Consider the following 63,913-nt stretch of genomic DNA (forward strand, 5'->3'; position numbering starts at 1 on the left):
TCCCTCCCTCCCTCCCTCACTCCCTCTCTTCCTCCCTCTCTCCCTTCCTCCCTCCCTTCCTTTATTTCTCTCTCTCTTTCTTCTTGTCTCACTATGTCTCCCAGGCTGGAGTGCAGTGGCATGATTATGGCTGACTGCAGCCTCAAACTCCCTGGCTCAAGCAATCCTCCCTGTTGGTCCCTGAGTAGCTGGTATTACAGGTGTGCACCACCACGCCTGGCTAATTTTTAATTTTTTTGTGGAAACGGGGTCTCACTATGTTGCCCAGGCTGGTCTCCAACTACTGGCCTCAAACAGTCTTCCAGCCTTGGCCTTCCAAAGTGCTGGGATTACAGGCATGAACCACTGCCTCCAGCCAGTATTTATCTTTCAAAACCAATCTGAGTCATCATTTGAAAATTTATAATTTTACTTAAAAATCTGGATTTTTGGCATCTCTTTAAAAATGAGATGGTCTGCAAACACTGGGCCTATAAATCTATGTGGAAACAAGCACCGGGGCTGAGCAATGGCTGTCTCTTCATAGGGTTGCTTGCAGCAGGGGCAGGGCTGGCGTCCAGCCCAGGTGTCCCTGAGTCACCTCAGCTGTCACTCGAGCTTCCACTTAAGGCTTGAAGATACCAGGGTCATGGCTGGGGACAGAGGCTCCCTCCCTGCAGCCCCAGGAGGGACACTCACCCACGGTTTGGTAGAGGGCCAGGAAGCCCTTGTGGAGGTGGACAGTCTTGTTCTCCGAGGAAGGCTGTGTGCGGAAGGTCAGCCGCAAACTCCTCCCTGAGGATACAAACGCCCTCTGACCAGGGGGCCTGCCCAGAGGGGAGTCTTGCTGACCACAGAACTGGCTTGGATCCGACCCGCTGGCTGAGATCTGAAAGCAGGAGGAGGAGTGAGCCTGCAGATAGGTGTGGGGTGAACCTGTGCTGCTGGCATCACAGGGGCACATCCTCGGTGTGACTCCAGCCCCATCTAGACAGGCCGTGCCCCTCTGGGGCTCAGAAGGCACCTCACAGAGGCTTCCTCAACTAGCTTCTGGTTCCATTATTGACTCCTGAGTTTCTTCCAGACATGACCGCATACTCTAATGTTTCTCTAACCTACCATAATTATTTCATACAACCCATTATATTTTCCTTCTTTTAAGAAGTTCCTTGGGAACCCCAGGATTCCCATAAGAGTCGCTGGATTATAAATTCTAAGAAGTCAAGGACTAGTTCTGTCTTTTTCACCACTGAGTTCCTGGTGCTCAACGTGGTACCTATAGCACCACAGCTTTGACTCAAATAAACACGGGCATAAGCCCCTCCCATCCAGCTTCTCCTCCATCCCCAAGCCCCATCCCATCACCTTCCACTTCTCTGAGTAACTTTCTCTGGCCAACATCTGTGAAGCAGTAAGACCCTCTGCAGAGACTGAGCCTCTGGGGTCCCTGCCTTTTCCTGCTTTCCTTCTTTTGGGGTGCCCCTCCTCTTACCCCATGCACTTTGTAAACGAAGCTCTCGCAATGTATGAAAGCCTAAGGACACAGGTGTCCACAGTCCAGGTGCACTGGATGGTGTTGCTTCACCTGGCAGGTTGTCTCTGTTTCAATGCCCTTTGACTGTTTCACCTCTGCTCAAATCCCTTCCTGTGGGTTCCTCAACTCAAGGAAAGGGCGGCTTGGAGGGAGTTCCTGGGCCATGCTTCCTGCTTCATCTCTGTTCCAGGTACACAGCTCACTGCTTGGCTCATTTTATTTCTGGTTTTCATACTGATCCATATATCCCAGGTTTTTGCTAGCTCTCCATTCCCTCATTCTCCACAAGTCCCAAATTCATTCAAGACTTCATCCAGACCATGTCATTATGATCAGAGTAACTGGGTAAAAGTTGCGATGAAGAAAATTTCCCAATCGCCCCAAATACCTTGCTCAGACAAATCCCAGTACTGGTCTTTTGCTTAGAATATCAACAAATGTAACTCCTGGCATTTAAGAGGCCTGCCTTTTGGGGAAGAAGCAATTTGATATAGGAAATGGTGCTCAACTGCTCTACTTGGTTGTAAAACCCTCCAGTTTTCCTTTTGCCCTTTTCCCTGAATTGTTAGCTAAATACAATTGCTTAGGATTCTAACTGGGAAAGTAGAGTGGACACAGGACTGAGTCCTAACACCCTTAAATTCTTAAATTCTAGACTTTGCTACTAACTCCATGTGCAAAATGAGGTTTCTGAAGCACCCAAGATCTCAGTTTCCTCTCCTATGTAATGGTCTATGTGGCCTCTTCCAGCATGTTCTATGGCATGTTCCAGAGTCCACACTAAGAGCAGCGGTGAGGATGGTTACTCAATACCTGCTCCTTCAAAATTCATTCTGTTGTGTGTCCTGCACACACATAAGCTTGCATTTTATTCACTTTCACTTATTTCTTTAACACATGCACTGACTGTGTACTATGTGTAGTACACTGTGCTAGGTGCTGGGGACACAGATATGACAAAGGCACAGTTCTGCTCCTGAGGAGCAGTGGCTGAGGACACTGACAAGTAGAAAATACGTAAAAATGAAAGATAAATAAGCATGTTATTTATACATATGAAGTTAAAGAGCAGATGAAACAGCTACATGAAATGGAAGATGATTGCTCCCGAGGAGCAGCTCTCGGGGTGGGGACGAACAGCTTGGAGACTGTTGTTATGCATTAAGCTTTTTAAAAAAACTTTTTTTTTTTTGAGACAGGGTCTCACTCTGTCACCAAGGCTGGAGTACAGTGTCATGATCAGAGCTCACTGTAGCCTCTACCTCCCAGGCACAAGTGACCCTCTCACTTCAGCATCCTTTGTAGCTGGGACCACAGGTGCGTGCCACCACACTTGGCTAATTTTTAAATTTTTTTGTAGAGATGGGGTCTTGCTATGTTGCCCAGGCTGGTCTCAAATTCCTGGGCTCAAGTGATCCTTTCGCCTCAGCCTCCCAAAGTGCTGGGACTACAGGAATGAACTTTTTAGAAAAATTTAAATAAAAAAAAAAAAAAAAAAAGTGTTACAACTATTATGTATCTACAATAATTAAAAATTTTAAAATTAAAAAATAAAGTTCAAAAGTTTATATGTGTGTCATTTTGATATAAATAAAATTTAAATCAAAAGATAATGTGCTCTTTTTATTTTTATTTATTATTTATTTATTTTTGAGATGGGGTCTTGCTATATTGCTTAGGCTGGCCTTGAACTCCTGGGCTCCAGCCCTCTGATCCTCCAGCCTCAGTCTCCTGAGCGTACTGCTGGGACTACAGGCCTGCATCACTCCATCAAGCACTGTTCCTAAAATGTCTTTATTCTGAATAAGGCTTTGGCGTTAGAAGTTTTGTGACAGCTCTTCTAAGGTAAGTGCGAACGGTGACTTAATCTTTTGTTATTATTTGTGACCAGCTTCCTCACCTGATAGAGCAGGCACTCAACAAATACATGATGATATATTTTTAACAACCAATGTGTGCGTGCCTGCCCCTGGCTCTATAGATTTGCAAGATTTGTGCGTCCCTTCATAAGTCTTCCAAATGCAGGGCCTGCTTGCTGCCCTCTTTGCTCGCTGGGGCCCAGATGGCAGCCCTGGAGGCGCTGCTGGGAGGTTGTGTCCTGGGGTCCATCACTGCTGCCCGGTAAGCCAAGCCCGACTGTCCCTACATGGAAAATTCATCCCTCCTCCAGATGGGTGATTCAGGGCACCGCCACTTCCCACAACCCCGGGAGTCTCCCTGGCCACAGTTCTGGCGGGACCCCCCCATCCCCAGCTCACTGTGACAGAGTCCCCTGCACAGTCCTGGGACGGCTCCAGGTCGAAGTCCTGGAAGATGAGCCTCACAGCAAAGCCCTCTGGAGCCTTGATGTCCGTGCTGCTCTCTTGGCCTTTGCGATACGGCTCTGGGTACCCGGGGGATGTCAGCTGCTGGGGTAGCTCTTGGGCCAAGAGGACGGAGCCCCGGGTGGGGCAAGCCTGGAGGACTCCCCAGAGGAGCAGCCACCACCTGTGAGTAGGGGGGAGGGCAAGGTGGGGCCGCGCAGCTGTGGCCGGAAGCCTGTGGGTGTGGGAGGAGCGGGGGAGCCGCGCTAGGACTGAGAGGCCTGGCAAGGGCGGGTCAGAAGCGGTGGCCTCACCCTTGAGGCCTGGGCACTTCTCGTCTCCTCCCTTCCTCCCCTTCCTCACCCCATCCCTACAGCCTCCCGTGCAGCCTGAGCTCTAGGATTGCGGGTTTTCCCTCCTCCTAAGACATCACCTTTGCTCATCTCCCAGGAGAGTCTCATCCAAAGGAGGGGGGTGCTTTCTGCTTCAGCAGATCCCACCCCACCCTGGGATCCGAGGGAGCAATGGTGGGGCGAGTGAGGGTCTGCCGCAAATACCCACCGACCACCCCCAGGGAAGGTGCTACAGGCCACAGGCAAATTTCAGTTTTCCCATGGAATATCTGCTGTGCTGCTGCTGCTGCTGCTGGTGGTGTGTGTGTATATGTGTGTGTGTTGGGGGGTGGGGGGAGGGTTTGCGGCCACACACCCTCCCTTCCCTTTCCCTCCCGTCCTCTTCCCTCCTCTTCTGCCGGGGCCACACTCACATTGCGCCTGGACAGCCTGTGGAGTGAGGGCTTCTGCAGAGATATTTCCCCCACACTCTGGGTCCAGGCATCTGGAACTGGACATCTGGGACCTGCGAGAGAACTGGCCCAGGCTAGGGAACAAAAGGTGAAGGCCAGTGGGGGAGGAGGAAGTTCCTGGAAGGGTTGAGCAACTCCACAGTTCCCCTTCTCCAATTCTCCGGGCGGAGCGCCACCTGCCGTCGGACTCAGGAACAGCGGGCCCGCCGCAGCTTAGGGGAAAAACGTCCAAAAACCTCGCTGGCCCTCAGAGGTCAGGGTGACAGGACACTGACTCGACCCTTTTGTACTATTTAACATTGATTTTTGCCATGTGTGTAGGATGACTCCTTGTGAGTTATGGTTCACTCAGCCATGTCTCTTCCTCCCGGACCTCTCCATTCACCGACAGACCTGGGGAGCCTCCCTCTTGTGGAATTGAAGTTTGTGATCCTTGAACTTGAGCTTTCTCTTCCTTTCCCTCCTCACCAAGCAGGGGTGGGGGACATGCGCTTAGGTGGCCTTTTGAATCCTACCCACAACCTCTGGAGGCTGCTTGTCGAGCATGGTCAGGGCTGGGGTCGAGCCCAGGTGTCCCTCAGTCCCTAGTCCCAGTCATCACTCAAGCCATCACTCAAGCTTCTTTAGGCAGACGCTAGAGCTCATGGCTGCTCTCACCGCTCCCCGAGGAAGGACACTCATCCACAATTTGGTAGGAGGCCAGAAGGCCCTTGTGGAGGTGGGTGGTCCTGTCCTCAGAGAAGGCAGGTGTGTGGAAGGCCTTACGTTGTACACACACACACATGCACGTGCAGACACACACACACACACCTCTCAGAGAAGAATCTATTGCTTCCTCCATTTTGCATATAGTAATATGGCAGCAAGTTACAGACCTAAACAGGATATGCTTTGCATCTTTGGTTTTTCTAGGCTAGAGAGATTTAGGAGAGCCACAGTCCATGGCTACAAGGCGATGATAAGAGAGTGATGGCCAGGACAGACATAATTTCTCAGGTACAGCCTTGAGATCAAGCCTACCTGTCTGCCGCATCCCAACCCAAACACACCTGGGGATGATCTTCCATGCCCATCTTTTGAGGAGTGGGCCCCTCTGACTGCGACTTCTTTCCTCCCGTGAGATCACTGAAACCTGCTCTCTCATAGAACTCTTAGGATCACCTGGAGCACCTTGGGAGCCAGAGATGCAGCCAAAGAGTGAACGATGGTACCAATCCCAAGACCCGTGTATTAGGAAGAAACCAGCCAAGACTCAGATCAGGACTGGGGAGTCTACCTCTCGTCTCCCTTCAGAGCATTATTTCCTTGTTTGCTAAGAGGGGCAGGAACTGGAAAACCCAGCTAGCCCATCTGAGAAGACTTTCTTGGAGATGAGCTGGAGGAGGGAGGAGTAAGGCCTTGGAAGGAAACTCCAGGACAGGTAGGGTGACTGACTGTTCTGATTTGCATGGGACTGACGGGTTTCCCAGGACATGAGGCTTTCAGTTTTAAAATGAGAGAAATTCTGGGCAAGCCAGGACTGGTGGTCACCCTAAATGGATAGGGGTTAAAGTGCTGGAGTGAGGCTGGGTGGGAAAGAGGACAGGGAGCCAAGAGGGTGGAGAGGCAGTGATGCACCGGCAGCCCCAGGTGTCTGGGCAGTCCAGGGCCTGGATGTGGTCCCTGTTTGGGGTAATCCAGCACTCTGAATATGAGGGGCCACCTTGGTCTCACCTAGGTGGTGTGTGTGGCTGCAGTATGAGTTAGGGTCAAGGAGAAGGGGACGAATGGCCGGTGATGTGGGACTGGAGAAGGAGCTGATGGCTCTGTGCATAGCTGGTCACTGCAGGCCGCTGTGGGCTCGGGTTGAGCTGTGCCCTCCTGGGTTTTCAGCACCACCTCCCCTACATGGGACCTCATCTCTAACTGGCAGAGTAGTCAATAAAAAAAAGGGCATGCCTAGGTACATCATGGTCAAACTGCTAAAAACCGAAGACAAAGAGAAAATCTTTTCTTTTTTTCAATCTCATCCTAAAGACTATACGCAGCAATATTTTCAATATCACTGTTTTCTCATCAAAAGCAATATAGACCTGAACACAGTGGAATAACTCTAAAATTTTGAAGAAAAAAAATGTCAACTCAGAATTGTTTTTCTAGTGGAAGTATCATTCCAGAATGAAGATGAAATAAAGCTATTTTCAGATAAAAGAAAACAGAGATTCTTGTCACCAGCAGACCTCCACTATGAGAAGCGCTAAAGAAAGTTCTTTAGGACAGGCACGATAGCTCATGCCTATAATCCCAGCATTTTGGGAGGCCAAGGTGGGAGGATTGCTTAAGCTTGGAAAATGGAGGCTGCAGTGAGCCATGATGGTGCCACTGCATTCCAGCTTGGGTGACAGAATGAGACCCTGTCTCAAGAAAAGAGTTCTTTAGAGGGAAGGAAAAGGAAACCAGATGGAAGAGCAGAGCTGCATGCTGGAATAAAAAGAACGGTAAATTTGAAGGTAAATACAAAATACAATTTTCTTTTTAATGTCTTTAAAATACGTAAAACTGTTCTAGGCAAAAATGGTAACATTGTATTGTGAGGTTTATAACATAGGTAGCTGTAACATATATGAAGGCTATAGTATAAAGCATGAGTCCCCAACCCCTGGGCCACGAACCGGTATTGGAGGTGAGTGGCAGGTGAGCAAGGAAGCTTCATTTGTATTTACAGCTGCTTCCCATCACTCACATTACCATCACTCACATTACCATCACTCACATTACCATCACTCACATTACCGTCACTCACATTACCATCACTCACATTACCATCACTCACATTACCACCTGAGCTCCGTCTTCTGTCAGAGCATTGGCGGCATTAGATTCTCATAGAAGCATGAACCCTATTGTGAACTATGCATGTGAGGGATCTAGGTTGCGTGCTCCTTATGAGAATCTAATGCCTAATGACCTGTCACTGTCTCCCATCACCCTTAGATGGGACTGTCTAGTTGCAAGAAAGCAAGCTCAGGGCTCCCACTGATTCTACATTACAGTGAGTTGTATAATTATTAATATTTCATTATCTATTACAATAACAATAATAATAGCAAGAAAACATGTGATAAATGTAATGTGCTTGAATCATCCTGAAACCATCTGCCTCTAGCCTCCACCCCTGGTTTGTGGAAAAATTGTCTTCCATGAAACCAGTCCCTTGTGCCGAAAAGGGTGGGGACTGCTGGTATAGAGGACAAGGGGGTGGACTCATGGTTACAAGTTTCCTTCATTTCACATGAAGTGGTACAATAGGAACTGAGAAAACTCAAGCGTTCAGGATGCAGACTAATTCCCAGGGCAGCGGGTCTCCACCTGTGGTCTGGGAAGACCCACAGTTCCTAAGTTCCTTTCACGGGGTCTGTGAGGTAACAAAATGACTTTCATAAAAATACTCAGATGTTATTTGCTTTTTTCCCTCATTCTGTCATGGTATACGGTGGATTTACAGAGGCCACGTGATGTGCAATCCGTGGTAACGAGCGGGATGCGTGCTTGTATATCTTTGTGTTTTAAAATTTTCTCAATTTTGATTTCTAGTACAGTGACTATGAATAGATATGCCCTACATAAGCCAAAGCTCTCTGGGGTTCTCAATAATTTTTTAAGGGTATAAAGTTTGAGAACAGTTGCCCTAGGGGGACCACTGGTAGAAAAAAGGCAAAGAAGTATAGCTAAAAGGCCGATGTAGAAATGAAAATGGATGTCTGAATTTGGGGGGACTTGTTTCTAATAGGGTAACTTATTAGAAATCATCCTGGTCTGTCTAGGACTGAGGGTTCCCTAGGACATGAGGTTTTCGACATTAAAACCAGTTAAGTTCCCTGGCACACACCAGGACAGTCGGTCACCTTTTTTCTAACACTTCAATCATTTACTTCGGTTCCCTTTTCCTTACCCAAGTGTGAGTCCCTAAAGAGCACAGGCTGCTTCTGCTCTATGTTAAGGCCCCCAGATGTAGGTAAGGGAGCTGGATTCCTGGCATGCTCAGTAAAGGTAGCTACCAAATTGTAAGGATACCATGTTTACAAATGCAGAAAGCACCTGTGAGAAAAATCTAAAATAAGTGCTTCCTATTAGAGTATGGGGTTGTGGATGATTTAAACCATGTTGCTGTGTTTAGTAAAACTTCTGTAATATTATTTAATAACTTTAATAGTTACAAAATAAATGTATCTGAAATTATAGTTGTGACCAGATGGTCCTATCTGAGCCAGACAGGACTAGAGAATGACGGGATGGATCCTTTGATCGACATCTCTGATCCACATGATTAATGAAGAAGTTTTTGTCCTTAGATATACACTTAGGCCAGGCATGGGTCTTTCCAACGGTAGCTGGGTGAACAAGGTTGGGGTGCTCCAGTGATGGGTTGGTTTTATTTTTTAAAATCGTGTTGGTGCTGCCCCCTACTGTCCTGCAAGGGGAAGGGCAGGACAACAGAAAGTGCCTTGGGGCTTCCTGGCCAGGGAGTTTCTCCGCAGCCTTCATCAGCCCTCAGCATTTAGAGAGGAGCTTGCCTTCTCTTGGAATCCAAACAGCCACAGGAGAGCCCAGGCAGAGGAGGCTGGGACAGAACGAGTCATTCCTGTCCACAGCTTCCCTGTCTTATCTCTAGATACCTTGCCCTGGGCTGGGACACGTGGGGGCTTTTGTGCCCAGCGCCAGGTGAGAAGGGAGATACAGGAGGGAGGTGAAGAGCAGCAGGGGTGATGAGGCGGCTGAGTCAGCCAGACTGGGACCCCGTGCTTCTGTCTGGCATGGCCAGTGGAGATGTGGACAGCCCAGGGCAGAGGGGTGACCCTGATGGGTCACACTCCTCCACCCCCAAGTTATCTCAGGCTTACAAGTCAGGGCCTTGACTTCCATGCCTTATGGACACTTGGGCAGTGGCTAGTTCAACCCCAGTGGAGTGTCAGCAACCAAGTTTAGCCCTTAAGCCCATCCTCCCTACTCTGCCAGTATCTAAAATCTCAATCAACCATGCCCCTTCCCAGGTTAAAACTTTTCAATGACTGCACCTCCTGATCCATGAGTTGAAGCCCCAGCCACTTGTTTTGTCTCGGTAGGTTCTTCCTTCATAATTGGGCTCTGTGTGACTTTCTGGCCCCGCTCTCCACTGCTCCCGCCTTGCATGTGTGTTCCAGGCACAGTCATGATGCTATGGCTTCGCAAACACGGTTGCATTTGCATGTGTGACTCCCCGACCAATGCCATGTTCTTTAGTCATCAGCATAACATGCTGGTTAAAGGGGTGGGCTTGTGTGCCACACTCACCACGTTTAAACTCAGGCTCTACCATTTAAAAGTTTGGTGACCAAGGCCAGCTTACATAATTTCTCTGTGCCTCTAAACATCCTCATCTGAAGAACAAGGATGAGGACAACGGTACCCACACCCAGGGTTGTTGTGAGGGTTAAACGAGTTAACAACCAGAATTGCTTAGGGCAGTGCCTGTCATTTGGCAAAAAATAAATATCATTAGGCAGAATGTAATAGCAAAATGGTTAGATCAGTGGTTCCAACCAGGAGCAGTTTTGCTCCCTAGGGGATATTTGACGATATCTAGAGATTTTTTTTTCCCCATTACTGGCATTCAGTGGGTAGAGGCCAGAGATGCTACTAAGCATCCTACAATGCACAAGGCAGTGCCTCCCACAAAAAAATGTTATCTGACCCTGAATGTCAATAGCGGCGAGGTTGAGAAACTGAGGGTTGGGTGGTCAGGCTCCAATCTGTTTGGGTCCAAATCCCATCTCTGTCTTTAATTTGATGTATAACCTTTGGCAAATTACTTAAAATTCTCTGTTCCTTAGTGTTCTTACCTGTAGAATGGTGACAATGACATGTGCTTGGGTTCTTGAGACGGGTCAGTGCCCGGCATGTAGTAATCATGCCTGGGATGCCGGCCATTTTTACTCACCTCTCTCCCCATGTCCTCTCCCCTGTGAAGCTTTCTTTGACTCAGAGAAAATGACTTTCCCTGTGCTCATGGACTCTTGATGCATGACAACCTCCTGCCCGTGTGTCTGTCTTTCCCACAGGGCTGTGGGCTCCTTGAGGGAGGAATTTTGTCCTGCAGGTTGTGGCAGCCCTAGGACTGAGCACATCTAAGTGTCCACCTGTGTCTGTGGGTGAGTTCTTGCGATGGGGCAGAGTGGGGAGTATGCACCAGGTTTTGGAGTTTTCAAGGTGTGCAGGGAGGAAGAGAGGCAGGTGGTAGACAGGTGCGTCTGGGAGCTGGGATTGAGTAGAGTTTGAGGGTCTGAACACGGCTCTTCCCCATTTACTATTCTCTAGTGAGAAGCCTGATCATTGCATGTGACTGCTTGCTCACTGTTGGTACCTGGTTGTAGAGAGCAGCTCTGTGAGTGGAAGGAGAAGGATCCTGCCCTGGAGAGGGCCTGGCTGGTCCTCACCTGGGATCTATCATTTGGTAACAGGGCTTCTGGAAGTGTTAGCAGATCTGGGCCTGGTGGGCATTTTGCTTCTCCTGGGTGGCAGCAGAAGTCTCTAGTTGGCAGGCTGGGGACTGCCCAAAGGCTCTGACTCTTAGGAAGAGCACAGTGGAACAGAAGGCCCTTATACCACCTTCGCTGGTGTATTCGTCCATTCTCACACTGCTATACAGAACTACCTGAGACGGGGTAATTCATGAAGAAAAGAAGTCTAATTGATTCACAGTTCTGCAGGCTTAACAGGAAGCATGACTGGGAGGCCTCAGGAAGCTTACAATCATGGCAGAAGGCGAAGGGGAAGCAAGGACCTTCTTCACATGGCAGCAGGAGAAAGAGAGAGAAGGCGGAAGTGCTACACACTTTTAAACAACCAGATCTCATGAGAATTCCATCGGGAGACAGCACTAGGGGGATGGCACTAAACCATTAGAAACTGCCCCCATGATCCAATCACCTCCCACCAGGCCCTTTCTCCAACACTTGAGGATTACAATTACACATGAGATTTGGGTGGGGACATAGAGCCAAATCCTATCAGCTGGTATCCTCCTTTTTCCAGGCTTTAGATTTGGCAAAACCTGATGGCATCTGCACAAAGCCTCCTTTCATCTGCATCTCTCCATCTCACTCACCCTCTTTTCAGCAAAGAACCCTCTGGCTCTAGTTTCACTGTGGTGGTCCTGGGAGGGGTAGGGGAGACCCAGAGACTCCTTACCCTGGGAGGTCAAACTGACCATCCAGGTTTGGCTCTTCCCTGCTGGTGTGTCTAGAACACCATCTTCCCCTTATTGCTGTGGACTTCAGCGCCCTGCTGCTCTGTCCTCCACAGAACTTGTCAATCAACTTCCTACCAGCTAAGATCCGGTGCTGTCTGATATATCCTCCCTATGTCTGGTCACTCATGCCTTCTAATGGCGCAAGGCACATTGACTTGTATTCTGATGTCTTTGTCCTTTTGAAGCCACAGAGTAAGGTCACACAACTGTGAAAGGAGCAGGGTACCATCTGAAGATGCTGGATATTCCTTTTAATAATTACCTAGGGGAGAGGCAGTCCTCAGACAGGACTCAGGTAGGTGGGCCTCAAAGAGGAAGAGAAGGGGGCAGCTGCCTGCCTCTGAACTTCACTCTCTAGACTCATGGAAGGGCAGACACTGAGCTGTGGATGCTGAGTGGTCTGGGCTTAGAGCTAGGATGGGAGGGCTGTGAGCACTGAGGGTGGAGTCATAGCTTTTTGTGGCTGGACACGTTTTTACTGCCCGAAGTCATCTATTGTCCCCACCCCCGCAACCCCATTCTTCTGCCCACTTAGTGAATATTGAGGCTATGGTCAGGATGGGGTCATTGCAATGAAAATCAAGGTTAAGATTATGTTTCAGTTATCTGTCTGCTTGTAAAAAATCACCCCCACATATTGTTTAAAACAGCGAGTATGTACTATTTCACACAGTTTCTGTGGGTTAGGAATCCAGAAGCGGCTGAGTTGGGTAGTTTAGGATCAGGGTTTCTCACAAGGCTTTGGTCCAGGTGCAGGCTGCAGTCCTCCGGAGGCAGGACTGGGGCTGGAGGTCTGCTTCCAGATGGTCACTCACATGGCTGTGGGCAGGAGGCCTCAGTTCCCTGCCACGTGGCCCTCCTCTTAAGGACACTTGAGTGTCCTCGCGGCATAGCAGCTGGCTCTCCCCAGAGTGACCCAAGATGGAAAGAGCAAGGGAGAGGCGACAGTGTCTTTTACAAGCCAGCCTTGGAAGTGACATAGCATCATTTCTGCCTTAGTCCATTGGTCACAGAGACAATCCTGGTACGATGTGGAAGGAGACATCACAAGGACAGGAATACTGGGAAGCAGGTATTGTTGGTGGCTGTCTCGGATGCTGGTTCTCATAGAAGTATATGTATTATTTTAGTACAATACATGTAGACGATCAGCTAGCAGGATATTATTTTTGCTGGGTATGCTTGTATTTCAGGTGCATTGACCTAAATCCAGAGTGCCTTTGGGGGCTCTGACCCTCTCCTCCTCCACCTTGAGATCTGTAGAGTCCTCTCGTTCATCCCACCCAAGAGCAGGACTGGACAGATCAAAGCATGGCTTACAGGAGGCCAACATAATAGCAGGTAGGGCTTTGGGAAGACAGCATACGTTTCAAAAGAACCAATAAGCTGTTGAAAAGAAGAGCAGATGGGCAGGGAAGACAAGTCCCAGATAGAATGCCCTTTGCAACCTAGGGGAGGCAGACCGCAGTGTGCATCCCGACACTCGAAGACAAGGTCTCCACCAGCAGATTGCCCAACAGAACAAGTTCAGAGCCTGGAGATTCCAGTTCCAGACCCCCCACACCCTGTGGGCTCTGTGTGGTCTTTCGTCCTGAAACAAAGTCCTTTAGTAAAGGACTCTTTAAATTCACTCCATCTGTGCTTTGCTTGCCAATAGCAGGGCGCTTCTGTTACACACTGGACTATCCCTTCCTTCAATACGTTGATGGCTGAGGCTGCATTTGTGTCTCAGATAATCGAGGTGTGTATTACTCTCTGTTCTATTTCCCTTCTGTTTCCTCCAAGACTTTAAAAAACCCTCATCCAAGAGGCCCACCTTGTCCCACCTGCGCTTCTCAGAAAAGAAGGAGTGGTGGGAGACAGGCTGGAGTGGGGTTTTGCCACCTGGCTGCCCCTTCCCCTGTGGGTTCTTGCTCCAGTGAGGACCCAGCAGGATAAGCTTTAGTTGCATTAAGGGTGACAATAGTTTCCTTACAGCTGGGTCGAGGATATGAGCGAGCCTCTTCTGGAAACAGCCAGGAAGGGAGAGGAATCCAAGGGGAGGAGCAGGTGTGAAAGACAAGACAGAAGGTGGATCAGGACCGGGTCTGGGAGGGGGCACAGGCACACAGAAGTGAAAGAATTTGCCTGAGGTTACACGACTCCTCGAGCGGTGTCTTTAGCTTTGCGTTGTGCCACCTGCCTGGGTCAAGGAAGATGTCACAGCTGTTGTTCTGTGCACAAAGAGGGAAAGGAAGATGCTGGCTGTCAGCAATTCTATAGAACAGAAGACGGAGAGGCCACACGACAATAAGCACACACACTGTACATTGAAGAAGTGCATGCAAGCAGAATCGTGTGGGATATGCACACTTGCGTGGAAGAAAAACTGTTCCATTCACGCTGAGGTAGACCCTCCATCTACGACTCATCTGTAGGGCGGGGGTATGGGTACAAACTGAGGCGTGAACGGAGGGGAAACTGGAGCTCTGCTAGTGTAGAAAGATAATGGGATGTGCTTGCTTCAGCAGCACATATACTCAGATTGGAAGGATACAGAAAAGATAACATGGCCCCTGTGCAAGGATGACACGCAAATTCATGAAGTGTTTTTAAAAAAAGTTTAAAAGAAGAAGAAGAGGAGGAGGAGGAGGAAGAGGAAGAAGAAGAAAGATAGCGAGATATCCTGCAGGAGACCAGGGCCAGGAGGGTAGAGCCCTCTCAAGAAGAGGGAAGCATGAGGAATCTCCAGGGCAGGGTGAAGGCTCTGGTTCCTGTATTCAGCTGTCACAGGGATGAGGGGAGCAGCTGGGAGGGTCAAGGGAGAGTGGCAGTACCTGTAGCTGGTGACTGGGGGAATCCAGGCCTGGGATGTGGCCTCTGTTGCTGGTGCCTAGCACCTTGAATGAGATAGCTTCAGTACATACTGTGGGGGATGGGGGAGTCCCAAGGGCTGGGGGGTTGGGGTGGTTGGAGCTGATGACTGTGCAGCCATCACTGCAGTAGCACTGGGCTGGACAGCTGACCCTGCATCATCCCTTTTCTCCTGTATTGAAGCCTTCTCTCCATGGATGGGAAGGCTAGAGTGGCTGTTGCAGCAGGGGCTCTGGAGGGCAGTGCTGTCCTGGGGAGCCCATGCATCCTTCTCTGGGGATGGGGAGTGGGGTGCAATGAGAGACTCCGGATATGGATCCCTTGGGGAGGCAACTCCCCTTCATCCTTGTCACTTCCAGATGGTTTACCTGCCTGGACAGCAAGATGATGGCTACACTAGCCCCCATTCTCTGGTATGCGTCACTTACACTTTGGTGTAAATACGTCACTGTGTAACCTCAAGGGTAGTGACACTTGCTGCTTTGTCCTTAACTGAAGAATACAAGGCTTTGCTTCTAGTTAACAGAATTTCAATCATCAGGTGAAGAGGCAGGGAATAGTGCAAGTAATGATAGCCAGCATCTGTCAGGGCGCACCCCACTCCAGGTCCTCTGCTGAGTGTGCGTGCAATCTTCACAGAATTCCCAGCAGGAGGGAAATGCGCTTGGTGTTGCCTTGTGGGCTGGTCAATGTGGCTCATTTGCTGAAGGCTGGCAATTTGTGTATACTCCCGCAGTTACTGATAGGTGGCATTTCATGCCTGGCCACTATGCAGCACTGCCTCCCAATTTTGGGTGGCATTTTAGGTTCCTCTAGAGCCTCTGAGGCAAGTGATTTGTCCATGAACCCAATGGCCTGGCTATGCTGGTGACCCTCTGCTTGGGCACTCACTGCCCATGGGGAACAGAACAGAGGCTCTGAGAGCTGCCTCCAATCCCTGGTGGCCAGAGTAAAATGAGGGCAGAGGGAAGGCAGCTTGGGAAAGGGTGGTGTAGAGGGAGGCAGGAGGCTCACCCCCAGCTAGATGGTGGCTCAGGAAGCCCTTGAGAAAGATGGAGGTCCTTCTTGTTTTTGCTGGAAAGGTGAGTGTGGAAGGTCAGCTACATTTTGTCCCCCTGGTACCTAAGTGGCCTCTAGTGGGAGTGCGAATTCAGCATGGAGCACAGGTTCCCACAAAGCAATGCCATCCTGTTGGCTGAGGCCTGGGGAGAGGGTGCGGGCCTGGAGATTTTCGATTCTGGCCCTTGGGCAGGCAGGGTTCTCTGGGTACTGCTTGCACCCTGGCCTCAGAGGCCTTGGCTACCACTGTTGTTTCTTTCTTTCTGTCCTCCGTGCAAACTTGGGTCAGTTATAGCAGAGTCCTTCACAGGGTGCCTGGATTTGCCCACTAGGTCTCCTCACCTCTTGCCCTTCACCTCCTGCTGTACCTACAAGGTCTCCCTGATTCCCACCTGTCCATAATCATGGACACAGCCCCCAGGGACCCTGACAGCATGGATACTCTGATGACTGAGGGCATTACACCAGGGAGAGGGAGCTGGGGGAGATTTCCCAGACAGCTGATTGGGGGTTATGAACGTGGCCTCATGGCTGATGCGGTGGCTTACACCTGTAATCCCAGCACTTTGGGAGGCTGAGGCGGGCAGATTGCTTGAGGTCAGGAGTTCAAGATCAGCCTGGCCAGCATGGTGAAACCCAGTCTCTACTAAAAATACAGAAAAATTACGTGGGTGTGGTGGCACGTGCCTGTAGTCCCAGCTACTCAGGAGGCTGAGGCATGAGAATCCCTTGAACCTGGGAGGCGGAGGCCGCAGTGAGTCGAGATTGCACCATTGCACTCCAGCCTGGGTGACAGAAAACGATTCTGTCTCAAAAAAAAAGAAAGAAAGAAAAAGAAAAAGAAAAAGTGGTCCTAGTCCCAGGCCAGGTGGGAGCAGCAGGCTCTAGGGGAGGAATTGCATCCTATGGAAGAGCAGGGAGCGGCTGGAGGGGGTAGGGGCGAGGGAAGAGGCAGCCCCCACCCTCGTCTCCATCCTCTGCACGCTAGGGATACCAGGCCTCTTACTTGGGGTACTTAAGCCTAGACCAGATGTGATTCCTGCATCTTAGGGAGTGACATTAGGGTGGGGGAAAGGGACCAAAATGGCCATGCCTCTGCTGTCTCTTGGGATCTTGGGATCTGTGGTGGCCTCTAGGGGTTCCCTGCTGCCAATAAGTGGTCCAACCATGTTACAGGATCGGACCCCTGGCTGGGATGGCCTTTGTGCTTTAGAGTTGAGGCACTTCCTGCTTCTACCTGAGCTCGTTTTCAACACACAGGCCTGGGCACATAGGAGTCAGGGTCATGTGGGAGGTGGTGGCTGAGGAGAGAGGTGGGCAGTTGGGAGCGGTACATGGCTAGACCTTGTTGCTCTGCCTCCTCTTGGGACCCCCATGGGATGGAGCCCAAGTCCTTGGGCAGCACATGGTCCTCTGCTTCACAGGACACACACCTGTACCCGCCCTCCCCATCTACTTTCGCTCAGTTTATTTTGGGGAGAGGGCTCTGAATTGACCTTTGGTCTTTACAGACTCTCAGGGACCATCTGGAGTTCCAGCTGGAATCTGGTCCCGGTGGAGTGGGAGTGGGGCAGGGGCCTGCATTGGGCTGACTTAGAGAGCACAGTTATTCCATCTCATATGGAAATAAACATTTTGGATTCCTGATCACATCCCTGGGGTTTAAGACTCTGGCCAACCAAGTCAACTCCACAACTTCGTGTGTCCCTGGGAGGGTCTGGTGTGCGACCCACCTGTCTGTGGCCCTTGTCCCCTCCCGTGCCCTTTCTCCACTCACCTCTTGTTCCCACTGGAGACTATCTCTTCCTTCTGAGGATGGATGGAACCTAATTTGAATGAGGGGTAAGGGTCTTGTGAGGACGAGGACATGGGTTGGGAGTGCGTGTGTGTGTGTGTGTGTGTGTGTGTGTGTGTGTGGTGGGAATGGAATATCCAAGAAGGTGGTGGAGGAGGGAGGACTGAATTTGGAGGATCCCTGGCTTCTGCTGCGGTATATAGCGCCCCCTGCTGCCCGCAAGGGAAACAGCAGCTCCAGCCTCCCACAGCAGTCCCCTCCCCTCTGCCAGTCGAGCTCCCACCTTCTTGGAGATGCCCCTGAAGCTGCGAAGTCCACCCCTGATGCTTGTGTTCCGTTAGGGGGTCTCCAGGCCTCTTGGTGGGGTCTGGCCCCTGGAGGAGTGTGGTCGAGTGGAGGATGGGGACCTGCAGTGGCCATGATCTGGACGCCCACATCACTGGGAGTTTTGAGGGACTGAACCCACTTTAGCTTGGGTCTTAAAACCACCGTGGTAAGAAGTGTCAAACTTTGGGGGGAAAATAAAAATGTATAAAATATTTAGAAAACCCACCATGGGGGCCTACAAGCTCCTGAGTCAAGGCCTCTGCCGAGACTCCACTGACCAGCATGGTCACTGAAAGGCATGGAGGACTGTCCTGTGGGAAGAGGCTTGGACATTCACTGTAAACTCAAGAGCGAGGACACTGTTGATCTGGAATGTGGGCGATGGGTGAATACGCACGGAGCATCCTCCTGTGCCTTGGAATGGGACAAGGTGGATTCCAGCAGCCCTCAGAGCTTCTGCTGGTTGGCTTTGCGAAAAAGGGGCTTTCCACTCTACTGGGGACATCTGCAGAGAGGTTGGGCAGGGAATAGGATATTCCATTCAACCCCGAGTTCCTTTTTTTTTTTTTTTTTATTCCAAATTCATTCCAGAGTGTGTGGTAGGATCAGTATCGCACGCCTAGTTCTTGGCCAGAGCCCTAGTGATGTCTTGTGTGCATGGGGGGCCCAGCCATTGCAGGGAGATGGGGCAAGAGTCTTCATCTGATGAGGGCCAGGGACTTTCCAACTCCCTCAACCCTTCCCCCAGGCTCTGTTCCCACCCTCACATTGAGCCCTCTTCTCTCTGACACTTGCCCCCCTAGGACTTTTATTCTGAAAGAGCCAAGGCCCCTGGAGATGGAGAGGAGGCCCGAGGCTGGAGCTGGCCTTGTGCCTGAGCCAGCTCCACCCTTCTGGGCTGTTTTCCAAGGCAGCGACTCTGGGACCCTTGCTGTCCTCAGCTCTCCTCTTTATCTCTGGTCTCCAGCCTTTCTGGCCTTTCAGCAGAGGGTCCCTATAGGCAGGACTGCTGGGCTTCTCCCTCCTATGCCCTCACACCCCTGTATTCCTGTCTTTTATTCCTTGACCTCGCATCCTCTGTCTGCTTCCTTTTCTGCTTTTCTGGCCTTCTCGCTGCTTGCCCTTCCCAAAGCAGACAGGTCACTGTTTAGAAGCTCCCCGCCTCCCCCAGCATTGGAAAAAAGTCTTACCCCATCCCATCCCTCTTTCCCAACACATAGGATGGAAGTATCAAATAGCCAGATGCCTTCAGATGTCAGAACTGCGGGGTCCGTTGAACCCTGTGTGGGTGGGGCTGTGTCTTGGGCCTGGTTTTGTTGAGTACATGAGGCTTTCTCGAGAATAAGGACAAAGAAATGGACAAAAAGCCTCTGCCGGTAGCCCCTGTTTAAACTCTTGAACCCCAGTCACAGTTTTCCAGAAGTCCATCAGGATAGAATTTTCACTAATCGCCAAATGCCCATAGCTTAGTTCTTTCTTAGAAGGAAAAGAAGAGGTCAAATGGACAGGAGGGAGGGGACATTGGTTGTTCTCAGGGGCTCCTTCCCTTTGCCTGCTTCTTTCATCTGGGAGGCCAGACCTTGACCTGGAAGTGAGGTCACTATTGGGCAGTGGTGTGTGAGAAAGGACTTTGGCCTGGGGGCTACAAGTTACAAATTAACACGGGGAGGGGTGAGGAGGGACCCAGAGGGAGGGTAGGTGGCCAGAGGCAGGGACAGCTGACCTGGCACAATCTGGGCTTGAAGGGGGCACGGCAGGAGGGTCTGTGGGCTGGTGCTGTCTGGAGGGGCCTCAGTTCCTCTCTGGCTATCTGACCTTCCTGAAGACCTGCTCGCACACTGCATCCCTTGCAGTCAGTTCCTGGGGAGAGAGGGGAAGTAAGGGGGAGCAAGAAAGAGGGCTTTTGCCAGCCAGAGCCCCTTTCTCAAGGTCCTTGACCTCCATTTACTCCTTCCGGATACAGCAGCTTGAGTGTTTGATGTATGGGCAATTGTATCATTATTCCACCTCCTCAACTTTCCACCCCTCAGGAAGGAAGGTGGCCGGGTCAGGGGATGTGAAATGGCGGAAGCCTCCATTGCTCCTGTGATGATTTATGGGCATTCATCCGACTCGTAGCCAGGGCCCACCTTGGCCACTCTGTTTCTTCCTCTCACCACTCCTCCCAGTGCTTTTGCTTTCCCTCCCTTCCTTGGAGAGGCAGTGGGGCTGAGCTGGGGGGAGAGTGGTGGGCCTATCTGGTTTGGACAAGAGAAGAGAGGCAGTGGGGCTGAGCTGGGGGAGAGTGGTGGGCCTATCTGGTTTGGACAAGGGAATGCTTCATAGCTCGAGGCCCTTCTCCCAGACACCCAGCCCCTACCCCATTTACCAGATACAGCATCTCTCCCTCCAGCCAGTGTCTCCAGCCCCGGTTAGGGACTTCCCCTTTCTGCACACACACCAGCTGCTCCTCCTCCCAGGTTACTATGGTCTATAGGGGAAAGAGGGAATAAAGACATTGGGAGGCAGGATGCTCAAAATGCTTCCCAACTCACTCTGAGTGGGCTCTCCCTTTTACTCCACAGCAGATACTGTCTGCTCCAGCCCCTCCACTGAGTGAGGGAGCTGCTCTGATTCAGCAGGACTCCCTTTTCCCCTTCGGTTTTTTTTTTTTTTTTTTTCCGGTGAGACAAGTCTTGCTCCATCACCCAGGCTGGAGTGCAGTGGCAGGATCTCGGTTCACTGCAAACTCTGCCTCCTGGGTTCAAGTGAGTCTCATGCCTCACCTACCCGAGTAGCTGGGATTACAGGCGTGCACCAACATGCCTGGCTAATTTTTATATTTTTAGTAGAGACAGGATTTCTCCATGTTGGCCAGGCTGGACTCAAACTCCTGAGCTCAAATGATTTGCCCGCCATGGCTTCCTAAAGTGTTGTGACTATAGGCATGAACCATCACACCCAGCTTCCCACTCCTAAAGGTCACCGAGGGGGGCCCAAAGTTGTCTACAGTGACCTTTGGGTGAGAGCAGGGGTGGTAGCAGAATAAGTAGAGGTGAAATTGGGGAGGGCATTTATGAAGAACGGAGACTTTTTCCTCTGGATACTTCTGGCTGACCTAGAGGGACTTTTGAGAAAAAAAGAGAGATTGGTTGGGAATCCTACCAGGTAATCTCATTTCTCCTCTTTCTCAGTTTCAAGAACAGCTGAAGTATGCTTAGAAATAAAGAGTCAGCCCCTCTGGGCCTGAGCATTCAATCAACCTTTATTGAGTTCTCCCATAGGAGAAGCCCCAAACAAGGAGCTCAGAGTCTTGAACGGATAGAGGAGCAGTAAATAGGTAACTGTGACACCAGGCAGTGGGGCAGGCAGAGTGAGATCTTTAAGGAAGTTGGGAGTTAATTAGATTGGAGAGAATAGGAAATTTCTAGCAAGGAAAGAAACAGCTAGAAATAGTGGTAAAAGAGAAAGGCAATTAGTTCTGAAGGGCTCTAACCTAGAGTATATGTGGTGCAGGCAATTGAAGAGCTGATTCACAGAGACCCTTGTAGGCTGAGCTAAGTGTAATAGATGATGTAATGTAATAGATAATCACTGAAAGGGTGTAAGTCAGAGAGTGACATGGTCACATTTATATTTTAGGTAGACCCTGTGGCTACAGCATGCAGATTAGAGGAGGGTTAAGACTGAGAACCAGCTAGGTGCAGTGGCTTACACCCTTAATCCCAGCATTTGGGGGGCTGAGGCAGGAGAATCACTTGAAGTCAAGAGTTTGAGACCAGCCTGGGCAACACAGTGAGACCCCAACTTTACAAAAAAAAAAAAAAAAAAAAAACCAATTTCAGGCACTAGGTGAGAAATGAAGGCCTGAATTAGGGTGGTGATAGAGAAAGGTTAGGAGGGAACACAGGAGAGCCATTTAGAAGAGTGATACTCAACAGAAATAAAATGGGTCAGGAGCCATATTAGACAAGTAAAGATAAATAGGGGAAATTAATTTAAATAATATATTTTAGTTAACCAAAAATATTCAAAATATTATTATTTCAGCATGCAACCAATATAAACATTTCCAAAATGCTTCTTTTTATTTGGCATTGTCTGAAAGTCCACTTACAGCATCTAGATTTGGACTAGTTATATTTCAAGTATTCAATGGCCATCTGAAGTTAGCAGCTGCTATACTGGGTAATGCAGAAAAGTTACAAAGATTTCTTGGCCAATTAGATGCGGTGGTGGGGTATGTGTGTGTGTGTGTGTTTGTGTGTGTGCTAGGAGCCTAGAGGTAAGGAAACAAAAGATACTGATTATGACTCCCAGGTCTCTGGCCTGGCTGGTTATTGCCCATTAGTGGAGATGGTAGATATCAAAGTGGGATAGATTTGGATAGGAAGATGGTGAATTTGAGTTTGACTTTGGGCCTTCAAATGGAAATTGGTTCCAGGACCCCTACCCCACCCAATCTGCTGAATAAAATGGCTTAGTATCTGTAGAGAACCTACGTACATCCCCCTGTACACTTTATTATTATTATTTTGATACAGAGTCTTGCTCTGTCACCCAGGCTAGAGTGCAATGGCGTGATCTTGGCTCACTGCAACCTCTGGCTCCCGGGTTCAAGTAAATCTAATTCTCCTGCCTCAGCCTCCCAAGTAGCTGGGATTACAGGCATGCGCCACCATGCCCAGCTAATTGTTGCATTTTTGTATTTTTTTTGAGACAGAGTTTTGCTCTTGTTGCCCAGGCTGGAGTGCAGTGGCGTGATCTTGGCTCACCGCAATCTCCGCCTCCCAGGTTCAAGTGATTCTCCTGCCTCAGCCTCCTGAGTAGCTGGAATTACAGGCATGCGCCACCATGCCTGGCTAATTTTTTGTATTTTTAGTAGAGATAGGGTTTCTGCATGTTGGTCAGGCTGGTCTCGAACTCCCAACCTCAGGTGATCTGCCTGCCTTGGCCTCCCAAAGTGCTGGGATTACAGGCGTGAGCCACTGCGCCCGGCCTAATTTATGTATTTTTAGTACAGACGAGGTTTCACCATGTTGGCCAGGCTGGTCTTGAATTCCTGGCCTCAAATGATCTGCCTGCCTCAGCCTCCCAAAGTCCTGGAATTATGGGTGTGAGCCACCATGCCCAGCCTTTTCCCATATGCTTTAAATAATCTCTGGATTACTTGTAATATCTAATGCAATGCAAATGCTCTGTAAATAGTTGCTATACTGTGTTATTTTTTATTTGTATCATTTGGTATTTTTATTTTTCCCAAATATTTGCCATTTGCAGTTTGCTGAAGCTGTGGATGCAGAACCCATGAATATGGAGGGCCAACTGTATTTTGTAGGCAGTTGAAAACATTGCCCTGGAGCTCAGGAGATGGCTCTGGCTGGAGAATTCATGCCAAGGGCAGCCTATAGATGGAAGCAGAAGGCATGGGTGTAGATGATTTAGCCTATGGATAGTGGGCAGACAAAAGGGAGAAGACATTAAGAACAAAACTCTGGGGAGAAAACTCCAGTTTAAAGGATTAATAGGAGGACTAGAATCTGCAAAGAGGCTAAGAAGGAATATGTAAGAAGTAGAAAGAAATGCAGGAGAGTGACGTTATTGATGCTAAAGTAAAAGAGACTCTGGGTGACCAACAGTGTCACAGGCTAGAGAGTGGGCAAATGTTTGCTCTTCCGTCTGGGTTTCCCTGTTCTTTGCCCTTTGGGCTGGTGCGAAGAGAGGGCAGGGAAGAAGTGGGAGAGAGACGGGGAGCACCAGGACCTGTTAGTTCTGGAGACTGGTATCCTGGGGACTGCATTCCCTGCTGTGGTCACCATTCCCCTCCTCCCCCGGCTCTGGCTGGGGAAGGTCACTTTGTTTTGCCCCATGTTGTTAGGAATCTCCTGTGATGCCTCCTTCTGGCTACCGCCCAGCCAGGAGAAAGGTACCTGGCATTTCCGTCCGTCCACGCTCCTGAGGTCCTCCTCAAACTCCACTCCCACATCGAACTGCACAGTGTAGTTTCGGAAGGTGCTGAGCGTCCTCACCGTCATGTGGTTGCCCTGGTGGTCAATCTCCTTGTCGGGCTTCAGTAGCAGAGCGATCTTCCGCACAGCCAAGCTGATGTCTGTGGGGGCTGCCTCTTAGCAGGGGTGCTGCTAGCCAGCCAGGAGCTCCTCTGCCAGCTGCAGCCCCTCAGGGCTGTGAGTTTCCCTTCCTTGGGTCTGGGACTGTGGATTCACCCCCTCCTACCAATGCCTGGTTAGAAATGGATCCCAGGTCAGGCGCCAGCCGCCTGAGCCTTTCCACAGTGTCCAACCCCGGGCATTCCCTCTTCTCCATGGGACCAAGAGGCAGGAAGAAAGAGGGGAGAAAGGGAGTGACAGGGGTCTGGGAGGGCGAGGCCATTACTTAAGGCTTGCAGGTAGTCCTCCATGTTCTTCTGTGAGACAAAGCGGTAGTAGCCAGTGAGGTTGGGAGGCATTGCGTGGATCAAGGTTTCAGGAGAATACAGGAGACAGGGTGAGGAAGGAGGGGCTGTTGTCTGGCAGGTGAGGCTGAGAGACTCAGGCCAGCCCGCACACACAGAGACAGGATGTGTAACGGCCTGGTTACCAGGGCTTTTTATAAGGCTGGGGCCCTGTTGCAATAAGAGTCCCTATCAGACTTCCTCCCTCCCCCTATAGTGAGTTTGGGGGTGGTGTCTCCAGCCTGAAGGAGGGGCAGGGATTTGGCAAAGTTGTGTCTGACCTTGGCTTTTCCTGAGGAAGGAACCTGGAGCAGATCTGGGACTGTCAGTCATCCAAAACTCGAACCATCCAGAGGCCAGTTTTGGCCTCCACCTCATTTTTGGCAGGCTTGGGAACCGTCCCACGGCCTGAGGAGCGGTCTTTTCTGGGAGGCACCCGAGGCTGGTCTGGCTGTGTGAGGTGGAGATGAGTTCCAACAATACCCTGAGATCCTGGGACTGAGTGATGTTGGAAGATGTGAGGGGAGGGCTGAGGACAGCCAGGTGCCCAGAAGCCACCATGAAGAGCACCCTGCAGGCCTGGCCCCCAAAGCTCCCTCAGGCAATGTGCTCAACTGGGACCCCAACGTGGCTTTCCAGACTCTTGGTCCTAAGGAGCCATTAGGAGGGAGGCGGAGCCCGAGGGGTGCTGAGTTCAAAGTCCGAAACGGAGCCAGAGAGGAGTTTGTTGGCTATTCTGGAGAATTTTATTCTCTTTGGCTTGGGACCCCGAGGGTTTTCTCTCCCTCTGAGTCATCGGTGAGACCATAACCCCCAGTCTCCAGCCCTAGGACAGCCCATGCTTTCCAGATGTATTTCTGTGAAGGTGGGGTGGAGGCGCCTAAATAACATTGTGCCCCGCCCCCAGCTGCCCAGTTCTGTCTCGAACCTGCCATCGTCCCGGGCTTCAGAATCCACTGGGCTTGGTTCATCACGGTTTAAGGTGAAATTCGGGGCGAAGGAGGGAGGGCAGGTAGGCGGGAGGAGGCGACCGGTCCCGACAGGTGCGCGCGCGAGGGGTGCACGACGTCCTATCCCTCCTCGGGTCCCAGAGCCTCGCTACCGCCCTGTGATTTCCTCGCAGACCTGGGCTACAAATGCCAGGATTTCTCAGACTCAGACTGAGGGTTTTACTTCACCGTTCCCAGAAGGCACGCAGCAGGGAACTGTGGATGGAAGGGGCTGTGGAAAGAGGTTAATGCAGAGTTTGGGGGGCGGGGTGACGCGGCGCCACCCCTCCTGGCCGCCCTCAGGTCCCGCTGACGTCTCTCTTCTCCACGCCCTGGCTTCTGGCTTCTTTTTCCCCACGTCCTTCTTCTTTCCCACCCCTCCGTGGCTCTCCAGCTTCCTTCCCAGCCCCGCAGTTCCTCGGCTCCCCCAAATTGCAGCCAGGGGAAGGAGCCCTGAAGCTCTCCAGCCCCGACGCCCCAGTCCCATTGGCTCCCTCCCCTGCTGCAGCACCTGGTACCCTCCAGTCACCTGATTGGCCGGCGGCGCCATCAATCGTTGCCCGGCTGTGCTGACGTCATCCTGCAGTAGCGGGGTTGGGGTGGGAGTGAGAGAGTGAGGACGCTGGGCTGGGGGAAACTGGAAGCCGCTGCAAGTCCCCCGCCTCAGCTACCCAGATTGGGATCTGCCCAGGCCCGCTTTATGGACTAGTGTGGGCGGTAGGCTCCTTTAGGTCCCTGCCCTGCTGTTCCCTGCTCCTTAGAGACACCCTGTATCCCTCCCGCAAGGTGGAATCCGCAGGCTGGAGGCTCCCAGAGGAGGCAAACGCTTGGCCCTGCCCTGCCCCACGCCGCACCATGACCCTCCTGCTGCTGCTCCTTCTGCTGGCCTCTCTGCTCGCGTCCTGCTCCTGTAACAAAGGTGAGTGAGGTGGGGGTGGGGGTCCTGAAAGAGGGGTGTCGGGCAGCGCCGTGCGCGGTACGGGTGGGAAGGAGGTGTCGAGGCCCCCTGGCACCTGATAGGTGTCTGGTCCTCTTCTGATCACCCGCCTTCCCATCCATGTTCTCAGACCTGCTCCGTCTCCTCTCCCTCTCTTCCTCCCAGCTACATCTTCCTTTCCGGTCCATCTCTACCCATGCGTTTCTCTTGCTGGTCATCTTGCTCCCATTTGGTCTCCATTGCCGTCCTGTGGTCTCTATTCTCCCCCTCCCCCAGTTTCTACACGCCAGTGGCTACCTCGGGTCTGGGAAGGACTGCCCCCGAGCGGGTGATAAACGTCTCCCAGAGGCTCTCCCTTTCACTGGCGCATGCTAAGGGTGTGTGGCAGATCCATCTGCTTCGCCTCCATCCCATCCTGGGGAGAAAGTATTTGCTGCAGTTCAGCAATTCGGAGCACGTATGTTTTTGCGTGTGCCTCTGCATTCATACCCTTATGCCTGCATCAGTTGGGCTGTGGGTTACCAGAGCTGCCCTCTCTGGCAGACAGCGGATACATTCAGCTGGGCGGGGCTGTCGGACGGACGGAGAGGGAGGACGTTGGGAGGGGGGGGGCTTGCGGGCAGAGGGCTCAGGTAGGTGGAAACGGATGGAGACTGGCAGGAAAGGGCAGAAGTGGGTGTGTGGGGGGCGCTAAATGAGTAGTGAGAGGGAAAGCTGAGAAGGAGAAGACCGGAGATGAGGCGTGGGACGGGGTGAGGAGGGGATGGAAAAGGGTAAAGGTGGATGCAGAAAAAAGAGGGAAGAATGAGAGGAAAATCAGGAAAAGAGTGAGTCAAGGAGGAGCCCGGGAGCCTAGGAGTGAAAGGGAGTAAACGCAAGACTGCAGGGGGCCAGGAGGAGAGGAGACAGAGGCTCAGAGACCTGGGGAGACAAGCAGGGTGGGAGCGGGAGCTGTGCAGAAGGCGCCCAGCCCTGCCCTTCCATCGCGCTCTCTTCCTAGCCTGCATCTCTGACCTCAGCCTCCCCTCTTAGCCTCCTGCCACTTCCTGTACCGCCTCTTGTGCACCATCTTGTGGCTTTCTCCTCAGCATTCAGGAAGGGGTTATGGTGGTCATCAGTAAGAAATCCTTCCCATGCCACAGGCTTGCTGGGGTGTGGTTGAAGGAGAGAATGGAAATCAGGGTTTCTTGCTCACCATGAGATACTGGGGATGAGGTTCCTTTTGGTGACTCAGTTTCCTTCTGCCTCATGGGTGTGCTTTGGGAGCCTGGGTGTTGGCTTGATGGGATTAGATAGAGCAAGTGTGGAGGCTGGGTTGGGAGTGATGTGGAAGGGGAGGAAATATGCTTCCCCACAGTCCCTCACCAGGCTGAATCTGGTAGAAGATGGGGAGATTTGGAGTCTGACGAGTCCCGCATCCATTCTGAATTGGCTGGTGGTTGAAGGGAAGAGGGGTGGGGTAGATAAGAACTGGGATTGAGTTCTGTATAAAAAGTGGGTTTCAGGGAATGTGGTTTGATGGTCTGGTGGAGGACATAGAAATGTGCCGGTTTCGAATGTGTTCTCTTGGGTGTGGGGGTGGGAAGCAGGGACAGGATTTGTCATGTTTCTAGGCCAGCCCGATAATCCCTTAGGATGACGGCTCTGCTGGGTCCAGTTGCTCGGCATTGATTCCTCTGCTCCATTCCTGCCCCTCTCTGCCCCCTCCCTCTGTCCTATATATCTTCACTTCTCTCCTTTCTCCCCATCCTGTGTTCTGGGAGAATGGCCTCAAGTTGGGGCTTGGCTGGGAGAAGTGCAGAGTGAAGGAATCAGGATTGAAATGAGTTGGGAGGAGGATAAGCAATCAGGATCTCAGGAAACTTCTAGCTCTTTTTCTAGTTTCAATTCTGTCCTTAATCTATCCCTTCCCTTTCCAGGGCCTTCTCATGGCCCACCACTGCTCCCTGAAGTTCCCAGTCTCCATTCTCTAGCACATGAAATCCCTAAAGAACATTCTCCACATCCTGACCATGGTTCCTAGGGAGATAGTGATCCCCTCCTTCTCACCCCCAGGGCAGGTAGTTTCCATGGGAACTGTCTACCCTACTATAGGAGAAGGCTATGACCTTCCGCAGACCCTCTGACTCCTTTAGTAGCTGATTTCTTGTCCTCAGCTGCCCGCCTCCTGTAAGGTGCTCGTATAGGGGGTGGAAAGGGTGAGGGTGCTGAGGTGTGAGTTGTCTGGGTCAACAAGGGTTGTTGTGGGAGTAGAGGCCCTGCTCACAGGTGCTTCCTCTCCTCTCCCTGGGGTGGGGCCAGCCAACAAGCACAAGCCATGGATTGAGGCAGAGTACCAGGGCATCGTCATGGAGAATGACAACACGGTCCTGCTGAACCCACCACTCTTTGCCTTGGACAAGGATGCCCCGCTGCGCTATGCAGGTAATTGGGATTGGGGGATGGCAAGGCAGGGTAGGACAGAGAAAAGTGGGTGGAAGGGCCAAAATCAAGGGAGGGAAGGAAGGTCCTGGGAGCAATGAGAAAGTAAGGGAAGAGGCCTTGGGAAAATAAAGGTGGGCTCAAGGAGGGAAATGGGCTCCATTGAAGAATGGAGATTGAGTCAAGGATGCCAGAAAAGGACATGGCCAGGCAAGGGTTAAACACATCATGATTTTGTCAGATCTCAGGCCTGGAGGCTCTGGGAGGTTGCTGCTCAGGGAAGCTGGGCTTGGAGTTGTGTGTTTGATCATTAATGTTTTTATGCCTACAGGAGAAGGGACAGGGCTTCGGGAGGAGAGGTGGAGCGGGACCCCAGGTGGGGAGGCTGAGGGTGGGGAAGGAGACACAGCAGCCTCACTCCTCCCCTTCTCCCCTTTGTCAGGTGAGATCTGTGGCTTCCGGCTCCATGGGTCTGGGGTGCCCTTTGAGGCCGTGATCCTTGACAAGGCGACAGGAGAGGGGCTGATCCGAGCCAAGGAGCCTGTGGACTGCGAGGCCCAGAAGGAACACACCTTCACCATCCAGGCTTATGACTGTGGCGAGGGCCCCGATGGGGCCAACACCAAGAAGTCCCACAAGTGAGGAAGTCCTTGTCTCCTGCCCCATGTGTTGCGGGGTCCTCCTCCCTTCTCCCAAGCCCACCATCTTCTGTCTGTGCGGTCATCGAATATCCACCCCCACCCGCTGCTGTTCCTAGGACTTAGGGAACCCTATCCCCTGCTGTTCCTAGGATTTAGGGACCTTCAGGCAAGGTGACAGAAACGTATAGTAGACTTCAGTGGATCTAATCTTGGTTTTGCCTTTTGTGACCTTGGGCAGCCTAGCCTCTCTGGACTTGCTTTTCCTTATCTGTAAAATGGAGATTGTGATGACACCTACTTCATAGGGTTGCTGTGAAGATTCCAGGAGATGGTTTGTGTTGAACGCATGACCACAGTGCCTGATACACGGTGAAAGGCTCAGTACATGGGCGTAATGACGAGGAGGAGAGCAAGAAGGAAGAGAATGAATACACTCAGCATGCATCCAGATTCCTTTCAACTGCCCCCTCCAGTCTATTTGCAGTGTATACCACACACACGATCCCTAACATATACATATAGCTCTAGGTGAGGGTGGGCAGGGGATGGTTGTAGCAAGAAAGAGGCTCGGGTCTGGGACACCTACGCCTGTTGCCAGCTAACTTCTTGTTTGAGAATAAGAGAAAGATCTTCAGTCAGGATGCCTGAGCCACTAAGAGGCACTAGAGATAAAAATGCTCTTTGTGACTCAGTTTTTCATTTGAAGATAGGACCCTTGCCTCTGGGGCCTGGGAGCCTGCATCTTGGCTGGGGGCAGGGCTCAGTATGAAGGGCCTCGACCCAGCTCTGCTTGCCCTGGCGCATGACTACGGAGGGGCCACATGCACGGGAGGTAGCGCTGCCCACACGTGCTCTTTCAGATGTGTCAGATGACTTGTGACCTTTGTACAAATGCCATTTCCCCTCTTATGGCTGGTTTTAATTTGGCTTTTACTCTGCATCTTCCTCGGTTATCCCCCTGGAGCTGACCGTTGTGAAGGAAGGCCCTGCTGGATTTTATGCCTTAGCCCTCCTCTTGGCATCCTTACCCATAGCATTCTGCACAGAAGTCATCAAAATCAGCTCCTGAGTACCCCTGGGGCTTGTTGCTTATCCCCACATCAGTCCCCTTTCTCGGGCCCTCCCCCGGTATTGTCCTTTCCCTGGCATGGCTTTGATGCAGCTTGGTGCTCCGTGGGGTAGGAAGGAACGTGCTGGCTGCCTCAGTCTCGGGGGTAGATGGGCAGGCTCCCTCCTGCTCTGGCTCCCGGTCGGGATTCCTGCTTGCTCCTTTCTGGTATACGGGTGTACCATGTAGAGGCTGTACCTTGGTGTACAGTATTGAGGCTGTATCTCGTTGTGCCCATATTGAGGCTGTTCGTTGGTGTACAGTATTGAAGCTGTAGCTCGGTGTACGGTATCGAATCTGTCCCTCCGTGTGTCATATCAAGGCTGTATCTTGATGTACTGTATCGAGGCTGTACCTCGGTGTGCTCTATCAAGGCAGTATCTCGATGTATAATATCGAGGCTGGCTAATGTGTCCCCATTCCTCCTCCCCTCTGGTATGTGCAGGGCCACTGTGCATGTGCGGGTCAACGATGTGAACGAGTTTGCCCCAGTGTTTGTGGAGCGGCTGTACCGTGCGGCTGTGACAGAGGGAAAGCTGTATGATCGTATCCTGCGGGTGGAAGCCATTGATGGTGACTGCTCCCCCCAGTACAGCCAGATCTGCTACTACGAGATTCTCACACCCAACACCCCTTTCCTCATTGACAACGATGGTGAGTCCGCCCCTGGCTTCCCTGGCCACCCAGTTCCCCTTGTGCACCCATCTCCCTCAGGACAACCCGGGGTTCCACTCTCCACTTTCACCCCTCAGACCCTCGCCTCACCTTTCTTCCCGAATGGAGCCTTCCCTTCCCAGACGCCTTTTCCCAGCATCCTGCTGCCTAACCTGCCTACTGCCCGATGAACTCGCACATCCTCCCCTCTCTGCCCTGGGCTTTCTCCAGTGCTCTAACGCTCTGTCCTCCTGACCCCACCCCAGGGAACATTGAGAACACAGAGAAGCTGCAGTACAGTGGTGAGCGGCTCTATAAGTTTACAGTGACGGCTTATGACTGTGGGAAGAAGCGGGCGGCAGATGATGCTGAGGTGGAGATTCAGGTGAAGCCCACCTGTAAACCCAGCTGGCAAGGTGAGAGCTCAGCGCTGGGCCCCATCTTGTGAATCCTCTTTTTTCTTTGTCTCTTTTTCTGTCCCTTCTGACAATCATGGGGGCTAGGCCAGGACTTGGAGGATATTGGGGCAGATTTGCAGCTATCTCCTCTAGCCAGGCCATCCTGCCAGGAGTCCCAAACTGTCCATGGACATGGCAAGAGAAGCATGGAGAGGGGAGGCTGCTTTACCCTTCTCTCTCCCCATCGCCCTCTCTGTCTCACCCATGCAGGCTGGAACAAAAGGATCGAATATGCACCAGGTGCTGGGAGCTTGGCTTTGTTCCCTGGTATCCGCCTGGAGACCTGTGATGAACCACTCTGGAACATTCAGGCCACCATAGAGCTGCAGACCAGCCATGTGGCCAAGGGCTGCGACCGTGACAACTACTCAGAGCGGGCGCTGCGGAAACTCTGCGGTAGGTGTGCTCCCAACACTGCCTCAGGCCCATCCCTTCTCATCCAACCTCTGTCCAAACTTCTCCAAGACTCTGCTTTATGTCACCTCTGGCCATCCACAGGTGTTTATCCATAGAGGTTGTGACACGTGGTTAGCTTCTGTGGCCCAAAAGGCAGGTACATATGTCTTTGGCAAAAATGCACAGTCGTTGCACCAGACTGTCACGAGATGCATGGTGGAACGACGGTGGGGAGAGATGAAGAGCTGGAGAATGGGTTAACTGGAGAGATACTCTTAGAAGAGAGTTCATCCCTCTCTTGTCTTTGAAAGGCCGCAAGAGGTGGCGAGATACACTGCAGGAAATCTTTTCCCATCAGTCCCTCTTTCCCTGCCTCCTGCCCATTTCACCATCTGCTGCTTCTTGGCTCTGACACTTGTGCCTCCTGGGGCTCCCACAGGTGCTGCCACTGGGGAGGTGGATCTGTTGCCCATGCCCGGCCCCAATGCCAACTGGACAGCAGGACTCTCGGTGCACTACAGCCAGGACAGCAGCCTGATCTACTGGTTCAATGGCACCCAGGCTGTGCAGGTGCCCTTGGGTGGCCCCAGTGGACTGGGTTCTGGGCCCCAGGACAGCCTCAGTGACCACTTCACCCTGTCCTTCTGGATGAAGCATGGCGTAACTCCCAACAAGGGCAAGAAGGAAGAGGAAACCATCGTATGTAACACTGTCCAGAATGGTGAGCCTCCCCTCCAGGCACTAGCCAGAGAGGGAAACTGTCTTCTTTTCCTGCCTCTGTCACTGCCCATTGTGTGACTGTGAACAGGTCACTTCCCCTCTCTTCATTTGTGAGGTGCAAGTGCCAGCTGTGCTATGCCTTGATTCTGTGCTTTATCCTGAACATGACATGTTGGATCCTACTGCGGTCAGAGTGCAATGGGATTCCTTGCTGCTACTCTCATTTTCAGTTGCCCAATCAACTTACCACCATGTGGTAGGCTGCCCCCACCCCCTATCTCCTCTCCCATTAAAGCCCCTCCATTGCAGTGGGAAAGCCTGGGTAATGGTGTGCCCCATTCTTTCATCTTCCCATCTTGGGACTGGTTGGCCCCATCTCTGAGCCCTGTTCTTCCCTCAACTGCAGGGTCTACTCCACTGGAGAGGGCTCAGTCTTGACCTGCTCTTTCATTTCTAGCCACTTCTCCAACCTCATTTCCCTTGACCTTGACAACTCTTTTGAAAAGGGTTGTCACCCATAATGTATGTATTAACCAAAGGACTGGTGAAGAGCTGGTGAGGGAGTGGGCCCGCTGACGCTCCCCGCTCAGCTAGCCAGGGTGCCTCAGAAGCCCAAGTTATCACTTGGACTGGAGTGTGTGTGTGTGTGTGTGTGTGTGTGTGTGTGAGAGAGAGAGAGAGAGACAGAGAGAGAGAGAGAGACAGAGAGAGAGAGAGAGAGAGAGAGAGAGAGAGAGAGAGAGAAACGCTAGAGAATGAGGGAATGAGAGAGGATTAAGAGAATCCAGCATCCTCTCCTTCCTGCTGCTTTGAACTTGTTCTGGCCTCAGCCTCTGTTGCTTTGAACTTGTTCTGGCCTCAGCCTCTGTACTTGACCCCGTCCCCTTCCTGTGCCCTCAGAGGATGGCTTCTCTCACTACTCGCTGACTGTCCACGGCTGTAGGATTGCCTTCCTCTACTGGCCGCTGCTGGAGAGTGCCCGCCCAGTCAAGTTCCTCTGGAAGCTGGAGCAGGTGAGGCCAGAGCCAGGCTCCTGCGAGGGCTGAGTAGATGTGACTCACTTTTAGGAAAGGACCTTCTCTGGGCAGGGTCAGCATTTTCTGGGTTCCCCCTTGCGCTCTCTTTGCTTCTCCACTTTCAGCCCCCGACCATTCTACTCCCAGGTCCTCTTGTTCCCTTTTCCCAAGGCTTGTTCCCTGCAGAAAGCACTTCTGGATTAAAAAAAAAAAAAGAAACAAATGACTACTAACAGCAAACTCGACCAATCATCTATTTCCTCCCTGTTTTATTCCATCTCTCTCTTAAATAGGACTTTAACAGTATATGTCCCTGACTCTCAGGCAGTTAGCCTGTTGTAATCAAGATAAGTCATTCTCAGGTACACAGATTGGGTTTGAGTCTTGCCAAGGGAATTTGCTGGCTATGAAATCTTCGTTAATATGTGTAAACTTCAGGGTTAAAAAAAAACCTGTTAAATAGGGATAAAAAGAATTCTGTATCCCAGAGTCGTTAGGATTAAATGACGTAATAGACCCTTGTAGACTGAAAAGCACTCCCTCTGTATATGTTAATTCTCACTATTATCAGCCCTGATTATGCAGGGATAAATAAAAATGGATAAAATATTTAAAATCCTCTCTTGAGCTGAGAGTTGCAGCCTCTTCATTATTTATTCTCCCGGCTGACCGCAAGGACCAGTGAGGACTAATTTGAGTTTTCACTCCTTCTGTTTCTCTTGTAAGTCCTAGTGGAGTGGCTGAGTAAGCAAATGGCAAAAAACAAAACAAACAACAACAACAACAACAACAACAAAAAACAGAACAGAGAAAGAGAAGTGCCCAGATAATTTATAAACTAGATAATTGAGGGCTATCTATGAAAGCTTTGCTGTCTGTGGCACTCTTTTAAAGAGACAGTCTGCCATTTGCTGCTTCTTGATTTCCACCCCGCCGCCGCACGTTGCAAATATTGATAACGTGACCCTTGCTATCTTTCTTTAATTCAACCTCATTTAATCAACCAGTATCTATTAAATACAACTAAGTCTCTGTCACTCAGCTAGGTTCTGGGGGTACAATGAATGAAACAAAATCTTTGCCATCATTGAACTTACATTTTAGTTGGGGAGATAAATTTTTAAAAAGTAAATAGACATGTAAAAACGATAAATTGTGATAAATGCTCTGAAAGTAGCAAGCAAGGGACTGGAGCAGAGCATGGGGGGAGGCAAGGAGAGGAGAAGTCACCTTGGATTGGATGCTCCTGGGGGACCTGACTGAGGCGGAATTTAAGCCTAGTGCTAAAGGATGAGAAATAGCTGCCTGTGGGAAGAGAGTGGGAAGGTTCTAGGAAGAGGAAAGAGCAGATGCAAAGGCCCTGAGGCAAGAAAGAGCTCAGCATGTCCTAAGCATGGAAAGAGGGCCAGTGAGGTTGGAGTACAGTGAACAAGGCTGGAGATAAGTTGCAGAGATGGGCAGTGGTCAGGTTGTACAGTGGACTTTTTCAGCAGGGTTAGTCTCGATTTTTGTCATATGAGAGATGGGAAGTGTTTTTTGAAGGATTTAAAGCATAGGCATGACCTGATCAGATTTATGTGTGTGTGTGTGTATATATATATATATATATTTTTTTTGTTGTTTTGTTTGTTTTGTTTTTGTTTTTGTTTTTTTTTTGTTTTTTTTTGTTTGAGATGGATTCTCACTCTGTCACTAGGCTGGAGTGCAGTGGTGTGATCTTGGCTCACTGCAAACCTCTGCTCCCGGGTTCAAGCAATTCTCCTGCCTCAAGCCTCCCTAGTAGCTGGGATTACAGGCACCTGCCACCATGCCCAACTAATTTTTGTATTTTTAGTAAGAGGACGGAGGTTTCACCATGTTGGCCAGCCAGGATGGTCTTGAATCTATTGACCTTGTGATCCGCCTGCCTCGGCCTCCTAAAGTGGTGGGATTGCAGGCGTGAGCCACCGCACCTGGCCAGATTTACATTTTAACAAGATCCCCTTGGCAACTGTGGGATGGATGTATTGAAGAGATCAAATGGTGACAGTAAACAGGACTGTTGCAACAGTCTTCATGAAAGGGGTTGGGGACATGACTGATGTGTGGCAATGGAGACGGAGAGTCCTGCACAGAAACCTGCAGCTTGTAACTCTGTTTGGACTTGGGATCAACAGCACCTGCTGATGGACTGGATGTGGAGGCTGAGGGAAAGGGAAGATCAAAGTTGTTTCCTGTGTCAGCCGCTTGAGCAGCTGGATGGATGATGGAGCATTTATTCTACCTGGGGAGAAACTGAGGGAGTTGGGAAAGGGCATGGACTTGCATCTTACATGTGTTAAATGTGAGATACTTGTGGGCATCCAAGCAGAGAACCTGGCATTCAGAGGAGAATTCTGGGCTGGAGATGCAGATTTTGGAGTTACCAGTGTATAACTATGGTACCCAAACCCATGGCAACAGATGAGGTGACTTCTAGGAAGAGAGTGTAGAGAGGAAAGAGAAGAGGGCCTAGGTCTGAGCCTTGAGGAACCCCAACATTTGGAACTGGATGAGGCAGAGTACTCTCTGTCTCTTTTTCCTCTGACCATCCCCCATTCCATCTTGGCTGGCCCTAGGAGAGACTGCAAAGGGAAGCAATATTTATTTTAGTGCTTAATGGTGGGTTAGAAGCTACCCTAGAGATAACCTGTAATCCCAGCTACTTGGGAGGCTGAGAGGATCACTGGAGGCTAGGAGTTTGAGACCAGCCTAGGCAACATAGTGAGAGCTCATCTCTAAAAAATAAAAAAATTAGCTGGACGTGGTGGCACATACCTGTAGTCCCAGCTACCCCAGAGGCTGATGTGGGAGGATTGCTTGAGCCCAGAAGCTTGAGGCTTCAGTGAGCTATGATTGCACCACTGCACTCCAGCCTGGGGGACAGAAGGAAACCCCATCTCTAGAATTTCCAGTGCCTTACATACATACGTAATACATAGGTTTTTGGGGGAAATTTATGCATGACAGTGTGTTACTCCTCTTAGGAATATTTATAGCTTTAAAGATTTCCCTGAAGAGTGGAATCTTTGCTACTAGGCTGATTGCCTGATAGATTTTGGACAAGGAGGTTATTCCTTGAGCTGGATAGGCAGCAAAGCACTAGTAAGCCCTGTTGGTAGAACTGGGAATAAAGGGACTGTCCCCTGTCTCCCAGGAGATGGGGCAGTGCCTGGGGTTAGCTCTCTGAAGAGGAATTACCTGAGAGGCTCTTGCCCCTACCCTACTCGCCCAGGTCTGTGATGATGAGTGGCACCACTACGCCCTGAACCTCGAGTTCCCCACGGTCACACTCTACACCGATGGCATCTCCTTCGACCCTGCCCTCATCCATGACAATGGCCTCATCCACCCGCCCCGAAGGGAGCCTGCTCTCATGATTGGGGCCTGCTGGACTGGTAAGTCCCTCTGAGCTTCTCAGTGAAGACTCCAGTGGTTTAGGATTTGGGAAGGGAGGTAGGCTGGTGAGGAGCAAGGGCAGTCTGACGCGGCGGCTGAGGCCACCTCATACATCTCTCTGCAGCTGGGCAGGGTAACTGAAGATCTCCATGGAAGGGACCACAGCCTCCCTCCCATATCTCCCACTAATCCAATCACCTCTGACTCGGAGGAATTAATTTCTCAGGCATCCTCAGACTCTCTCTCTGTAACTCCAGCCTGTTTCCACTTTGTTCCATCAAAGTGATATGACTTCCATAGCCTGTTCCCCTGCTCAAGGAGAGTAACCCCTTAGAGCGTCCTCAGTCTTTCAACTTTTAAGCCATTAAAAAACTTTTCCCCTCTTGGGACTGTGTGTGTGCACATGTGCCTGCCTGTCTTACCAGAGCCCATGTGTTTCCTCAGCAGTATATCGTATTTGGGGGTTTGTCTCTAACAGAGGCTGGAGAGTTTGGGACATGACAAAAGAAGGGTTGGGGTTGAACTGAGAGGTTGCAGGTTATACACGGGAGGGTCAGAGTCCCATGTGAACGTGAGAGCACTCATGGGGATGAGAGGAAGAAGTCTCATTCCTCTCTGTCAATCTGTCCACATCCCTGAAGTCATTACCACTGTTTTTTTTTTATCCCTAGAGGAGAAGAACAAAGAGAAGGAAAAGGGAGACAACAGTACAGATATCACCCAAGGTACTCTGTGTGTAAGAACTGGAGACCAGAGAGTTCTCATCCTCACTTTCTGTTCTGAGACCCCTTTTCCACCCCAAATTCTATCCAGCCTGTGACAGCCTCCTAGGCCACCAGGGGGCAGAGCCTCCAAGAAATACAGCAGGGCAGGGGCTCCTGGAGTGGTAAGGCCAGAGGCAGCTGGGCTGGGTTCTGGGTGTCCTGTCCTGCCCACAGAATGAAGAATGGGGTTCTCTTGGTGGCTTTCCATATGGCAGAAGGGAGGTGGCAGGAGTCAGGAGTCAGACACGCAGGAGGGGAAGGTCTGGGCATCTGTGAAGCTCGCTCACATCCATCCTGGTCTCCCTGCATGTCTGGAAAGACGTCCTCTCCTGCCACCTCCCTTCCTCCTTGTTTTGACTCTTCCCTCCTGTTGGTCCTGTTTCCTTTTCTTCCTCCCTCTCATCTTTGTTGCTTCTACTTTTCACCCTTTTTCTTCTCCTCTGGCTTTATTCTGTCTTCTTTTGTCTCATTTTCTCCCTTCTCCAGCCTCCCCGCTTATCTTCACTTCTCCTTCACCTCTCATCTCTCTTTTTTCCTTTTTCTTTGTTTCCACATTTCTCCTTTTTGTTTTCTTTCTCAACTCTTCTGCTCTTTCTCTTCTTTCCCTTTCTCTCAGCCTTCATCCTTTTCCATCCTCCTCTCTTCTCACCTTCCGTCCTGCTCCTGTGTTCCCACCCTAGGAGACCCTTTGCCGATTCACCACTATTTCCATGGCTACCTGGCTGGTTTCAGCGTGCGCTCAGGTCGCCTGGAGAGCCGTGAGGTCATCGAGTGCCTCTATGCATGTCGGGAGGGGCTGGACTATAGGGATTTCGAGAGCCTGGGCAAAGGCATGAAGGTATTGCCCCATCCTCTAGCCCTGTTCTTCCCCGCATGCCCTCTGCCCCTCCCCCATGCCCTACCCTTCTACCTCTGCTCCTTTTCTCTCCCACCTCCTGGCCCTGCTCTCAGCTGTATCTGTATCTGGGGCCCAGGTCCATGTGAACCCCTCACAGTCCCTGCTCACCCTGGAGGGGGATGATGTGGAGACCTTCAACCATGCCCTGCAGCACGTGGCTTACATGAACACTCTGCGCTTTGCCACGCCCGGCGTCAGGCCCCTGCGCCTCACCACTGCTGTCAAGTGAGTGTTGGGTGGGGCAGGGCAAATCATTGAGCAGAGCCAGACTGTGTCACAGGTCCTTGGCCTAAGGCATCACCTAGAGCTAGGCATACCTCTTTTGTTTTATGGATGAGGAGACTGGGCCCTCAAATGGAGAGGGTCACAGAGCAATATTGGTAGAAAAGTCTGGACTACACTCAGATTTCTCAACAATCAATACATTACTCTTTCTACCAAGTCACACTTCTAGGGTTTTTGGCCTTTGATCTCCTCTATGCCTCTGTGCTGATACGTAAAGTGGGACACAGGATTGGGAGTGGGGAGACCTGACATTAATTCTGACTACGAATTGCTTGGATAACCTTGGGCAAATGGTGAGTCCTGGCTGCTTCACTTGTTTTAATCTTGCTTCACCAAGCTCTTGCGAGGTCACATACGATGACCTAAGTCTAGGGGTTGGCAGTCCTAGGCCAAATCTGGCCTGCTGCCTGTTTCTGTAAATAGTTGTGTTGGAACACACCAGTGCCCATTCGTTTGCATATGTCTATGGCTACTTTCACACTGGGATGGCAGAACTGTGGGTAGTTGGGACAGAGATCATATGGCCCTGCAAACAGAACTATCTAATCCTTCATAGAAAAAGTTTGCTGGCCGGCCATGGTGGCTCACACCTGTAATCCCAGCACTTTGGGAGGCTGAGGCAGACGGATCACGAGGAGTTCAAGACCAGCCTGGCCAACATGGTGAAACCCCGTCTCTACTAAAAATACAAAAATTAGCTGGGCGTGGTGGCGCATGCCTGTAATCCCAGCTACTTGGGAGGCTGAGACAGGAGAATTGCTTGAACCGGGGCCTGGGAGGTGGAGGTTGCAGTGAGCCGAGATTGTAACACTGCACTCCAGCCTGGGCTACAAAGCGAGACTCTGTCTCAAAAAAAAGAAAAAAAGGAAAGTTTGCTGACCTCTGAATTCTAAGTGAATGACTTTTGGTGTCTTTAAAAGAAAAATTGTAGATTATTTTAAGGTTTGAGTATATATTACATGTTTAAAAATACAGATCAATTGAGAGGCAATGAAAGTATGATAGTTAAGAGCATAGGGTCTGTTGCTAGCTTTTTGGCACTGGGCAAATGCTATAAAGTAGTGATAGCAATAGAGTAACTCATGGAATTGTTATCATAACTATATGATATAATCTGGATCAAATGCCTAGCAGAGAGCTGATGCTGCTTAAATGCTGGTTATTATTACATGAAGGCATTTTCACCCCTTATTATGGTTGATGGGCAGTTTTTAGGAGATACTGCCATCTAGTGGGTGAATGACATGCTTTAGGAGTCAGGATTTCTGCGTTCCAATCTTGTTACCCCATCCCCCATTCTGCCTCAGTTTCTCTGTGAGCTATATGAAGATAAACATCTCAAATTTGCCCCTATCCTGGGAGGGGTGGGTTTAGAGTGGGGAGTGCTCTGAGCCCTGGAGGGCGACTGGGTGTGATCATCAGGCCTCAGAGTTAGAGCTGTGGAAGGGCCCAGACCATGGCTTTTGGGAGTTTGCTGGTTCAGGGTATGGAGCTGAAGGTCACAGGCAGATGAGTTAATGTGGGTGCAGCTGATTGCTGAGTATGCACCCCACCATGTCCCAGTCAGAGCTCCAGTTGTTAAAGGGCTGTCATTCAGTTATGAAAGGCGTAATCCGTCAGAAGCCAAGGCATTGCGTTGTTCCCTCCAGTGCTCAGGAGCCATGTCAGAAGTGAGGGCTCTGGTTTTTGGCCTAGGGTGGAGCTCTGCAAGGGGAGTTCCTGCAGGGGGAGGAGTTGACATTTTCTTTGCTGAGTGGCTCATCTGAATTCCTCCTATCTTTTTCATGCCCAGGATAGAGGTTTATCCAAGGGCTTGGAAGCTGCCTATGAGGAAAGGGGCCTTGATGTTTTCTCTATGAGGTTAAGAAACAGAGTTTACATTTCTCCATATCTAAGGTTACTACATGGTTGGTGCTATCCTTATACTTCCCTGAGGTGATGGGAGAAAATATAGAGGGATGTGTGTGTGTGTGTGTGTGTGTGTGTGCATGCAACAGATACAGACAGGTACCTAGCAACACTTCCCTTTCCCTGATGCTTCTCCTTGCCCCTGTCCATGTGGCTTTCGTAGCTTCCAGTTTTCAGTTCTTGGACGTCTGTCTATTTAAAGCCAGATTTATGCAGCTATTTGGTCAATGCCTAAATGCAGGTTTTCCTGAAATTTTTTTTTTTTTTTTTTTTTTTTTTTTAGTATTTTCTTGGAAAGCCCATCTACTTGTGGCATTGACCCCCGGACAGATAGATACCACATCTTTTTCTCTAGTATTGTCCTCTTTCCACAGCTTTTGACTTTCCACCTGCTTCCTGTAGCCTCTATGTAGAAGTTCCACCAGCACCTCAACCGAATGAGCTAATGCTGAAATAATCAACTGCAGTCCCAAACCAGCCCTCCCCCTGAACTCTCTCTCTAATGGTGTCTCTGTCCTTGCAGTCACCCAGAGCTTGAAAGCTCTGAGTCTCTTTGATTCTTGCCTGTCTTTATCTTCCACTGCCCATCAGTTGCCAGGTCACCTGGACCCTGCCTCTGTGCTGGGTGTCTGAAATCTGTCTCCTCTTTCTTTTGCTGCTGTTACTATTCTAGCCCAGGTCTTATTACCTCTCGTCTGGCCCATTGCCTCCTAACTAGCTGACCTATCTCTAGTCTTCTAATTTCATTTATCCTCCACTCTGAGGCTAGATGAGTGATCTTTTGAGTTTTCATCATCACACTTCCCTGATGAAAAAGATATCAGTGGCTTCCTCTTGCCCACTGCATAAAAATGTCAAATGTGCTGGGTGCAGTGGCTTACACCTGTAATCCCAGCACTTTGGGAGGCCAAGGTGAGAGGATCACCTGAGGCCAGAAGTTTGAGACCAGCCTGGACAACCAACAAACTGCATGCCTGTAGTTGCAGCTACTCAGAAGGCTGAGGTGGGAGAATCACTTGAGCCCAGGAGTTCAAGGCTGTAGTGAGTCATGATTGCACCACTACACTCCAGCCTGGGTGACAGAGCGAAACCTTGTCTCTAAAAAGTTAGAGAAAAAAAGTCAGATCTTATCATGGCATTTAAAGCCACCAGCCATCTGGCTCCTGGTCGTTTCTGCCTCATATTCTTTTACTCCCCTTAGTTAAGCTTCTCGCCATCCACTCTGGGTCAGTGCTACCCTCCTTCAAAGGCTAGCTCAGTTGCTACTTTCTCTGATCATTCCTACCTTCCTTTTCCAAGCACCCTCCTCTTCTCCTAGCCAGAACTAACCTCTCCCTCCTCTGAACTCTTCTGGTTGTTTGTTGCACTCATATGGCGATGACCATATTTGCCTTTGTTTTAACTTTTGTGTGCCATGTCTAATCTCTCTACCAGACCAGCAGTGCCTTTGGGTCAGGCCCCCTGTTCCCCTTGGGATTCCCAGAGCGGCAGCACAGCACAGCATTGCTCATTGCAGGGAGGGTGTCTGTTGGAGTCTGTGCCTTCAGGGTCATCTGGGATTGTTTCCCAAGGGGCTTTGCCCTAGGCCTATCTGGATGACAGTGCAGATTGTAATAGGCCCTGCTCCATGTGGCACAGGAACTCAGCACATCGTGGGCATTGGCAGCTTCAGGGGCTCTGAGCTCATCACGCCTGCTGAGATTATGCCTTCTCCCTTTTTGCTCCAGCATTCAAGCTGGGCATGCTCAGTAACACTAATAATTACAGTCCTCTCTGCAAAATTGTTTCCACTAGCACCAGCATGTGGATCACAGTCCCTGCTCCTGCATCGCTAACTCCACTGTGAAGTCTGCTTGTTCAAGTGGGGAAACGTCTTTACACATAAATTTCCCTGGTGCAAACCCAGGCCCCAAATGGTGCCTGTGGTTTAGTGGAAAGATCAGTGGACTTGGGCCGTGTGTGGTGGCGCATGCCTGTGGTCCCAGCTACTCAGGAGGCTGAGGCACGAAATCGCTTGAACCCAGGAGGCGGAGGTTGCAGTGAGCTGAGATGGCGCTACTACATTGCAGCCTGGGCAACAGAGCGAGACTCTGCAAAACAAAACAAAACAAAAATCAGTGGACCTGGAAGGAGAAGAATGGTTTAAGCCTTGACTCTTTTGTTTTCTTTGTCTTTCTTTTTTTTGTTTTGTTTTGTTTTGAGATAGGGTCTCACTCTGTTGCCCAGGCTGGAGTGCGGTGGCATGATCTTATTGGCTCACTGCAACCTCTGCCTCCTGGGCTCAAGTGTTCCTTCCACCTCAGCCTCCTGAGTAGCTGGGACTACAGGTGTCTGACACCACACCTGGATAATTTTTGTATTTTTTGTAGAGACGGGGTTTCACTATGTTGCCCAGGCTGATCTTGAACTCCTAAACTCAAGGGATCCTCCCGCCTCAGCCTCCCAAAGTGCCAATATTACAGGCATGAGCCACCATGCCCAGCCTGAGCTTTCGGCATTTTACAGCATAGAAATGAGGTTATATTGAAATAATATGGGCCAGGTGCGGTGGCTCACGACTGTAATCCCAGCACTTTGGGAGGCCCAGATGGGCAGATCACCTGAGGTCAGGAGTTCAAGACCAGCCTGACCAATATGATGAAATCCCGTCTCTACTAAAACTACAAAAATTAGCCAGGCGTTGTGGCGTGTGCCCTATAATCCCAGCTACTCCGGAGGCTGAGGCAGGAGAATCACTTGAACCCAGGAGGCAAAGGTTGCAGTGAGCCAAGATTACACCATTGCACTCCAGCCTGGGCAACAAGAGTGAAACTCCACCAAAAAACAAAACAAAACAAAAAACCAAAAAAACCCCCCAAAAAACAAAAAACAGACAAATGAATAAAAGAAATAGTATGGGGAAAAGGCTTCATAACTGGCAAGGGCTATTGATTTTGAGGTGTTGGTATTTCTGGTAAAAGGTGGGGCTAAATGTGATCCTGAGAGCATCACTCCTGAGCAGCTGTGCTGTTGGTTGGTCTGGCTCAACGGCGTCCTCTAGGGATAGCTTGTCCTGGTGCCTGGATCCTAAAGCTTCATGAGACAGTGGATCTAGGTCCAAGGTAGCCAGATGATCTCACCTACCAAAGTGTGTGTCCCCGCTATTGAAGGGAATGAAAGGCACACCACAGAGGAGGACACCCTTTGGTAGATGTCCACCCTCTACTTTTAGTGTTGAATAATTTTGGGCGCATATGTGCTAGAGAGTATACTGTTCCCTTGTATTTTTAAACTCCTGGATAAAGAACTGTGTGTGTATATATACATGTTTGTCAGTTCAGTTTGCTTTATTTTTCATTAAAATACCATTTATAGGTACTCCATAATCCTAGAGTAGGGCATTGATGGTGTGATCACACCCACAGGTTGGGGTTACCTGACTTTCTGTCCTCAATATTTTCCTTGGTGACATCCTACCAGGAAAGGATATGTCCCCCTTCAACTGCTGTGGGGGTTGGGGTGCAGAGGCATGACCCCCTTTCTTCCCCTGCCCCTCCCTGATATGAGATGCTCTATGATAGAGGTAGCTGGGGCAGCGAGTGAAACAGAATGTAGGTTTTCAGGGAGGAAGTATTGGGGTCACATGTTGCTTCTCCTCCTTTCTCACACAGATGCTTCAGTGAAGAGTCCTGTGTGTCCATCCCTGAAGTGGAGGGCTATGTGGTGGTCCTTCAGCCTGATGCCCCCCAGATCCTGCTGAGTGGCACTGCCCATTTTGCCCGCCCAGCTGTGGACTTTGAGGGAATGGAGGGCGTCCCTTTGTTCCCTGATCTTCAAATCACCTGCTCCATTTCTCACCAGGTGGAGGCCAAAAAGGATGAGAGTTGGCAGGGCACAGGTAAGGATGACTCCAGGGAGTAACACCATCCAGAGAACCAGCCAGTGTCTGAAGCCAGAGTGCGGGAGAACTCCTGGGGCTGGAAGCAGAAAGTGACTCCATCCTGTGTTTGTTTGATTAAACAACTTATCTTTAAGAAGGAGAGCAAGCGGAAAACCTATGGGTGGAAATGAATTGCTGCGTAATGATCTTCTTGAAAATGATGCTGCCTTCCCTTTCCCTGACCCTGGAAAGGGGGGGACAGTGGTGGTGAGGGGATGGCTGGGGCTCAGAACCTCTGTGGGCCCTTTGGCTCTGACCCAGACCCTGCTCTCCCCAACCCAGTGACAGACACACGCATGTCGGATGAGATTGTGCACAACCTGGATGGCTGTGAAATTTCTCTGGTGGGGGATGACCTGGACCCCGAGCGGGAAAGCCTGCTCCTGGACACAACCTCCGTGCAGCAGCGAGGGCTGGAGCTCACCAACACATCCGCCTACCTCACCATTGCTGGTCAGTGGGGCCTGAGGGCCTGTCCTCTGTGTGTGTGTGCCCCTCCTAAAACGTAAGGGCCTGGGAAGCCCAGAGGGTCCTCCCTCCAGGTCCAGGGATGTGGACAAGTGCTGTTTTGCATTTTCCTAGCCTGGAAGTTCCTCTGGCTTTGATTGTCCCTAGGGGAGGTGTGCTGGGTTTAGGCTCCGAATGCTTCTCTCTTCCTGCTCCTCTGCATAGCCTGGGTCACCTCCACTTCTGGTCCCACTCCTGTTTCCATTCAGGCTTCTCTCCTTCCTCTCCTCTTTCGGCTCATCTCTGCCCAGCTTTCTAATCCTCCAGCTGTTTGTTACTGGTCATCTCTGTTGTACAGCTCTCTCATCTCACGTGCACACCAGAGCTTTACAAGAAGTGCTCATCTCTTAGTGAATAGTGGGGGTGATGATTTGGTAGTTTCCAAAGGAAGCCAGGAGGGAGAATGGAGAAGGTGGAGATAACCAGTTCCCTTCTATTTCCACTCCTTTCCAGGGCTCACTTCTGTGTTTTCCTCTTTCTCAGATTCCCTCCTGCTTGCCATCTCCCTTTCTGTCTTTCAGGATGTCTTTATCTCCTTCTTTCCATTCCTCCTCAGAACCTACAGAGCAGGAAATGGAGCCTTGATCTCTCCATCCTAGTTAGGCAGAGCGGGCAGGGATGGAGGGGAGCATCTCTCCCTTTGACCTCAGGTCGCACTTCTGCAGAGATGGGGCTGACCCACTCTACAGCTTGTGTGGTGTCAGCTGGTGGGAGTCCAGGAGAGAGGGTCCTGCCTCCACTGGACCTGCCCTGAGGTGCTTCCTTATCTCCAGGGGTGGAGAGCATCACTGTGTATGAAGAGATCCTGAGGCAGGCTCGTTATCGGCTGCGACACGGAGCTGCCCTCTACGCCAGGAAATTCCGGCTTTCCTGCTCGGAAATGAATGGCCGTTACTCCAGCAATGAATTCATCGTGGAGGTACCCAGAGAGTCTCCTTCCTTCCGCAGTTACCCACCCCCAGAAAGGAGCTGAGGTGGCATGGACTCAAAATGTTAGCTGGTGGGCATGGACATGGCAGCGTGCAGGGCTGCTGGACCCTGTGGTGGGTGGAGAAGAAGGAGATGGGGGCAGTAGTTAGATGGGGCTGGGCTCTAGAGAAGTGGGGAGGACCTGGGAGAAGCGTGTGTGCCCATGGAGGCCTCCCTCTGCCCAGGTCAATGTCCTGCACAGCATGAACCGGGTTGCCCACCCCAGCCACGTGCTCAGCTCCCAGCAGTTCCTGCACCGTGGGCACCAGCCCCCGCCTGAGATGGCTGGACACAGCCTGGCCAGCTCCCACCGAAACTCCAGTACGTAAGCCTGGTGGGGCTGGGCAGGGAGGGGAAGGTGGCAGGTGAGTGGGCTGGGACAGGTATCCTCCCCTCCACCTCTGGGAGAGGACAAGGGGGGTGGAGCAATGGGTTCAGTTCCCCTTTGATACATGCCTTAGTTGACAGCTACGGACCAATCCCTCTCTCCCTTTGGATCACTCACTTTCCCTTGTGAAGAACATGAGCCTTGTGTCATTGTAGGGGTGCTTATTCCTGGAATCATAAAGTCAGTGTGGGTTTAGAAGTGTTTGTTTTTCCTGATGATGCCTCCTTCCCCAGCCCCAAGCAATATCAAATTAGCCCTGGACCTAGGATCCTCTGTGGTGAAGCTGTCAAGCATTTACTAAGCACCTACTGTGTACTAGCACTGTCCTAAGATGATCTAAATGATTTATAGGATAGATACAGTCCCTATCCCCAAGGAGAGAATTGGTACTATTACATGTAAAATTATGTGCTATGTGTGCAGTCACAAGAATATGTCTAAAAAACATATGCAAATATGCAAAGCATTACATTCAGATGGAGTGCTGCCCTTCAAAGCAACCTGGCCATGGACCCAAAGGTTCCCGGTCATGGTCCTTTACCAATGGTGCAATTTTATTTTCAACTTTTGAGTTGCATAATTGTAGGAAAACCAGAAAATAAATATCAAATATTTCTTTTAAAGAAGAAAAATCAGGCCAGGCACAGTGGCTCACGCCTGCAATCCCAATACATTGGGAGGCTGAGGCGGGAGGATCACTTGAGCCCAGGAGTTTGAGACCAGCCTGGGCAACATAGTGAGACTCTGTCTTTACAAAAAATAAAAAAAATTAACTGGGCATGGTAGCACTTGCCTGTAGTCCCAGCTACTTGGGAGGCTGAGGTAGGAGGATCTCTTGGGCCTGGGAGGCCGAGGCTACAGTGAGCTGTGATCACACCATTGCATTCCAGTCTGGGAGACAGAGCAAGACTCTGTCTCAAAAAAAAAAAAAAAAAAAAAAAAAAGAAGACGACGACGAAGAAAAATCAGCCATGATTTCATCAGAGAGGAAACCACTGATAACATGAGATTTTCTGTTCCAGTCTTTTTTCTATTTTCTATGCCTAATTTTTCCTTTTTATAGAGTTAGGTATTAACCTATTTTGTGACCTGATATTTACACTTCATATTATAAAACAAGTATTCTCCCACGTTATTAAAAATTGCAAATGATGCTGATGTTGTTGAAAGTGATTTTTGGAACCCCTTCTTAGAATTGCTTTCAGAGCCAATTTATAAGGTGCATTTATTTTTGTTATTTTTTGGACATAACTTGCTTTTGACCCTGTTCAGTGTTACTCAACTTCATCATCCACTTTTGCCAAAGTTGGCTCTGGATATAATTCTAAGTTTTTAAACATTAAACCCACTCTCAAAGGCCATAGATTGGTCACCTTTGAAAAAAGTCAAAAGGTTGTGCCACAGGCTTTTAAGGCAATTCTCAGAGGATTCCACTACTGCTTTCTTGGAAGAAGTTCGTGGTCTGCAAACACTATGTGAAAGTACAGGGCTTATTTCAATGTATGTGATGGTAATAATAGTTATAACAAACACAGGGTGCTCTCATCGTGTGCCAGGCACCATGCTGGGGGATTACACATATTAACTCATTTAGCCATCATAAACAACCAATGAAATGGGTACCAGAATTATCCCCTTTACAGGCAAGGAAACAGAGGCACAGAGAGTTCAAGTTCACACAGCTAGAAAGTAAGTGGAGGCAGCATTTACATCCAGGAGGCATGATTCCAGTCTGTGCACTGACCATGGCCCTCACCCCTCTCCCCAGATGTTTGATGCTTTAAAAAGATTAGTCTTATGACTTCAGAGTTGCACATAATTAGGGGGAGCCCCAGGGTTTTCTGACAGAGGCCAGCTCCTCTGATGCCCCCAGGGATTCAGTCTGGCTTCCTCTCCTCCTGCAGCGGTCACCACCTATACTGTCTCTTATGTTTTCTTTTTTCTGGGACTGGCTCCCTTCTTCCTTGCTTTCTCTGAAAACAACTGCAGAGGCTTTTGGGAGGGGGAGGCAGGGTCCTGTTCTGTCGCCTAAGCTGGAGAACAGTGGTAATCATAGCTCACTGGAGCCTGGAACTCCTGAGCTCAAGCAATCCTCTTGCCTTAGCCCCCCGAGGAGCAGATGCATGCCAGTATGCTGGCTATTTTTAAGATTTTTTTATAGAGACAAGGTCTCACTTTGTTGCTCAAGCTGGTCTTGAACTCCCGGGCTCAAGCACTCATCCTGGCTCAGCTTCTGAAGTGCTGGGATTACAGGTGTGAGCCGCCGCATTTGGACTTGCAGAGGCCTTTTTCAGTGTTCTACTGTGATTCACTATAGCAAGTAGGTGGAAGTGAGGATTCGTGGGGAATATAAGGCATAACCAAGCTGCAAAGATTCAGAGAAGTTTCACACAGTATTTAGTCAAGAGAGACATGTTAGCAAACCAAACCTATTTATTTCAAATAAACTCTTGAGGCCAGCTACGTACTTTTTTTCCTTCTTGTGATTCCATAGCACTTTCTCCAGTTCTTTCATTGGGGATCATTCCACTCAGTCTTTTCTGGGTTGGATACTAGGTCCTGCTACTCTGATTAGGCTCAAGGTAGATAGGGGTGCTGCCCGGCCTGGTGAGACTCTCGATCCTTACTTTCTTTGGTATAAGGCCCCAGGTGAGGGACTTCTTGTTCTTTTTTTTTTTTTTTTTTTTTTTTTGAGACGGTCTTGGCCTTTTCTGGTCGCCCCAGCTGGGGGAGTGCAGCTGACCGTGGATCCAGCTCCTGGCAAGCTCCGCCTCCCAGGTTTACGCCATTTCTCCTGCCTCAGCCTCCTGGAGTAGCTGCGGACTTTAACCAGGCGCCCCACCACGGGCTATTTTCCTTTAGTAGAGACGGGGTTTCACCATGTTAGCCAGGATGGTCTTGATCTCCTGACCTTGTGATCCGCCCGTCTCGGCCTCCCAAAGTGCTGGGATTACAGACTTGAGCCACTGCGCCCGGCCGGGACTTCTTGTTCTAAGAGCCCAGCACCTTCTCCCCTGAGTGTCCAGCTGCCCTGCATGGGCTGGCCTGGTGGGCAGCGCTTCTCACCCCTCAGCCCCTGGAGCAGTGTCTGCACATGGCACCCTTTCACCTCCCCACAGTGAAGCCCGGTCTCCCCATCCTTTGTTCTGAGCTCATGTCCAGGCTGATCAAACTTCCCTCAGATTTCAGTTGAGAGCAGCAGTTTTCCTTTGCTGCTTCTCTTATGTTGGCCTGAGTAGGACACAGAGTTCATAGCTTCCCTGAGGGCACCGGTGATTGGCATGCCTGAGCTGACAGGCCATTCATTGCATAAAACCCCTTCTATATGCCTTTTCTGACTCCGCAAGGTGCTCCCTCCCTTTCACCTACAAATGCCGAGTGGTGTTGCAGAATTGTGGTTTCACAATATCAAACCATTCTAAACATGCAGAAGCAGTGAGAGGTGCGATCTCCTCCAGTGGCACAGAGGCCCATAGCTCTAAATCTCCTAAGTGCACTAGAGAAAGAGAGATCAATGTGAACTGGAACGAGTGTAAACTGGAACAGTAGGGGAGATTTTATGGCACATGTAGAGTTTGCATTTGGACCTGGAGTGTAGAAGGGAGTTTTGGATGGGCATGAGAGAGAATGAGAATTTGAGAACTGGGGGTAGATGGGTGGTTAGGAGTGTTTACGGTTAGAGAGAATAAGGTTGGTTAAGAAGAGTGAGCCGAGGTGATGAGGGTATTGTGCATCTACTCATATCAAATTTTGATGCCTGCCAGAATCACCTGGGGAGCTTTAAAAACTCTTGGCACCTAAATTACACCCTAGAATGTCTAGCGGGTGGGAGCCATGTATCAGTGGTTTTTAAAAATCCCATGTGATCTTTAAAAGTTTGGGAATAATTTTCCTCCTTTGTTTCCTACAAGTATCTGAAGCTTTGCAGGAAGAGTTAGAAAGCAATAGGACAGAAAGAGAATGAATGAGGAAGCGAGGAGGAACAGGTAATGATGAAATAAAGATCAAATGAAGCCAGGGAATAAAGTCAGCTCATAACATGCTTACTATGAGATGCCGTGCAGTTGCTACCATGGGCCAGAATTTGGACTCTGAGCTTCTTTGAAGCTAAAGCAAAAGGAAACCTGAGCAGTTCTGAAAGCCATGATAGGAGCCGAACGCTATTTCATGAAAAGCCCTGGGACTGGGGACAGAAAGAAGTCTCTCCCGAGGCTCTTCACAAAGAGGGCACCGTGTGGAGCTGTGGGCAGGGCTTTCAACAGTGTCCTCGCAATCCCACAGACCATTTGCTAAGTCACCCCTTATGTTGGCTCTGGAGGTCATTCAAGGCTGGAATTAACTGCTCACATCTCATGTAGCAAGAAAAGTTGACCGTACTTCTTAAATTCTTGATTTTTATCTGTAGCTGATTTAAAAATCCTCCCATCTCCCTGGGCTGCTGACTCATCTTAAACTAATTAACCAGACTTGTGTGCTTGTAGATACAGTGTCTGCATTTTGTCTTTCCTGTGGTCATTTCTTATTGTCCTGGCAATCAACTTGTCATTTCCTTCATTAGGCCAGGAGCTCGGAGGGACACTGCGTTGATTAAGGCACAAACCAGCTTTAGCTTGTTACCATTGTGTGCTTACAGCAAGTTCACCTGCTTTGGCCTCCACTCTGAGGCTGGGGTCATCACTCCTTCTAGAGCCTAGGCTTAGCCACCAGGCCCATCTGCCAGTGGAGGCACTGCCCCTGGGTCTGGTCTGTTGACATGGAGACCTGAGAGGCACTATTTCCTGCCAATGGGCAGAAGAGGCAGCTCTGTCCCCTCCTCCCTCATCCCCCCGTTCCCAGGCAGTTGGGAAATACTGATCCAGCCAGTCCTGTCTTCACCTTGGAACCAGTGTTGAGGGAGTGTGCCCCAGCAGAGTCCGTTCTAATTGGCAAGTGGCCTCAAGTGGGCTGTGGGTCGGGTCAGGATGGGGACCAACTTGGCAGACAGCCATCAGGGCGGCCTCAGGGAGGTGTGTGGCCTGCCCAGGCAGGGCATTCTCCACACACCTACTTGGCCCTGGAGTGCGTGGCAGCAGAGTGTGCTGGCTGCTGGGGAGAGGGGCGCTGCAGCAGGGTGTGAGTGTGAGCGTGGGGGAGCTCCTGGGCCATGTACTTCCCTACGCTCTGCTCTGTCTATTGACACATGAGTCTCAGGCTGTAGGTAATTTGGAGACGGGGCTGGGATGTGATGTGTGTATGTTCCTAGGAGCTTGCTTGTGTGATTGCCACTCTGTGTGTGTTTGGGGCACACATACATCGAAGAGTCCCTCAGCAACGGGACTACCCAGGGAGAAGCCGTGTGCATGCATGGTGGGCAGGGGTGTGCACCCATGTGGGGAGTAGTGACTCAGCTGCCCATAAGGGCCCTGGGCTTGGGGGTGCGTGTGTGGGGTCTCTACCTCCACCTGCTGTCCCTGGGGCTGCGGGCTTTCCTGCTTTGCTTGCTTGTGCTTCTCCGAGAGCTGTGTGTGTGTGTGCAGGAAGCAGGCAGGGCTGTGCTCACGGTGGCTCGCTCTGTGGCCCTCACGGCCCACATCTGTAGTGTCTACGTCTTCCTTCAGGGGGTTGCCTGGTCTGCCCAGCTGGTGGGGAGCTGGGTGATGCTGCACATATGGCTCTGCTGTGCCTTACTGGAGACCCTCAGACGCGTTCCTTTACTCCCACTGTGTGAGCAAGCGCGGAGATGGGTGGTGTGGGCCGGCATGGAGGCTGGCAGAGGCCTGGCTCGGGTGTGGGGTGTGGCGATCTTTGTGCAGCTGTGTGCCCACACGGTCTTCCTGAGCATGTACCTGTGCATGCACATCTGCTTTGCCGCCATCAGCTCTCAGGTCCGTGTGAGAGTGCACGTGCCGTTCTGTGTCTCACTGCCTTTGAAGGTCCATGCCCCTCTGAACCTGGGCNGCTCTGCTGTGCCTTACTGGAGACCCTCAGACGCGTTCCTTTACTCCCACTGTGTGAGCAGGCGGCCAGGTGGCTGGTGTGGGCCGGCATGCAGGCTGGCAGAGGCCTGGCTCGGGTGTGGGGTGTGGCGATCTTTGTGCAGCTGTGTGCCCACACGGTCTTCCTGAGCATGTACCTGTGCATGCACATCTGCTTTGCCGCCATCAGCTCTCAGGTCCGTGTGAGAGTGCACGTGCCGTTCTGTGTCTCACTGCCTTTGAAGGTCCATGCCCCTCTGAACCTGGGCATCAAAGTGGGGCTGCAGGGCCGGAAGCATGGCAGAGCCATGGGGGAGGCAGGTACACCTCAGGGGGAGATGTTGGGGAAGCAGGAACCCCAGGCGTCCAGGAGCCCCAAGCCCACCAGGAGAAGGGAGGTGTCACGGAGTGAGCTCAGCCCAGGTGGGTAAGGGAAGGGGCTGCTCTGTGCCCCTTGGACTTGTCCCCAGCCTCAGGTGCTAGTGCCCTCCTCCTGCAGCCAGGCCAGGCTTGGAGCTGCATCTCCTCCTGCACAGCCAAGCTCATGTAGTGGCCCCGCCCCCTCCCTCACTGGGCACTGGCACCTCTTTCCTAGGCTGAGTGGTCTCTGGGGAAGGCACAGGTGGAATGACAGGGACAGATTCCAGTCCTTGCCCTCTGTCCTGTGTGAATAGGGCTGTTCATGACAGTGTTGGGTTGGGAAGCCACCCTCTGTGTTTGTCCCTTTGCCTTGCAGCAGCTCCCTTCCTCCCCTCTCGTCTCCTGCCCTTCCTGGCGGGCTGTTTCTCTTCTGGCTTCTCCAGGTGTTCCTCTCTTCTCGGCCACTGTGGGTTCTGCCCTGGGACTCCTTCAGCCTGGGCCGCCTCTTTTCCTACCCAGCCCCCTGTCTGAGTGCCCCCAGGTGTGCCTGGTCACGTTCTGCTCACCCCCGCACTCTCTCTGCAGTGATTCCCAGCGCCGCCACCCTCATCATTGTGGTGTGCGTGGGCTTCCTGGTGCTCATGGTCATCCTGGGCCTGGTGCGCATCCATTCCCTTCACCGCCGCGTCTCAGGGGCTGGCGGGCCTCCAGGGGCCTCCAGTGACCCCAAGGACCCTGACCTCTTCTGGGATGACTCAGCTCTCACCATCATTGTGAACCCCATGGAGGTGAGAGGCCGGGGAAGGGGGGTTCTGTAGGGTCAAGACTGTGGAGGACACACTAGGAGAACTCCTGAGGAGGGGCAGGCCCGGGTGGAGGCTGTTCGCAGAGCTGCAGTAAGCAGGAGGGAGAGCGGTTCAGGCAGGGAAGGGGGTGCAAAGGGGATAAGGGGACCGAGGGAAGTGTGGCCCCTGAAAGAGAGGCTGGGGTGTGTGCAGGCCATTGATCCCTTCTCTCTGTTCCCGCCCTCCAGTCCTACCAGAATCGGCAGGCCTGTGTGGCAGGGGCTGCCGGGGGCCAGCAGGAGGACGAGGACAGCAGTGACTCGGAGGTGGCCGACTCCCCCAGCAGCGACGAGAGACGCATCATCGAGACCCCCCCACACCGCTACTGAGGCCAACACCTCTCCCCACGCAGAGGGAGAATTCTGCCCTGGTGAAACAGACACTCCAGACATGGGAGAAGGACCTTCTGGGAGAACAGAGACCAAGAGGGAGAGACTTCAGAACCAGTCCTCCTTTCATCTCAAAACCCCAGCGGGCCCTCTGGAGTCTGCCCTGCCCCTCCCCTAGCCCCCCATCCCTCACCTCTGGGCTGTCATACTCCTGGTGTGCCCCTTGCACTGGGGCTGACTGGGTTGGAAAGTGGGCTGGACTTCAGTTGCCTTTCTACCCCCAATGGCATCTGCCCCCTTAGCAGTCACTGTGTTGGGGAGAGGGTGACAATTGCAATGGCTGGGGCTGGAGCTGGGAGTGGGACTGAAGGAAACCTTCTCCTCTCCCCTTCCCTTCTCTCTTCTGTCCATGGGAAGCTTGTCTCCCTCTGCAGGGCTCCCTCAGCTGGGCCGTCGTCCCTGCTTCTCTTATGATCACCCCACCTCGTTTCCATTTCACTCTGGGGACCCCGCTTCTCCCTCCTTTCCAACTTCCTTCCTTTCTTGTCCTGTTTCCCTTCCTGCCCTTGCAGTCCTGAGGTCCTGCAGCCCCGGCCCCTCCTCTGTGACCTGGTGTGGCCAAGTTGTGGGGACGGGAGAGGATGTGGGGGCCCCAGGTGTATATATATAATGTATATTTTTTCAGTGTTGTCGTGAGTGCAGCCCCTGTGTTCCCATGTGCAGCTCACGGCCTTGTGTGTGTGTGTGTGTGTGTGTGTGTGTGTGTGTGTGTGTGGCATCGTCATGTCCTGGGGCAGGGGCGGGGGGATGGGTGTGGTGAGGGAAGGGACATATCCTAGGGTTTTCAAATAAAACAATCAGAAAAAAAAAAGCTCTGTGAGGTGTCTCCTGCCTGCCTGGTCCTGTGTGGGCGTGACGGAGGCTCTGAGGCCTCAGGGGCTGTTTTGGTCTCTACGCAGGGCTGAAGTGAGGTGGGCAGGGCTGGTGATCTTGAGGGCCTGACCGAGTAAGTCCCCAGGATGCCAGATCACCTGGAAAGTAAGCTGAGGCAGAAGGTTCCCACGCCCCCTTCCTTCAGTACCCCCTGGAAAAGTATAGAAGATTCAGGGAATGCTATGGACACCTGGGCAGATGCCCAGTGCCTTGTAGGGGCACTGCCAACCCCACCCCACAACTTGGAACATATTGCCTGTGCACACGGGCTCCCTGCTGGGTGTCCCCAGGGAGAAGGCAGGCAACCCTGATATTTGTACCAAAGGGATCTGGAGACTGTTCCCAGGCTGAGCCTTCCCTGCTGGCCAAGGTTCAGACCCAAGGGATATCTGCCTTCCTTGCCCATGTCCACGTGGCTACCTCACATGGCTGCTGAATGACCTCAGCCCTCTCCACGCTGGCCCAGCCCCTGGCCTGACAGCAGGCAGAGTCTGGCCCTTCCACAGCCTTTTGGGCCACTAGTTCTCGGACCCAGGTCTTACTCAACCTGCAGGTGATAAAGGATGGTAACCCGAAGGGGTTATTTCAGAAGAGTGAACTGCTGGTGGGAGCATCCCCCCGGTGCTGTCCTGGCCCAGGAAATACCAGGGATCCAAGTCTTAGTTCCTTCCTGCAGCGTGAGGGGGTAGGGCATCCTCAGGCTCTTCCTGGTTCTCTGCGGTTGCCTGTAGTGCAGTTGGGGTGGAGGTGGGTGCTCCGCCTGACGCCTGTTCTGACATCTACCAGGTACCATTGTCCTTGCTCATGGCCGCAAACTCCCAGCTGTGTGTTGATGCCTCCATATTTTTATCTCCCACCTGGATCTCTCTCCTAACTCATATTTGCAACTACCTATTGGCATATTCACCTGCCCTTCCTGTGCCTCAGACTCCACCTTTCCCCAGCTTCTCTGTGACCTGTCCCTATCACCTTTCACCCATTTGCCTATGCCAGAAATCTGAGAGTCAGCCTAGATTCCTCCCTCTCCCTCAACCCGATGGCCAAATGGTGACAAAACCCTGTTGTTCTTACCCCTTAAAATCTCTCCAATAGGTCTTTTGCTTTCTATTCCCCCTATTGCTGCCGCTGCCTTGACCCGCACCTTCTGTGTTTTTGCCTGGTCTGTGGCAAGAGCCTCCCACCTGCCCTCCACCTGCCTCCCACCTGCCCTTGTCTCCTATGCCTTGCTCCACTCCAACCCATTCTCAACTCTGGATCTCAGTGGCCTTTCTCAAGTGCAACTCTGTTTGGACCACTCTCCGGTATAGCAACTTTCCTACCTCCTTGACAGGCCTGGGTCGCATCCCGAAGCCTTAGCCCCTTAACCCAGGTGGAGCAGGTCCTGCCTTCCTCCTTCTCTGGCCTCTTTGCAGCCACCACCCCTGCACCCCTGTGGTGGGGTCACAGAAATCATGTATGCTTCCCACACGCACCCTGCTCTTTCTCGCCTCTGTGTCTGCAGGTATTGTTCCCCCTCCCTGGCATGTCCCTTACCCATTGTGTGCCTTGACAGTCGTCTATTACTGAAGACCTGGTTCGAGAGTTGCCTCTTCCAGGAGTTCTGCTGTGCTCCGGGACCCCTTGTTCGTGCCTCCATGATGGTAGTGACTACAAAGCTGTGGGACATGTCTGTCTCCCCACAGATTCTCTGTATCCCCAGGAACTTGCATAGGGCCTGGCACACAGTAGGGGCTCAGTCAGTGGTGACTGAGGTGATATGTATGGCCCTCAGACTCAGGGAAGACTCACTGGTAGGAAGAGAGAGGAGACCTCCATTGGTGGCCCACGGCATGGGAGGTCCAGGGGCTGAGCATGGCCAAGCAGACGCCCTGTAGTGGCGTCTGCCACTGTAGATGTGGTGGCCTACAGTGTAGGCCTCTCCAGTAGTGGCCTCTCCAGTAGTCTAGGTCTGCCTAGACACCAAGCTGATGTTCCAGGGTCTGTGGCAAAACTCCATAGAAGACCACCTTGCCTGTCTACCTAGAGTCTTCCAGAGTTTCAAAAGATCACAGACTTCAGACATCCGAGAGCTTTGGTTCTCAAAGGGGCTTGAGAGAGAGTTTTTATTAATAGTTGGTGGTCCTGAATTTCAGTGGGTGAAGTTCAGCCCCCTCCTCCTTCTTGTCATCCTCTTAGTCCTCACCTACCCTGTCTCAGAGATACAGTTTCCCATGAAAAGGAGCAGAAGCCAAGTGGCTTCTACTATTTTTGTGTTTGTCCTTGGAGCCCCTACACTGTTGTTGAGACTTGAGGCTCAGTAGTCCTTATTCACCTCTAGCTCAAGCCTCAGGGGTAGTGGCTGTGGGTGAGAAGGCAAGTTTGCCATGAGCTCTGCTTCCCTCTTGATGTACACACCCCTGTAGACCGCCACAGAGTAGCATATGTCCTCTTAGCGTCTGCCCAGCCTCGGCTCAACTCTTGGCCTTCCTGGATTGGTTGCCTCTGGGGCTGGACATGGGTTTTCTCTTAAATGCAACCACTCTACCTGAGATTCCTGGAAACTCTCTCCAGAATCAGAAGCCCTGACCACTGATTATTTCTGCTGGTATAACCTTTCCTGGCCCTCCTCTTCACCCTCAGTGTTTGACACCCAGGTCTTGGGCCCATGGTTAGCACATCTCCCTGTGTGACTACTGGGCCCATCGAGATGTTACCTGGGGTGGGGGTATACACGGGCACCAGAGGCCTGGAGAAGACCATGAATTCCTTGTGCCACTACATGCCCTGAACTTCTGCTGTCACTTGCTGACTTCCTTCCCTCTCTCAATCTCTGCCTCTCTCTGACACATCACTCACACACACACTGCACAGGGATCAGGTTTGAGGCAGGAGGCCAGCTCCAGTGACGCAGGGAAAGGGCAGCAGGCAGGATTCTGCATGAGTTTTTATTTTGTTGCTCAAGATCTCCTGGAAAGATGTTTCCTAACCTCCCTCAAAGAAGCTGGCAAAGCCTGGAGATATCAGGCCTGGGGCAGAGTTTCCAATTCACCTATTCCCAATTTAATTTGAAACGGCAAACACATTTCCCTTGGCATCACTCAAATCGTTCTTTCTGCAATGGAAGGCTGTTTTCCTCTCAAGTCCACTCTTCACAATGAAAATTAATTAGCTTCTCTAAAGGTGCATGATGAAAAGCATGTCCTTGGGGAAAAGCGATGCTCTAGAGGCAACTATGTTAACCACCAGTTCAAGAACAAAGTGTGTCCTTCTTCCTGTCACCAAACCAGAGTCCTGGGAATTCCCTTTTGTGCCGTCAGAGCAGCTGGACACAAATGCACTGGCGGTGTGCAGAGGTGTGGCTCTACCCACTTCCAAAGTCTGCACTCCATCCTGCAGCCTTTGGGCTGATGCACCTTCACCCTGGGGGCTTCATTGGGGTGGGCCTGGAAGGTCACATGTGCTCCTAGCCTTCTAGGTACTGTGGGATATTTCATGTTCCCTTCAGATTTTAGGTCTGTGTCAGGGGCTCCCCAAAGTAGATCACCTATATCCCCAGACCTATCCCAACTAGGAGCTCTTCTGGACTGTGTGTCCAGCCGGTGAACCTTTCAGACTCTGGGGTGTTTCCCTGAGATGTCCATAAGCATGAATTGGAGATGAGTGTGTCCATTAGGTTCCTTTGTGCAGTTTCCTAAACTCCCCAGCAACCTGCGGAGGCTCTCAATGTGCTCCCTCTGGCGGCCTCCTGGGAGAAAGGAAGAACAGGAGGAAGGCAGACAGGTGTGGAGAGAGATGGGTGAGCCCGGGCAGGTGGGCGTGTCTGACAGGCAGAGAGGAGGAGCTGACGTGCCTACCTCCACGGTGCTGGCGTCACTGCCTCTCCTGCGGCACCACGCTGCGGAGCACTTAAAATACTCACGTCCTACAGGAAGAGGACAGATGAGGCTCTAAATTTAGCGACAGTGGGTAGGAGAGGGGGAATGAAGACTCCGGGATGCGGTGGAGCTGGCGCTGTCAGAAAAGGAGTAGGAATCCTGTATTTCCTGGGTGGGGATTCTAATTCATAAGGATACGGGAAGTTCTGTCCCAATATCCAATCTCAGCCACCTGACTCCAGTTTCAGAAGTTCTCACCCCAGCTCTGTCGCCCCTCTCCCACCTCCCCCATCAGACGTGGTCTCTTCCCTTCCACACTTAAAGGTTGAGATTGTGTTACCCTTTCTCCTTGAGTCGCAGTGTGGCCGGCTCTGGGGGAAGACGTTATTACCAGGGGACAAAAGCAGCATTTGAGAAAACCTCTGATTTTTACTTAGGCCACTGGAAGGAGAGTAGTTTTCCTTCCATGGCACTACAGAGAGGAAAGATAAGTCCAAAGGCATGAAGCAGTGAAGCGAGGCAAACACAATTTCCAGACAATTGCACAAAGCCCCAGGGTACCAGGCCCAAGGAGGATGCAGGCTGCTCTTGCCACTTGCCCCCTGAAAGTCTAGCCCCTTCCCAGACCATTGGACCACTTCCCCTCTTCCTCAGGGACCTATTCTTGCTATGCCATCTTTTTGCTTTGAGAAAATCCCAAAGCACGGAGGGCTGCTTTTGCTGGGTGCAGTGGTGGTGGGGAGGGAGCTGAGAACATGGACTTTGCTGTCAGTGCTGCCTGTGTTCATATTCCAGGAACTTAGTGTTGACTCTTGGTCTTCAGTTTCTCTAAGGGTTGGTTCATCACATAAATGGGGAAATTACTTACTCAAGGGGTTGAATGAGGCTTAAATAAGATAACCTTTTCTGAACAACTCAGAGCTCACATACTGTAAAGTACATGCTACTTGTTAGCTATTATTGTCATTAATTACCGGGAGGTAAACAAAACCATCCTTAGTTCCAGCAATGCTGGGGTCCTTAAAAGCATGGAGTTTTAGGAATGGCAGAATTCCTCAAGCTTCTCCCATCTGAAGCCCAGGCAGCATGGGGTTGTGGTTTTGAACACATGCTTTGGAGCCAGACACACCTGGATTTTTTCACGTTGGTAGCTCACAGAAGCTTACTGTGGCTAATGTCCATAGGAGTGTGACTATCATTGCCAGGCTGTTTTAAACAGGCACAGTGTTATTATTTAAACAGGCACAGTGTTATTACTATTGTTATTATTCGAGACAGAGTTTCGCATTTGTTGCCCAGGCTAGAGTGCAATGGCGTGATCTCAGCTCACCGCAACCTCCGCTTCCCGGGTTCAAGCAATTCCCCTGCCTCAGCCTCCCGAGTAGCTGAGATTACAGGCATGTGCCACCATACCAGGCTAATTTTTGTATTTTTTAATAGGGATGAGGTTTCTCCATGTTGGTCAGGCTGGTCTCGAATTCCCGACCTCAGGTGGTCCACCTACCTTGGCTTCCCAAAGTGCCGGGATTACAGGCATGAGCCATCGCACCTGGCCTGTTGTTGTTGCTGTTGTTATTATTATTATTATTATTATTATTTTATTTTGAGATGGAGTCTCGCTCTGTCGCCCAGGCTGGAGTGCAGTGGCCGGATCTCAGCTCACTGCAAGCTCCGTCTCCCAGGTTCCCGCCATTCTCCTGCCTCAGCCTCCCGAGTAGCTGGGACTACAGGCGCCCGCCAGCCTTCGCCTGGCTAGATTTTTGTATTTTTTAGTAGAGACGGGGTTTCACCGTGTTAGCCAGGATGGTCTCGATCTCCTGACCTCGTGATCCGCCCGTCTCGGCCTCCCAAAGTGCTGGGATTACAGGCTTGAGCCACCGCGTCTGGCCTGTTATTATTTTTTAATAGATGGGGGCTTTAGCACACAGGAACTGAGCTGCTAGGGTCTTAGTAAGCAAGATCTCACAGAGTTTTGGATTCCAACTTCTGTGGCTGATCTTGAGCTGCATGAGCAAAGGTGACCTAGTGTCACACGGAAGGCAAAGATAGAGAAGGTTAGCTCACTATATAGAAAGTCTTTTGGAGTCATCTCAAAATGGTCAGAATCTCAAAAGATTCTCAAAAATATAAGCTTTCTAGGTAAGCATTGGTGGATGCAATGATTTTTTTTCTGTTGTGTTTTTCAGCCAGGTTTTCAGTCTGAGCTTCAAATCTTAAAAGAAGCTAAGTTGCTCTCCCAAGCATGTGTGTGTGAGCTTTGTGCAGGCCTAAGTGGGCCATGCCTGGTCAGTTTCTTACTGTCATTGGGAGCTGTACCATGAGATGAGACAGTGAAGTGTGGAGGTGTCTTGAGCTCAGATCATGAGGCTTGTCCACAAGCTCTGAGGAGTTACTTCCAACCATCTCAAGGTGGCTGTTGAATTGTAATCTTTATAATGCTTTGGTTACCTATACAATCCTTGGCCATGAAGTTGAATTTTGGAGACTAGACTGAAACTGTGACTTTACCCACTAAGAGTATTATATTTTTTCCACTTTTTTTTGTGACTATTAACCATCCCCACCACCCCACTTTAACCCCCACTACCCTTCCCAGTCTCTGGTAACTATCTCTCTGTCTCCATGATTTCATTTGTTTTGATTTTAGATCTCACAAATAAATGAGAACATGTTATGTTTGTCTTTCTGTGCCTGGCTTATTTCACTTAGCATAATGACCTCCAGTCCCATCCATGTTGTTGCAAATGACATGATCTCATTCTTTTTTATGGCTGAATAGTACTCCATTGTGTATATGTACCACATTTTCTTTTTTTTTTTTTTTTTTTTTTTTCCAGTTGTAGAATAACAGGGCAACTACAGTCAATAATAATTGTACCTTTTAAAATAAAAGTGTATAATTGGATTGTTTGTAACACACAGGACAACTGCTTGAGGAGATGGATACCCTATTTTACATGATGTGATTATTTTGCATTGCTTGCCTGTATCAAAATATCTCAAGTACCCCATAAAGATATACACCTACTATGTACCCACAAAAATTAAAGCAAACAAAAAAAAAGAGTATTATATTTTTTCCAATGTAGATATCAAAAGGAGGAAGAATCCCTCATTATATACCATTTTCTTGTTAAGATATAGAGATAACTGAACTTACTGCAAACCCAAAGGCTCAAGAAGGCAATTAAAATGCCCATGTTTAAAACATTCTAAGAATCAGATTTGCTCAAGGAATCAAGGAACAACTAGTTAAAGGCAACAGCAGCAGCAACAACAAAACAACACAGAATTTAGTCTTTCTTCTGGAACAGGCGCAGTGAAAATAAATAAAAACAAAAGAAAAATAAAAGGCTGATTAAGACGGAGGAAGAGGGAAATTTCATTGGGAGAAAGGTTTATGGTCTTTGAAGACAAGCTAGACAATATTAAAGGAGTATGAGAACTCAGAGGCCAGGCCAGATGTGTATGAAAGAGAAAAGGTGTATGTGGGTCTGATGACCCTCAATTAGAGGGTTAGACAAGGCCATTAACAGGGCTATAGAGTTTGGTGAGACAAGAAAAATGCAATACAGAATGCAGAACTTATTAAGTGAGGAAAACTTGCTAAGGATCCACGTACAGGAGCGGTACTGTTCCATCTACCTAAGATGGGAGAAGGCACAATGCAAAAGATGCCCTGCTGATGTGAGCTGTGAGACAGTCCAGCCAAAAACCTGGCCTGTGGTCAGCACAGGTAAATCTACCAGGAGAATGCTCATGAGGTCACTGGTGAGAATTACCTTGGCAGCATGTAGCTCTCTTGTCCTGCTCTTCAATCTGACAAGTAACTGTTTTATAGCACTTTCTTAGTCAATTGGGCTGCTGTAACAGAATACCATGGTATATAATGAGGGATTCTTCCTCCTTTTGATATCTACATTGGAAAAAATATAATACTCTTAGTGGGTAAAGCCACAGTGTTGGTCTCCAAAATTCAACTTCAGGACCAAGGATTGTATAGGTAGCCAAAGGATTATAAAGATTACAATTCAACAGCCACCTTGAGATGGTTTAAGCCTGGGTGGCTTAAACCAGGGGTCCTCAGTCCCTGGGTCACTGATCAGTACCAGTCTGTGGTCTGTTAGAAACTGTGCTAACAGCAGATGAGTGTTAGGCAAGCAAGTGAAGCTTCATCTGTATTTATAGCTGCTCCCCATTGCTGGCATTACTGCCTGAGCTTTGCCTCCTGTCAGAGCAGTGGCAGCATTAGATTCTCATAGGAGCATGAACCCTGTCGTGATCTGTGCATGTGAGGGATCTAGGTTGTGTGCTCCTCGTGAGAATCTAATGCCTGATGACTTGTCAATATCTCCCATAATCCCCAGAAAGGGTGTCTAGTTGCAGGAAAACAAGTTCAGGGCTCCCAGTGATTCTACATTATGGTGAGTTGTATAATTATCTTACTATGTATTGCAGTGTAATAATGATAGAAATAAAGTGCACAATAAAAATGCTTGAATCATCCCGAAACCATTGCACCCTCCAGTCTGTGGAAAAATTGTCCTCCATGAAACTGGTCCCTGGTGCCAAAAAGGTTGGTGACCACTGACTTAGAAAACATACATTTATTCCTCACAATTCTGTTGGCTGGGAAGTTCAAGATCCAGGTGTCAGCAGATTTGGTTCCTGATGAGGGCTCGCTGTCTTCCTAGTTGGTAGATATCTATCTTCTTGCACATGGTGGAGAGCAGAGAGAGTGAGGATGAGTGCTCATATCTCTTTTTATAAGGAAAGACGCTAATTGCATTCATGGGAGCTCCACCTTCATGCCTTAATTATCTCCCAAAGGCTCCACCTTCTAATATTAGGTTGGTGAAAAAGTAATTGCGGTTTTTTCCCTTTTTTTTTT

At 50.7% G+C, this 63,913-nt stretch overlaps 3 protein-coding genes across 8 annotated transcripts in view; 1 reads left to right on the forward strand and 2 right to left on the reverse strand.

Annotated features, from left to right (window-relative positions):
• The window catches only part of C1RL (complement C1r subcomponent like), a 10,128-nt gene extending 5,384 nt beyond the window's left edge, over positions 1–4,744 (reverse strand). The window contains exons 1-3 of the mRNA XM_017891761.1: positions 4,583–4,744; positions 3,772–4,000; positions 612–868 (exon numbers count right to left, since the gene is read on the reverse strand). Coding sequence (XP_017747250.1) covers positions 612–868; positions 3,772–4,000; positions 4,583–4,653 — 557 coding nt within the window. The 5' untranslated portion in view covers positions 4,654–4,744. The remainder of the gene's footprint in view (positions 1–611; positions 869–3,771; positions 4,001–4,582) is intronic.
• Positions 4,745–19,290: 14,546 nt separating this feature from the next.
• On the reverse strand, positions 19,291–26,199 carry RBP5 (retinol binding protein 5). Of its 5 annotated transcripts, XM_017891773.1 has the most exons (6): positions 25,871–25,963; positions 25,281–25,573; positions 24,634–24,850; positions 23,832–24,010; positions 20,291–20,392; positions 19,291–19,782 (listed from the first exon to the last, which is right to left on the reverse strand). In XM_017891773.1, exons 3-6 carry the CDS (start codon positions 24,728–24,730, stop codon positions 19,729–19,731), a joined length of 432 nt encoding a protein of 143 aa, XP_017747262.1. In that variant the 5' UTR covers positions 24,731–24,850; positions 25,281–25,573; positions 25,871–25,963; the 3' UTR covers positions 19,291–19,728. The 5 variants fall into 5 exon arrangements, with proteins under 5 accessions (XP_017747262.1, XP_017747259.1, XP_017747263.1 ...); XM_017891770.1 differs by having other exon boundaries at positions 24,634–25,573; positions 25,871–26,199; XM_017891774.1 differs by lacking the exons at positions 24,634–24,850; positions 25,281–25,573; positions 25,871–25,963 and adding an exon at positions 24,295–24,542.
• On the forward strand, positions 24,745–55,106 carry CLSTN3 (calsyntenin 3). Of its 2 annotated transcripts, XM_017891768.1 has the most exons (19): positions 24,745–25,334; positions 26,128–26,260; positions 28,580–28,702; positions 29,142–29,337; positions 30,894–31,102; positions 31,369–31,518; positions 31,771–31,956; positions 32,396–32,677; positions 33,577–33,689; positions 36,946–37,108; positions 37,781–37,834; positions 38,554–38,711; positions 38,848–38,996; positions 44,615–44,841; positions 45,166–45,336; positions 46,164–46,309; positions 46,545–46,680; positions 53,647–53,849; positions 54,095–55,106. In XM_017891768.1, exons 1-19 carry the CDS (start codon positions 25,191–25,193, stop codon positions 54,233–54,235), a joined length of 3,084 nt encoding a protein of 1,027 aa, XP_017747257.1. In that variant the 5' UTR covers positions 24,745–25,190; the 3' UTR covers positions 54,236–55,106. The 2 variants fall into 2 exon arrangements, with proteins under 2 accessions (XP_017747257.1, XP_017747258.1); XM_017891769.1 differs by lacking the exon at positions 24,745–25,334 and having other exon boundaries at positions 25,919–26,260.
• The last annotated feature ends 8,807 nt before the right edge of the window (positions 55,107–63,913 follow it).

Source organism: Rhinopithecus bieti, unplaced genomic scaffold, assembly GCF_001698545.2.
Source record: "Rhinopithecus bieti isolate Rb0 unplaced genomic scaffold, ASM169854v2 scaffold_21022, whole genome shotgun sequence".
NCBI lineage: Eukaryota > Metazoa > Chordata > Mammalia > Primates > Cercopithecidae > Rhinopithecus > Rhinopithecus bieti.

What these genes read in the sequence shown, in the direction of transcription:
- RBP5 (XM_017891770.1), bottom strand. Translation starts at nt 24,913, where the DNA reads ATGGTGGCTTCTGGGCACCTGGCTGTCCTCAGCCCTCCCCTCACATCT. An exon ending in CTTCCTCAGGAAAAGCCAAG is followed by an intron (nt 24,011 to 24,633) that starts GTCAGACACAAC and finishes CAGCCCCCACAG; the next exon opens with ACATCAGCTTGGCTGTGCGG. An exon ending in TGGACGGACGGAAATGCCAG is followed by an intron (nt 20,393 to 23,831) that starts GTACCTTTCTCC and finishes TTTCCCCTATAG; the next exon opens with ACCATAGTAACCTGGGAGGA.
- CLSTN3 (XM_017891768.1), top strand. Translation starts at nt 25,191, where the DNA reads ATGCTTTCCAGATGTATTTCTGTGAAGGTGGGGTGGAGGCGCCTAAAT. An exon ending in AACACCAAGAAGTCCCACAA is followed by an intron (nt 29,338 to 30,893) that starts GTGAGGAAGTCC and finishes TGGTATGTGCAG; the next exon opens with GGCCACTGTGCATGTGCGGG. An exon ending in GATTGGGGCCTGCTGGACTG is followed by an intron (nt 37,109 to 37,780) that starts GTAAGTCCCTCT and finishes TTTTATCCCTAG; the next exon opens with AGGAGAAGAACAAAGAGAAG.